Source organism: Haliotis rufescens, unplaced genomic scaffold (genome assembly GCF_023055435.1).
Source record: "Haliotis rufescens isolate VD_foot unplaced genomic scaffold, xgHalRufe1.0.p SCAF_28, whole genome shotgun sequence".
Taxonomy (NCBI): domain Eukaryota; kingdom Metazoa; phylum Mollusca; class Gastropoda; order Lepetellida; family Haliotidae; genus Haliotis; species Haliotis rufescens.
In genome coordinates this window covers 4752015-4809667 of record NW_025963979.1, presented here as the reverse complement: position 1 = coordinate 4809667, position 57653 = coordinate 4752015, and the positions used below count along the sequence as shown (strand labels likewise).

The 57653-nt window shown below is 39.9% G+C and overlaps 2 protein-coding genes and 3 long non-coding RNA genes across 11 annotated transcripts; 3 read left to right on the top strand and 2 right to left on the bottom strand.

The window, feature by feature from the left end:
- Window positions 1-2683: 2683 nt before the first annotated feature.
- On the top strand, window positions 2684-4404 carry LOC125384177. The gene is made up of 2 exons (XR_007223034.1): window positions 2684-2743; window positions 4182-4404. It is a non-coding gene; the product is annotated as an uncharacterized LOC125384177 (long non-coding RNA).
- A 4780-nt stretch (window positions 4405-9184) lies between these two features.
- Window positions 9185-28642, bottom strand: LOC124139655 (28S ribosomal protein S7, mitochondrial-like). Its single transcript, XM_048402680.1, has 6 exons — window positions 28475-28642; window positions 15471-15638; window positions 14983-15046; window positions 14568-14738; window positions 13136-13273; window positions 9185-10514 (listed from the first exon to the last, which is right to left on the bottom strand). Exons 1-6 carry the CDS (start codon window positions 28540-28542, stop codon window positions 10437-10439), a joined length of 687 nt encoding a protein of 228 aa, XP_048258637.1. The 5' UTR covers window positions 28543-28642; the 3' UTR covers window positions 9185-10436.
- Window positions 28558-40965, top strand: LOC124139622 (leucine-rich repeat-containing protein 14-like). Of its 7 annotated transcripts, XM_048402678.1 has the most exons (6): window positions 28766-29291; window positions 29593-29635; window positions 29762-30301; window positions 31192-31356; window positions 31546-31724; window positions 37070-40965. In XM_048402678.1, exons 3-6 carry the CDS (start codon window positions 29827-29829, stop codon window positions 37853-37855), a joined length of 1605 nt encoding a protein of 534 aa, XP_048258635.1. In that variant the 5' UTR covers window positions 28766-29291; window positions 29593-29635; window positions 29762-29826; the 3' UTR covers window positions 37856-40965. The 7 variants fall into 7 exon arrangements, with proteins under 7 accessions (XP_046362827.1, XP_046362818.1, XP_046362855.1 ...); XM_046506871.2 differs by lacking the exons at window positions 28766-29291; window positions 29593-29635 and adding an exon at window positions 28558-28629; XM_046506862.2 differs by lacking the exons at window positions 28766-29291; window positions 29593-29635 and adding an exon at window positions 28589-28673.
- LOC125384170 lies at window positions 33578-36564 on the top strand. Its single transcript, XR_007223025.1, has 3 exons — window positions 33578-33589; window positions 33932-34638; window positions 35921-36564. It is a non-coding gene; the product is annotated as an uncharacterized LOC125384170 (long non-coding RNA).
- A 751-nt stretch (window positions 40966-41716) lies between the features above and the next one.
- LOC125384171 lies at window positions 41717-56323 on the bottom strand. The gene is made up of 2 exons (XR_007223026.1): window positions 49249-56323; window positions 41717-41762 (listed from the first exon to the last, which is right to left on the bottom strand). It is a non-coding gene; the product is annotated as an uncharacterized LOC125384171 (long non-coding RNA).
- Window positions 56324-57653: the final 1330 nt, after the last annotated feature.

Genomic DNA, 57653 nt, shown 5'->3' with positions numbered 1-57653 from the left:
AGATTTCATCCCATATGCGTGAGCGCTCCAATGTATTGAATCTAATGGGGAGACTGTTATACATATCATGCACTTTTAGCTTAAAAGGGCCTTTTCCTGAGTATTAAGATAAGAGAAGGGAAGTCCTCACGCAGCAGCGCAACACACGTGCGTAGGGTGTCATTCGTGTTTTTGACACTTTCAAAAGGAAGGTCGATTAAACGCTGTGGACCATTATTTCTGTCAATCTTATTGATTCTGCTTATCATACAGTTGTGATTAACATGATTTTATGCATTGTGTATGAACTAGCAACGCGGCTGCTGCAACGCAGGGAGTGTCGATGTACTATTGGCATACTGGAGTGTGCAGTGGCCAATACGTTCAATGTTTCAAATTCTGTGATTAGCAGACTAGGGAAAAGGTACCAACAAACCCACAATGTTGACTATCGACCCTGTTCATGGCGTCCCAGGTCAACGACAGGAGTACAGGATCAGTTTGAACCGAAACCAGGTTCTGCGAAATCGAGCGCAAACGGCGAATCAAATTGCTGCAAACGTTCATCAGGCTACTGGCGTACGAGTTACGGGTCACGCGATTAGAAACCGACTACATGCAGCTCATCCCCATGTTCGACAGCCACGTGTTGCGCTGCCCCATACATATCGTCATATTGCCAACAGGTGTCAATGCTGTGCACAACGTCGAAAGTGGGGTAATCGTCGCTGGTCACGTTTCATGTTTTCAGACAAGTCACTATTCACTTTGCAATTCCTTGATAGGCGTGGTAGCCAATGTCAACCTGACACCTCATGAAAGATTTGGCGGCGGATCGGTTATGGTGTGGAGTGGCATCACTATGACTGAGCGAAGCCCACTCCATGTTGTGCAAGGAAACATACTGACATCTTTTGTTGTACAGTTAGCAATGCGTGTGTGTCAACCTTATGTCTTTCAGGGCGACAACGTCCGTGCTCACTGTGCACCAGTACGTCAATGTTCACATCAAGCAGCAAAACATCTATAGAATGCCATGGCCAGCAATGAGCCCCTTTGAACACGTCTGGCACGTGATAGGGAGACGTCTACGGCAACGTCATAGACATCCGACCACATTGGCTCAACATTGCCAGGCGCTGCAAGAGGAGTGGTACAGACTCCCTCAAATCGCCATTGGGAGGCTCATACGCAGTATGCCTCCACGATTAAATGCATGTTTGACAAATCGTGGCGGTATTGCAAACTACCGATGGTCTAAAAACGACAACTTTGAAATTTTCTATTTGACCCCTATCGTCCTTCAAGATCGCCATAACATCTGCTGGCATACTTCACGACCGTGTAAAATGTTTCATATATTATCATACAACTATTACTAGAAACTAATCGCTATATGGCTGAAATATTGCCGATGCGATGTAAAATTTAACTCACTACTAGAAACTAATATCTTTTACAATTTTGGAAATTGTTAGTTAATTCCGAGTTTCCCCTACTTCTTTTAAGAGTATATTTTAAAGAAACCAGTGCTGAGATCAAAAACACAAACTTTCAGCTACATCAACCCAGCGGTTTCGCATCTTCCCGACCAAGGGAGTTAGCTGACTGTAAAAGTCCACTTTACATATTTGTCGAACTAGGCTGGAATTCAGGGGGTTACATTTTGGCTGGACTATCGAGGCTATGCATTGTCTAATCAAAATCGCGCAACGAACTAGACATCCGGTTCGTAAACAACATGATGGATTTCAACGAGCAGATTTCCGTCGACTGCAGGGTTTCCAAAGCATGTGTACTATCAACTGGGCATCGACAATTTCAAATCTCTTCATGTTTTTAATCAAGGTGCTCAAATTATGTGATGCGCTTCGCGAGGTAAGACCCGTTTTATTACAACATAGTTCTTGATTATCGATCAGATCGTTTTAACTGGGTGCCGCATTTTGTATAAAACAAATGCAGGTGATGTGTGAGGTGGAATCTGATTGGTCACTAGGAGGGACATAGAAGGGCCATCACTCGTGAGAGCCACTAGTGTCCCTGCGGTCGCGCCACGAAATTCCAGCATTGCTCGGCATGGGAGGAAACTGGACTTTTGTAGTCAGTTAAAAACCTTGCCTCGCGAAGATGGAGCTTTCGTGAGAAATTTTAAAATGAAGTAACTCTAGATATAAATTTCATAATGATACATGCAGAATGTTACCTGAGTAATGGACAATTTGACATGTTCAGTATTTTCGCGGTAACAGCCTTCAGTTTCTGGCAACTGTACAGGCACACTGCCTGACTCATCCTTGCAAAGTTAGATTATATAGATGTCGAAATTCTGAGGTGTATTATTTTCTCGTTACTGGTATATTTTAAATGCATTTTATTGAATTTCGGCATTGTTATTTCATTGTTTCAACCGCCTCCATGGTCTAGTGGTAGAGCGTCCACCCGGAGAGCGGAAGGTCGGGAGTTCGATCCCCGGCCGCGTCATATAAAAGACCTTAAAGGACGTACTTCTTGTTAAGGGGCTAAAACAAGGACTGGTCGGCTCGGATGCTATGTCTGAATGGGGTATTCATGTTAAACTGTGGCATGTTATCTCAGTGGGCTATCACTATTGACCTTTTTCACACTTCGCTACTTCCGGTTTGAAAGCGAGGCTTGGAGAGCAGAAGGTGAAGGCTGGATAGCACATGAAACACATGGAGATGTCAACAAGGCATGCAATCGGGACAAACTGTGACAATTTAACCATCCCGGTACATTTATCGTAAGTATTGAACATTATTCTTATTAACAAACTATTCTACTGTTATCTGGTCTCCTTACCGATATAAATTTGAGTCTGGCCGTTCTGTTGTGATTTCAATTTAAAATATCCATGACCACCTGGTAACTCCCAGTGCAGTTTATGGTAGCTGAACAGACTTAATACAAATTCTACTGAAATCTTGTAAAAAATAATTCATTGTTTACACACCATTAAGCCAAACTATTTATTGTGAGTTTAAATAACTTTGCGGGTTGTATTTAAAGTCGAAATATTGACCTTTTGACCATATCTAGATATATGTCAGAAACTAACTAAATTGATATGTTGATATAATGTATCAAATTGTAACCTACTGAGAATTTACAATCGTAACAAATCAGAAGTTTGCATCAGTTGTGTATTTGATGTAAATTGTAATGGACTCAAATGCATTCCAATAAAATATTAGACCTCTAGATCTACTTGTGCTGTTGGGATTGTGAACAGTTGTTATTTTGATTGTCAATGTTGACAGATTAGATAGCATGAGGTGTAATATTTCAACTGAATTATTACATAAAGGGTGTGTAAATATTTAAAGTAAAGTACAGTTTGATCTGCAATTTTGGTAACAATTAATATTTCTACCAAATTGATATTTACTTTACTGTACCAATTTAATCATGTCATGAAATGATCAAAAACCCAACTAATAATGTCCAGTAAATGTTCAATCTACATGTGATCTTTATATAATTTACAGAAACAGATAACTCTTTAACAGTTTGTATTCAAATATTTCAAATGCATAAATTGATATTGACATTACTAAAAACTTAAAGTATAAAAAGAATTATTTTTAATTCCCATGCGTATTGCAATCATAACTCATTTATTCCCTTTGTTTAATTGTGAAACCCATCTGGTTTTATGTCCACAAACATGTTTTGAAACTTTTAAAACAAAAATATATTTTTGGGTGCAAGCAATTGCCATGTATTATTGATTATTAATCATATCAATTTATATATAAGAATATAGTTGTGCTTACTGTGTCATTTTGCAATAATTATATTGTTATGATGTAATATTTTACTAAAGTTAACAATCTTTAGAACTTTAGTTTATTTCAATCACGTCAAGTGGTGTGATCATTTTGATATTTTTTTATAATTCAAAACGAGAAAAATAAAAAAATATAAATACATAGAAGAAATTTGTTTTCCTTGTCAAATTACGATGATTTATCTCATGCTCCTTGTATTACATGCTCCTTGTGAAAATTCATTCCATTTCTTCTTCGAATGTACCTTATATGATGATTTTAGGGAGACATTACTGACAGCTATCGATAATCTTGGAGGACAAAATACTGAGAAGGTGAATATGCATTGTTTATAAAAAATGTTATTGAAGTAGGAATATTATTACAATATAACAGAATTATTCATTTCAGGCCAGCGAGTCAACACAATGAAGTACTAGTATCCCGTGACGGATGTCTGGAGGAGCTTTCTGCAGACAGTAACACAATGGTTACAATGTGCGTCCTGTCAAAGGACGAGGAAGTGAAAAGCCATATTCATTCAATCAACAAATGTGGTTCCTGTCACATTTCTCTTAATTAGGACGAGGAACTGAAAAGCCTTATTCACTCACAAATCAACATGGCCAATATTTATCAGACACTGAAAAAGCACATTGTACCATTTGTTTACCAGCAAGAAAATTATTTTCTCCTGGAATTTAATTAGGTGCTTTTGACTGACAAAGACACCCAGTCCATGTTAAGTTTTGAAAACTTATATTGTGAGAAATAAAGATATGAAAATTTTGGTTTGTTTTTCTTTGTAAAATATGAGAAATCCAGATTGTTCCATCAACATAATTTGTACCGATACATATATTTTATCTTGGCTTGATTACCAATTGAAGTTGATTCCTTTTTATCTTTGGTTATTTTATCTGTACTCATATCTGATCAAGACATTTTCAAACTATTCAGGATAAATGTATTAGTAGCTTCCTTTTGATATACAATTACCTTTCATCATACAGGATTAGGTGAGGGTGTTCAAGAAGTTGGTAGTTGTATCAATTCTTATATTTCTTCAATTTCATGCATTATTTATATTTATCAATTTTTAGTTTCCTTTTAACTTATTTTAAACAGTTCACACATTATTACTTTTGTAGTGCACGGTGCAATCTCAATCGGCAATAATCAGTTAAGTAAGTGATGTTTGAAGAACAAGTAAAGTATCATCTGTCATTGTACACACTGAATAGGGTTATCGCCCCTTCTGAATATTTATTTTGACACACGAATTATTTTCATAATTAACATTGTAATATGTTAAAATGAAAATCATAGCAGAAAAAGTGTCTTTTGTCAACTGGACTCATGGCAAAACGATAGTGCGTTGTGCAGCAAACACCACTATGAAACGTGAAATAAACATGATCTCAATCTTGATCTAGAGTTTGCCAAGCCACGCATTGACTGAGCAATTTTGCAAAAGTACACTGACGTGTTTCATGTTATGCGGTTTATTTACTATAGAAAACTTCTGTCATTGAATGTACTGTCACATTGTACCTATATGCCGACGAGGTTATGATAAAACAATCTATTTCTGAAATACGTATCTCGAAATGCACCTTTCGATTCACTTCCGGGATCCTGACAGCAAAATGCTAATTCCAGTGTATAACAGGCATATTTTAGTTGGACCTCATGATTTATAGTGAAATATCTTCTGTATTATATACAGAGGATACCATTTTTTGTTTGTTTGAAATGTCCATCAGTGAAATGCACAACATACTGTCTATTCCCTATGAGCTGATGCGACTCTCACTGTATGGAGCTATGCTCTCCAAGCCTCGTTTTCGATCCAAGATGGCGAAAGTGTGAAAAAGGTCAATAGTCCGGACTAGTACAACCAGACAGACACACACACATACACATGCACGTCGCTATATAAGTGCATTCATCTTGAACGCGACGTTAAACCCCATTTCACCTCACCTTCCTAATTTCAGCTACTGTCTGACATTGTAACTGCCATTACATTATAGTGGGTTATAGTAGGTGACGTAAGGTGTATAAGAACCATCCCGTGAGACCTAGCTCGGCGGCACGGCCATACTTTCACATTGACGGTCCATCGAAATCACATAGACTCAAGAAGGGTGGGGTTAACATCACACGGACGTACTGTGCATGTTTATGCAGAATCAAAGTTGAACATGGTTGAGGGCCCACTTTCTCTCTTGGGGTGGAAGCACTGATTGGATGTACGGCGATCATTGACCTAATGCGCCAAGACACTACCATGTCTGGCACCGGATTGTCCCCCGTGAATTACACAGCACTGTGTTTTCGACCCACTGAGAACATCATATCGACACTCACTAAGATAAATCAGAATGTATTATATATCTATGAGTTTGTATTTTGCGTAGATGGTTTCCTACAGCACGGGTCTACAATGTACAGCCGTCTCGATTCACCAGTCGACCGGTCGTGCTGACTTTCACCAGTACACACAGCACGGGTCTACAATGTACAGCCGTCTCGATTCACCAGTCGACCGGTCGTGTGGACTTTCACCAGTACACACAGCACGGGTCTACAATGTACAGCCGTCTCGATTCACCAGTCGACTTTCACCAGTACACATGGAAGAGTTCAGCCCGGCAATATTTAGAGTCTGTTCAGTAGTTTCGCATTTAGATAAAAAATATTTTAAGATTAAGCTCCGAACTTATATCATACATAGTTTAGGCCCAGTATAAAATTTGATAAGGTAAGATGTCTTCAGTGGGAGGAACCTGCATGCCAACTTCCACCTTCATCAGTCAAGTTCTGTCACAGGAGATAAGAGCATGTTCAATGTAGAACGTGTGTGTTGGGGCTACCGGGATCACGGGGTCACGGGGTTATGTGCCATTTAAGCACTCCCTCACAAGAAATATAACCCTTATTAGCGTGCAGAGGTCCTCAGCCCTAGCCACAACGGCCCCATCAATGGCTTTTTGGTCTAACACACTCGTCACCATGGCCGTGTCGCTGTTTTCTCCTACATCAAAAGGTGTCGGGTGATGAAACTTCGCCTGGACCACCCTACCGACAGCCTCTTCCAAAGTTGCTCGAACTGTTTCTTTTCGAAGTCAAGTTTGGCCTCCATGCCAACCATATACGAAAACCTACATTTTGCAGTTGCTCCCTTGAGCGCAGGGTACTGGATTAAATTTGACGGCTGGCTGGTTGCACCTAGTTTTGATTTTTATTGCCCGTGACAGCACTTTCACTTTAATGAATCACACTGTTTTTTGTTTCTTTGTTTTTTAATGCCGCACTTTGCACTGTCCCAGCTACACGAAGGCGGTCGTGAGCTACACAAATGGGATAGGATGACACTGACACTTGTATCTTGTATCGGATAATTTTTACAAGCACTTCAGGCTGTTGCAACGAATAGTCACGAAGCTGGCTTAGCTACAACAAATCTTACCGACTCATGAGCTGGTCATTTACTATAGGGTGGTCTGGTCCCTCTGGATACGTCTTAGGACTGTATCTTATATTGCTGACCCCCGCTTTATGTAACATTTTTTCATGCTCCCTACATTCCCAATACATGTAAGTTTTTCCATTTCTTTTGGCCAGAGGGAGGTTTTCCTCGTGTTATTGTTGTGTACCAATTGATCAATGAAGGATAAAGATGTTGGCCTTTACGGATAGATATAGTGAGCACTGAAGATTAATACATAGAATTTGAAAAGAAGCTGCCAAAGGAAAAATATAATGCGATTAAAGATATTAGCGTAAATAAGAAGCGATTATTGCAAGTTGGGACGTGGGAGCGTTGCATGAGCCACGTTACAGATGCGGGACGCCGGAAGTATATCGTAAAGTTGCGATGTATATGAGTTTTTGGTATAAAAACACAACTGCAACTTGCAATGTGTCCGAAATAATTTGTGAGCAAAGCTAGGAAGATAGGGGTGCATTGTTTAACCTTAGATGCGTTTCTTTGCTACGTCTCCAAGATGTCCTTGTGATGTCTTGTAAGCTATTTCCTGAAAACTGTAACTATGCCGGATCTCACATCCAGAAAACGGCAACATGTACCAGGACAAGGAAGACGTGCAGCATATGTTAAACACAGATAGACTGTATCACTCAAATTGAGGAAATATCCTTGAAGACATCCTCTGCACGTCCAAACTTGGTTCAAACGACCATAACGCGTTTGGGACTGGTCACGTGACCCCTTTTGGAAACCATACCCTGTATACATAATAGATATAAATTATATATGGAAAGCTCTTGGATATATGATAGTCCCAACAACACCATAACAAATTGATGATTTTATAGTGCTAGTCCACTGAGATACTTTGCCACAGTGCCACAGTTTAAGACCGACCAGCCCTTGCTTTATCCCCGTAATGCTGAGCCCTACCCACTTGACCCGGAGGTGGTTATTACGATGGACATCGACCACACACTACTGAAACCAAACTATGAGACAACAATCTTGTTCAATACTCTTCCCTGATGTGTATATTTTTTTGTCACTATAGTCCCTTCTATCACAGCATCGAACAGGTGCCTCACATCAATGCAAAAAAGTTCTGTTTAGAATAATGATTTATATTTTTTACTATCAATCACCATTCTCTATAAATAATGCAATATGTTGAGAGGAGTATTTGATGGTAAAAACGATTCTTAAATCTCCACAGATACAGATTATGGCGATAAAACATAACATTAACATAATACACTTCTCATTACACAATCTAACATCGGAAGAGTTAACTCCCCTGATAAGTCGTCAATCATGAGTAAAGATTCTTCTCAACATCTGGGATCTTGACTATTCTGACTTATGAAAATAACGTTTTATTGTAGTATGATATGTGTTTATTATGACTGCCCACATGTAAGTATTTATCAAGCAGGGCTCGATTTAGCTATATAAATCATGCACCAGTGCATCCATTTATTGACAAATGCAACTTAATATCTAATAAGGTCTACATGCACCAAGTGAATGTAAAAACAATTCCTATTTTGGTTTGACTAACCATTCCTTGTCCTCATAACACCGACCTTGGAACACACTCAATACCTCTTAGCTGTATAAACCATACATCAACCCCTGTGTAATGTGTGATTCATCAGAGATCTGAGATCTTACTTATTTAGACTAGTTTATGCATCTAAGTTTCAACTAGGATACTTTTATGGGACCAGGGTGCAAGATGATTTGCCTGATTCAACCAGGTTTCCATGCCAACATGCAGCTGGTGCAGGTTAAATCAACTCCCTTAATCAATCCCTGTTAAGGATAGTAGACTCAAAGATATCAGCTTTATATAAATATACCATGCATGTATACCCAGTACACTAATGTTTTAGCATAATAAAAAACAAATACTGAATCTTGTTTACCTTTTAATTAACGTTCTTGTATTATTATTTGACAATGAATAACACACACACACAAAGCTATATAAACATAACACTCGTGGTCACCAATGCCAAAATGCTAAATCTCCTCTGAAAATACAACTGGTTCTGGAACCACAGGCAAACCTCACATAATCCTTCATATAAGTTCCAGACCAAACACTGCTACGTATTGTATAGAATATGTTTGTTATTTAGAGAAAAGCTGAGGTGGTATCACTATGATCACTATGACTTTGAAACATATAAAGGATTGTTGGCTAATCTTTTCAAAATCATTTATTGACTTGCCTGACAAAGCAAATATTTTCAATCATGAACATCATAACCATATCTAACACTGCTAGATGAAAGACATGCTATTTGACCACAGTCATTATTCTCTATATCTCAAACTTCAAGATTGAGGACATCTTGACCATCACACCCCTTCATTCAAGAACATTTCTTCTTTCCCATGATGTAATTAATACCCTAAAAAAGAGTTTGCACAGGTTATTGAACCTTTGAAGACAGATTTCTAACATTTCCTCACTGAATACATTTATTATCTCACTGCCTGGCTGGAATGTTGAAATAATAAATTCACTTTGAGATTAGAGGAATGTACAAATGTACAACACTCTGTCTCCTGCTGGATGGGACATATTGTACACTTTTGGTATCCAGAAGGATCACACAAAGTGTAGGCCAGTGATGAATGCTGTGACAGTCCTTGTGATCTACAGTCACACAACTGATGTAAAAACACATTCTTCAGTCAAGGTGCACTGACTCCCATCATCCTAAAACAGACAGGGTTAAACACATGGTGCCATTTCTCTCTCAACTCATGCTGAAAATTAATTGCAATAACACAGTTGTTTCAAAATTTAAAATGTGTGGTCAATGACTTGGGAGAGAGTCAACAGATCTAGGCAAACAAAGAGCTGTTTTTTAAATCACAAAGGTGTGTATTTTTCATTTACTACTCCTAAGTTGCTGAGTGACTGTTGTGTGGTCAGCATCCACGTATGTCTTGAAACGTGTATACATCCTTACACAATCCTTCCCTTGTTTCTGTAGCAGTCCTGTGTTGAAAAATGTATGTGTACCTTCTCACAAAATCCCCCTCACTTGCTGTTCAACGCCACTTAAACACGGCACATATTGTTCCTACAACAGGAGGGGGGAATAGCTGTGACACTATGAAGGTCAAGGTTAGCCTGGGGTTGTGATGCAAGGTCACCAACGGTAATGAGAGTAGGCTTTGTTGGCCTCACACTGTCGATGGAGGTCTTGCTTCTTGCGAATACTCCTGCCCTGAAATGAGATAGGAACTTTTATATGGAAAGACTAGTCAGTTTTTAATTAAAAAGGAAAACAAAGGTCTGAAAATACCTTAAACAATGCCATGGCACTAAAGATCACTTGGCTATGGATAGTCAACAGTTTAAAGGTCCACAATGAAAGCCACTTAACAAAAGTTGCTGTCACAATTGATATTCAAATACATTCTGCACTAATAGTGAAGAAAATCTAACAATAAAATCTAATGATTTGTACAAGATTTGTCATAATAAGGAGAAAATATAAACAAACACGTCAATATTGAGTTTACTGTAACCATGGCAACCTGTCGCATCAACAGGTAAAGGAGTGGGGAACTACAGGGAGTGACCCTGTGTATGAGTTAACCTACTTCCCCTATGTAGGCATCCAGCAACTACAGAGAGTCACCCTGAGTATGAGTTAACCTACTTCCCCTATGTAGGCATCCAGCAACTACAGAGAGTGACCCTGTGTATGAGTTAACCTACTTCCCCTCTGTAGGCATCCAGCAACTACAGAGAGTGACCCTGTGTATGAGTTAACCTACTTCCCCTCTGTAGGCATCCAGCAACTACAGGGAGTGACCCTGTGTATGAGTTAACCTACTTCCCCTCTGTAGGCATCCAGCAACTACAGAGAGTGACCCTGTGTATGAGTTAACCTACTTCCCCTCTGTAGGCATCCAGCAACTACAGAGAGTGACCCTGTGTATGAGTTAACCTACTCCCCCTCTGTAGGCATCCAGCAACTACAGGGAGTGACACTGAGTATGAGTTAACCTACTTCCCCTCTGTAGGCATCCAGCAACTACAGAGAGTGACCCTGTGTATGGGTTAACCTACTTCCCCTCTGTAGGCATCCAGCAACTACAGAGAGTGACCCTGTGTATGAGTTAACCTACTTCCCCTCTGTAGGCATCCAGCAACTACAGAGAGTGACCCTGTGTATGGGTTAACCTACTTCCCCTCTGCAGGCATCCAGCAACTACAGAGAGTGACCCTGTGTATGGGTTAACCTACTTCCCCTCTGCAGGCATCCAGCAACTATAGAGAGTGACCCTGTGTATGAGTTAACCTACTTCCCCTCTGTAGGCATCCAGCAACTACAGAGAGTGACCCTGTGTATGGGTTAACCTACTTCCCCTCTGCAGGCATCCAGCAACTACAGAGAGTGACCCTGTGTATGAGTTAACCTACTTCCCCTCTGCAGGCATCCAGCAACTACAGGGAGTGACCCTGTGTATGGGTTAACCTACTTCCCCTATGTAGGCATCCAGCAACTACAGAGAGTGACCCTGTGTATGGGTTAACCTACTTCCCCTCTGCAGGCATCCAGCAACTACAGAGAGTGACCCTGTGTATGGGTTAACCTACTTCCCCTCTGCAGGCATCCAGCAACTACAGAGAGTGACCCTGTGTATGGGTTAACCTACTTCCCCTCTGCAGGCATCCAGCAACTACAGAGAGTGACCCTGTGTATGGGTTAACCTACTTCCCCTCTGCAGGCATCCAGCAACTACAGAGAGTGACCCTGTGTATGAGTTAACCTACTTCCCCTCTGCAGGCATCCAGCAACTACAGAGAGTGACCCTGTGTATGGGTTAACCTACTTCCCCTCTGCAGGCATCCAGCAACTACAGAGAGTGACCCTGTGTATGGGTTAACCTACTTCCCCTCTGCAGGCATCCAGCAACTACAGGGAGTGACCCTGTGTATGAGTTAACCTACTTCCCCTCTGCAGGCATCCAGCAACTACAGGGAGTGACCCTGTGTATGGGTTAACCTACTTCCCCTATGTAGGCATCCAGCAACTACAGAGAGTGACCCTGTGTATGGGTTAACCTACTTCCCCTCTGCAGGCATCCAGCAACTACAGAGAGTGACCCTGTGTATGGGTTAACCTACTTCCCCTCTGCAGGCATCCAGCAACTACAGAGAGTGACCCTGTGTATGGGTTAACCTACTTCCCCTCTGCAGGCATCCAGCAACTACAGAGAGTGACCCTGTGTATGGGTTAACCTACTTCCCCTCTGCAGGCATCCAGCAACTACAGAGAGTGACCCTGTGTATGAGTTAACCTACTTCCCCTCTGCAGGCATCCAGCAACTACAGAGAGTGACCCTGTGTATGGGTTAACCTACTTCCCCTCTGCAGGCATCCAGCAACTACAGAGAGTGACCCTGTGTATGAGTTAACCTACTTCCCCTCTGCAGGCATCCAGCAACTACAGAGAGTGACCCTGAGTATGAGTTAACCTACTTCCCCTCTGCAGGCATCCAGCAACTACAGAGAGTGACCCTGTGTATGGGTTAACCTACTTCCCCTCTGCAGGCATCCAGCAACTACAGAGAGTGACCCTGTGTATGGGTTAACCTACTTCCCCTCTGCAGGCATCCAGCAACTACAGAGAGTGACCCTGTGTATGAGTTAACCTACTTCCCCTCTGCAGGCATCCAGCAACTACAGAGAGTGACCCTGTGTATGGGTTAACCTACTTCCCCTCTGCAGGCATCCAGCAACTACAGAGAGTGACCCTGTGTATGAGTTAACCTACTTCCCCTCTGCAGGCATCCAGCAACTACAGAGAGTGACACTGAGTATGAGTTAACCTACTTCCCCTCTGCAGGCATCCAGCAACTCCCGTGCAAGCTTGTCCTCCATGGGCATCTTCCTCTCCTTGTCCCGACAGCTGTCTATCAACCATCTCATAGCCTTGTACCGCTTGTAGTTATCTTTACAGGGAATTGGAACCTGCAGGCAACAATAGTGGAATTGACAACAGACTTCACGCTGCATTCATTGTTTGAACACATGCATCATTTCACTATGATATCACAATCATAGTATCTTGCATATAATATATATATATATATTTCTCACCTGATAAATGAGTCTGCTCAACTAAAACATGACTCCTACCACCTGATACATGACTCCTCCCACCTGATACATGACTCCTCCCACCTGATACATGACTCCTGCCACCTGATACACTACTCCTCCCACCTGATACATGGCTCCTCCCACCCAAAACATGACTCCTCCCACACAAAACATGACTCCTGCCACCTGATACACGACTCCTCCCACCTGATACATGACTCCTGTCACCTGATACACGACTCCTCCCACCTGATACACGACTCCTCCCACCTGATACACAACTCTTCCCACCTGATATACGACTCCTCCCACCTGATACACAACTCCTCCCACCTGATACACGACTCCTCCCACCTGATACACGACTCCTCCCACCTGATACACAACACTTCCCACCTGATACATGACTCCTCCCACCTGATACATGACTCCACCCACCTGATACACAACTCCTCAGATGTGATACACTACTCCTCCCACCTGATATATGGCTCCTCCCATCCAAAACATGAATCCTGCCACCTGATACATGACTCCTGCCACCTGATATATGACTCCTGCCACCTGATACATGACTCCTGCCACCTGATACATGGCTCCTCCCCATCTGATACACAACTCCTACTTGATGCATGACTTCTCCCCATCTGATACACAACTCCTACTTGATACATGACTCCTCCCCATCTGATACACAACTCCTACTTAATAAATGACTCCTCCCCATCTGATACACAACTCCTACTTGATATATGAGTTCTCCCCATCTGATACACAACTCCTACTTGATACATGACTCCTCCCCATCTGATACACAACTCCTAATTGATACATGACTCCTCCCCATCTGTTACACAACTCCTAATTGATACATGACTCCTCCCCATCTGATACACAACTCCTAATTGATACATGACTCCTGGGCCTCACATGACTCCTCCCCATCCGATACAGCACTCCTGGGCCGCACATGACTCCTCCCCATCTGATACACAACTCCTACTTGATACATGACTCCTCCCCATCTGATACATCACTCCTGGGCCGCACATGACTCCTCCCCATCTGATACAGCACTCCTGGGCCGCACATGACATGGTTTCATACCTGATATTTTGTCATCCGATACACAACTTCACCTCAGTTGATAAGTACATCTCACCTGATACATGACTCCTCCTCTTTGAACCTTTGTGAGTATTAGAATTGGTTCACAGTTTCTAACGGCAGTGTGAAAGATTGACAGTGGATTACATTCAATACTTTCTTTCTCTTGTACGTCTTCTGCCTTGTGGTACTTTTCAACCTGAATTCTCTTCAAATTCTCCAGCGTCTGAAATATACATTTAGTTAAGTTAAATTAAGTTTTCAGACATACTGTTTAAATTTAATGGACCAGGTACTATGATTAAAGGTACAGATTGGACGTATTGTCTGTGAGTCCAGCCAAAATGTAACTCTGCAATTCCAGCCTAGTTTGGCAAGGGTGGAAACTGGACTTTTACAGTCAGTTAACTCCTTGCTTCCGGCAGATGGCGTCCAGATGTCTATCGCCCTGTCAGACCAGCGGTACCCACCCTATCCATGATCTTCTGCACACGTGCACGGTTTCCAGACTTCATCATCTGACGAATGAACTTCCTATAAAAGAGAAACAAAGAATGTTTCTGAAGCTGACTGTCATTATGAAGAGAACAGGAGTTGGATGTGGGACTTAACAAAGGATACCCTGGCTACACTTCAGTTTCTAGAGTTGTTCAGCAGTCTTCCTTCATGCAACAAGTTCCGTACATTGTTTGACTGAATTCACAACAAGGATTTGACCGAAAACAATATAACAATATATTGTCCCGAAAATACTTGAAAAAAATGAATATGCTTCAGACTGTTTCTCTTGAAAAAAATTCTCAGGTTTATAGTTTTACATAAAAAATATGTGGTTTAGTAGGATCTAATCTCGATACAAAATCCCCACCCCACACCCCAGCACATCAAGTGGTCCGTCCATAATCATGATAATATCTGCATGTTATTTGTCTCAACATTCATGCACATGTATACTTACTGCACTGTCTCGTCATAATATATTGAAGAAGTCTGCTCTATGAAGGCTGCTTTGATTGGCTGGAACCTACGTGGGTCTGTGTCGGGCAGAGGCTCTTGCAGGTCTTTCTTCTTAAATGTTGGTTCTTGATAGTTGGCAGAGTAAATGACAGTCCGAGCATGACAGAGTCTGGAAAGAGAGATGATGGTCGTCAAAAACTCCACATTCTCACAGATTAAAAATTTGAGTTTTATAAATCATGGATTCATGACAACATTCAGATAAATCAAAACCCCAACAAATTTGCGGAAGGTTAATTCAATATTTCAAGGTCATGGGCAACATGTTTAACCAGTATTCTACCATAAATTTGGAAATTACTCGATTCTGATTGGTCAATCAGAGGTGGTTTAATCACAATAAACCCCTCTCATTGAAACAGCCGATTTCATGGCCGCATCGCCACGGAATCTAATATTCATTGAAAAGTACTTGATTTTATACAATGTCGGTAGGCATATTTAAATAATTATATCTACAATTATAGGTTGCAAAATGCAAAGTTACAATCACTACAATATTCAAAGGATGTGTGGCAATACATTTTGTGCAGGAAACATGATAGAAATCTACAAAGAGAATGTATTTTAGGTTTTGGGGACAACAGAGAGCTTGGAATTTGGAGCATTATATCTTTTGCGTCACAATGAGCGATATGACATCATAATGATGTCTTGTGAAGTAGAACAAAAGCTTTCCAAAGCTTGCTTAGTTTTCTTTAGGGGTGCCCACCTCATTCCGTAGTTGAGATCGACAACCTACTCAAAACACTGGATGCAACCCATGCCGCTTCACTCAGTATATTTGTTAACACCAAAGAGTTCGCATTTTATTTAGTCTTGCTAGAATGGAGATAAACATACTGTGTTTTCAATATAGAGCTAGGTTACCTGTAGATTTAACAGCGCTAAATTTAACATTTGAAACCTCACGCTGTGCGTTAGATCCAAATTCAATTTAGCACAGTTAAATCTACGTAACCTGGCTCTACATTGAAAACACAGTATGTTTATCTCCTAAATATGGCATGAGAAACAATACATTAGTGTCTACCGGGGTGGTATGTGTTCAAAGAATCAAGATGGACAAAAGCTGTTATAAAATCATATGAACAGATGAACTGAGCAGACAGGACATTAACATGGTCAAACAGGAACAAATTAGTTAGCGAGTGAGAACTGTTTTGTTAGGACTCAGTGACTTCAATATTTTTTTACCTCTGATCTTAATTCAATAAAGTCTATATCATATATTCCCACGGCAGAAAGTGTTCACTTGTCATACCAGTAATGATAAACACTGCACTATTCAGCAACTATCACATAACTAACACTATCACATTATTCTAAATATTGAAATAAGTCGATTTTCTTTGATAACTTCCTCGATGTCTACTGCTGCTTGATGCATGTGACATCTTGTACCTGCTGATGCTGCTATCTACAATGATGTCACTGCATCTGCTAAGTGTTGCATCTGTGAAGGTTACAACGCCAGCAGTGGCAAGGCTTCTGTTGCACATTCTCTCAAATATTTCTCAAAAGTCAGCTTCAAATCAGCATCTGAATCAATGCTCGGGGCATCCTGTTCTAAATGGTAATGTCTGTAACTGTAAGCTACCACATGAATGTCCCTAATACAATCAGTGTAACTCCACTGAAGTTAATTTGCCTTGAACTTGACATCAGAATATTGATTAATATTTCCTCCTGAGAAGAATTGCAAGTCAGATGGTGGTGGAGTTACTTCCCTTAGAACAGCAAGCATGACAACTGATTGAAATGCATGTAATATGTTTGAGAAGTCAATCCAGCGTTGGCACAATCAATACCATCTGATTCCACTGCATTTCCTGTTGTCTTCCAGTCAACAGATTAAATTGGAGCCTATTATTTCACACATCAAATATTGAGGCCTCAATGTCTTTATGTAAACCTATCAAGATTTTGAGATAGGTATATTTCTTGATTACAAATTATAGAAGACTACTAAAATGCACCGATCAGACCACCAGACCCCACACCCGAACACACCCAACCCGCCACTGTCAGGGTTTGCCCTAGACTCTAAAACTGGGGGTTATTATGACTTCCTAGCTGTAATACTGGGAGTCAGGTCTTTCGAGGGGGGACATTTTAACAAAATACTAATTGATGTAAGATTTCGCAAAAAAAAATTAACATAAAAAATATCATCTTGTTTCTTTAATCAAGCTGTTTAAATCCTGTTTTAAGTATTTATCTACTCTCTCCACAGTTGTTAAGCTAATTACAGGTAGTGTTGTCGCGGGGGATCACTGTCATTTGTAACGTCCAATATTTATTATATTTGCAGATAACAGATTGGTATATAGGCTGATAAGGGAACTGCTATATAATATTATAACTGTTTACATGATGTGGCATAACTATTCTTGATAGTGACTAACAGGAAATACAATCACCTTGCTAGGTAACAACTGAAACTTAATTCTGATTGGCTGCCACCAAAAGCTTGCCAGTTGGGCTGTTTCATTCTTAGACATTAGGTTTTCCAATAGCAGACAAAGCTGATTAACGGTCGTATTTCATTGTGAAAGGATATGTCCGTTTCATATTTTAATGTTCCAACAGTAAAGTGCAATTAATTGATTTCAACAGTCTGAATGATCTGTGTTATGACTGACGCGTATTTTCTCCTTAGACTGCGTCAAATACGCAGGTTTTCTGTGTGAAGGCAAACCCTGCACTGTTCAGGCTATAAGTACTTTATCTCTCTTACTTTATAAAGCTAGTTTATTAAATTATGAGTGGGTTGTCTTTTTGCTCCACTTTCACAAGTATATTTCAGTTGCATGTCAGATCAATGTGGGAGGGAAGCCAGAAGTGAACAGGGTTACCAATTTGGTGAAACCCGGGAGCACAGGATTGTTGCTGACAAACCAATGATCAGAACCAATGATCCAAGGGACACAACTCTGCTCACCAAGAAGGCGCTTCAGAGATGAGCATTTTGACTTTCTTCAGTTCAAAACTAGTCCATAATTTATAACAGATATTATTTTAAGATTACAACATTTTTGGAAAAAACATCAAACCCCTGAAGATCCGGGTTAAAGTAGGTCTTCAGCAACCCATGTCTGTCGTAAGAGGCAACTATACTTGTTGTAAGAAGCGACTAACAGGATCAGTCTTGGTGACTTGGTTGATGCATGTCATCGTATCCCAACTGTGTGGATCAATGCTCACGATATCAATCACAGGATTGTCGGGTCCAGACTGGATTATTTAGAGACCGCCATCATATAGCTGGAATATTGCTGAGTGGGGTGTCAAACAAAGCAACAAACACGACAACCAGCCCTCCTCTGTGTACAGACTCTGAGTCTGAGTCAACCCCACTGACAGCTTGTACAACTGGTCACTGTTACATTTGGAAAGAGCTTGACAAGACTGAACCCGCCCAAAGTAAGGAGAGCATTTGTCAACATGAATATGTTTAGCATGGTCTTATTGCAACACCAATCCTCATAAACACTGAATTTCAGCTGGATGTACACTAGCAGGTAATGATTAAATAAACTATCAATGCATCGCCACTGTCTTTGGCCTGATGCCAATACATTGATGACAGAGATTACTACACGAGAGTGTATCAAATACCATTTATCTTACGAGTTGTTTCAAAACGTATCTAATGAGTGAAAGAGAGTTAGATACACTTTGAAAAAACGAGTTGTAAAATAAATGGTATCTGACAGGCACGAGTGCAGTATTCCGTTTCTTACACACCCTAAAATCGCATCTTTTGAGCATTGAATCGATGTATTTTGTCTTTTTTCATGATCGCAGTGGCGCATTAATACATAACACCACTGTCATAAGTAACGTCATCCTATGTACTGCTTACTACTCACAAATAATGTGACCCTACACCTAAACCTAAAAAGGTTTCCGCCACATCTGAGGATTATCAAGGCAATGATAATAATGCAAGGTAGATAAGGTCAAAGATGCCCAGTTAAACACTTTCACCTCAAAGAAATTACCAAACATGTTCAACAATGTTTACTTCCCTATGACATCATTACCGGTGACGGACTTTAACAAAATGGCATGTTCACTGACGACAGTAGCAAAATTTTCAGGGACGGATTTTCATTGATTGAGGGATGGGATATTCATAAATGTGTCATGTAAGTAATTAGAAACAATCAGACAATCTGCATACTGTTATTTGTTTTTATGTTTCCAATGTAACCAAGAGAATTAGTCAGAAAAGCAGATTACTACCGTCATCGTTGTGCATGACTTTGCTTCAGTCATGGCGTGACACAGGGTGGAAACTTTTTAAATTCCATAATTCGTGCTACGATCCTCTTCCCACGGATATTCTCAAACCTGTTAGCCAATGTTTGCAACAATTATACGAATTGATCTCTCAAAATAGGAGACGATACTTCACGGTGTAAGATCTGAATTTAGTTTTGTTTACATTTCAACAAGTACAGTTTTCCAAGCACAGTGTTCGTTTCCACACCTAATATATTTTGCTTGATTTTATCTAGATACTTTGCATTGGTGACAAAGACCATTTGACATTTAATTCTAAACTGTATGAGAAATTCGGGGCTGCATGTTTAGCAGCTGAGTTTGAAATATATGTGATCTAAAGGCGTCTCATAACTGGCATATGTGAAACGTGAATTTTGTAAACAATATCCAATATGGTGGAATGTACACTTCGTTCGTGTTTGCATATTTTCCAAAACATTCTAAACTATTCTAGGCTTATCGGCGACAATTCAGAATTATCATTAGTGATTTGATGAAAAATAGATGCCTGTGATCACGGAAATGATATTTCTGAAATTCAATTCTTCAAGTAAATATCCTTTATTTAGATTTCTAAACACGCTAATGAATAATGATTTAGTAATGTGTCAAAAATGGCGTTATCTCAAATGGGTTTCTCACCCACCGGTGTGTAAGAAAAGGTTGTATTTTTTTCTCATTTTCATTGTTCACAGAAATATATAGTAAAACAGTATTCAGTCAAGGCATATGTCGGGTTGCAATAGAATGTCACCATACAATCATTAAACTTAAAAACACGGGTCTGGGTAGTCCTCTGAGTACCCGGGTCCAACTCAGGACCCACCCGACCCGACTTACCTGTCCCAGCCCTAGTGCCAGCTTAATTAGACTAGAAGACAGTGTTTAGAAAAGCCTAGACTACAAATTTAAATAAATATGCCTGGTTTGTATGAAGCCAATCACTCTCCCAACCAGAGTTTCTCGCGGACAGTCGAGTACCTCTGTCACATCTTACACAGTCTATTCATGTGTTTTTCATGTTTCATTTCACACGAGTTTACACATTTAGATAAACATAGGTCATGAAATGTTTAACTTTCAATGAGAAAATATTCTAAAACATGAAAAACTGTTCCCATTGGGTATATATATCCTACATGTCTGGTCATCGAAAGCCTACCGAGAGCTAGGATATACAGTCACTTTCATGTGTAAAGCCATATTGTCATACACCTCTCTGTTGCAGTTGAAGTAGTATATCTACATAATTATTGTATATCGACATAATTATTGAAAACAATATGTAAAGTGCACAGAAAGGCTTGCATTAAGCCTGTCTGTTCTTATATCAGAATAAGTATGTATGTCTACAAACAAGAGGAAAGTCTGGTCATGTGATAAGCCTACACAGGCGGTGTGGTCACTGGAGCAAAAACCGAACAAGGGGAGTAGAGTTAAGTAAGCTCTGTGAAGTAAGCTCTGTCAAGTAAGCTCTGTTAAGTAAGCTCTGTGAAGTAAGCTCTGTTAAGTAAGCTCTGTGAAGTAAGCTCTGTGAAGTAAGCTCTGTTAAGTAAGCTCTGTTAAGTAAGTAGAGTTAAGTAAGCTCTGTTAAGTAAGCTCTGTTAAGTAAGCTCTGTGAAGTAAGCTCTGTGAAGTAAGCTCTGTTAAGTAAGCAGAGTTCAGTAAGCTCTGTGAAGTAAGCTCTGTTAAGTAAGCTCTGTGAAGTAAGCTCTGTTAAGTAAGCAGAGTTCAGTAAGCACTGTGAAGTAAGCTCTGTTAAGTAAGCTCTGTGAAGTAAGCTCTGTTAAGTAAGCAGAGTTCAGTAAGCAGATTTAAGTAACAGAACCAAACATGATAAGTATCAACAAAGACCTAAGAATCAGATGTGGAGTATAAAAGTGCATGACCATCTTTTTTCAAGTTGCTTTCGTCATCCGTCAAACTTGCCTTCACAGTTGTTCAGGTGATTAGCGAAAAAACTATGAATGTTTCTTATGCATCCGAAAACCCATAACACGAGAATAGATTCCCTAGCTTCAAGCTGGCAATGTAGTTGGGCGGTTAAGGCTAGTCTTTGTTAAAATTGTGCACTTTGGGTTAAAAGCACCAAACTTGGCACACTCAAAACTATACATTGAACCATTCCAAACATTTCTTGATATGGATCAATCTCAGCAGTGGGCCCCTGGTGGTACAAAATGCAAAATGGCCAGCATCATGGTTGAAATCTCTTATGCTGCCAGTCTATACTCAAAATATCATAACTATCTGGTAAATCATGGAAACTTATGCAGGATTAAATGTAACAATGCTGTATTCAATTAAATCTAGTATGCAGTGCCCCCTGGTGGTAACAAAAATCAAAGATGTCTGTTAAAATGATTTAATCTTCAGAAATTGTCAACTTTTTGTACACAATATCAGTAACATTTGTTCATTTCAATCATTTCAGTTAAATTTGGCTTTAAAACAATTACAAGTAATGTTTTACTGGATGTATCAGTGTGGGATACTGATATTCATTCATTTGAAACAAGGTCGGTATTCTGTATGGCAAAGCATCATCTTTTCATGAAGATCTCAGACAAGAGAATAATTCTACCCATACAGGCAGCTCTAAAACAGCACACAGTGCGTGCAACCTATCATGGTGTACATGTACACGGGCAGGTGCTTGAAAAACATCCCATTATTAATATATAATAAGCCAAGCGATGATGCTTACAGAACATAGACAATACATATACTTTTATACAATGTTCATTACACATGTTTTGTTCATCATATTAAATCGTATCCCCAAGTCAAATAATATCTATATCTGCTGTAGAAATGGACAGTTTTCTGAAAATTAAGCCATTTTGGAATTGGAAGCCATTTTGGATACTGGTGGTTGCTGCAAACTAGATCTTATTATAGACAGCATTGTTGCCATTGATCCTGAATAAATAACTTGGATAATTTCTATAAGTTGAACAAATAGTTATGATATATTTAGTATTGATTAATATCATTAGAGACTTCAACCACACTGGTGCCATCTTGGTCTTTCATCACCACCAGGGGATGCTGCATACCAGAATAATATACAGCACTATTGCGATTAATCCTAAATACAGTACAATCATAATTTGTAGAAAATGACAGGTGCAACTTTGAGGCCTGGGCACTGCAAACTATACTGAACAACAAAAGATCCTGTGACATTGAATAAGATTTAATGCAAAGTTATGTTTTTTACCAAATCTGAAACAATTTCGGTTTGCAACAGATAAAAGATGCCTGTAAGTGTTCAAATGGTTTAATTTGCCCTACTGACTTCAGAAAATGTGTGATTTCATAAAAAACATGAACATGCCAAAATGTCAATTTACAAATCAATAGCGTGTGTGTCCACCTCTGGTTGCGATGCAAGCAACACATCTTCGTCTCATGGAATGGACCAGGCGTCACAAAAAGTCCGGTGGGATATCTGTCCATATCTGCTGGAGCATGTTTCGAAGTTCCTGGAGTGTCTGTGGAACACATGGTTGACGTTGATCCATCTCATCCCACAGGTGCCAGGGGATGACATTCATGTTGTTTTGTTGAAGAGAACCCTGAACAAGTCGAGCAATACGAGGCCGGACGTTGTCATGTTGAAAGGGCCATGACGACATAAAAACGGTAGAACAACAGGGCCGATGATCTCTTTGTGGTAGCGCTGTCCATTGAGATTTCCCTCTACCACTATCAAATGGGTCCTCTGCTGTAATCCCACCCCATACCATAACGCTGCCGCCCCCGAACCGATCTTCTTCCATGACACAATGATTGATGTAAGGTTCATCACCTCAACGTTGGTACACTCGAATGCGTCCATCGCTGTGGCTGAGGTGAAAACGAGACTCGTCAGTGAATAGAACTTGTCCCCACTGCATGGCCATCCAGCGTAGACGCCGTCTGCACCACTGTAGACGTGCTTGACAGTGGTTTCCTGTCAAAATGGGACGTCTGGCGACAATCCCTGCACATCTAAGGCGATGACATACGGTTTGTGAAGATATTCGTCGAAGGCCAGGGATGCTTCTTGCAGTCACTGTTGCTGACTGGAATCGATTTCGTAGGTGTGTTGTTCGAATCCAGTTGTCTCATCGATTATTAGTTACGCATGGCCACTCCGAGGATGGTCTCTGACTGCATTCGTCTGTTGCTAACGTTGCCATGAACACCAAATAGTGTTTCTTTGGACGTTAAATTGTCTTGCAACATAACGTTGACTCGATCCTGCTTCAAGCATACCAATGGCTCGCAGACGCTCATTTTCAGACAGGAGTGGCATTTCGTAAAGTTGAATAATTGCGTAATTTTGTTGTTTTCTGAGTGGTTGTTGTCAGCACGATGCTAAACAATGCATATGGAATCCAGCTAAGGCACATGTTTTTATTTATACACATTCTTGGGTAGTGAAATGCATGGGGCTTGCATAAAAGTCAACTTTTGCATGGATGCATGCTTTTCTGTAGCAGTTGCGTTTTGGTGACTTGATTCCATACATGTGCTACAATATTGAAAACCAAACTTTACTTGTTTGAAAAATACACTAAAATATTGGTTTCACAGGAACTTTTGTTGTTGAGTATATCTTTGAATTTTATACAGAATCGTTGCAATTAATTCTGAATACATTACTATGGATCCAATATTTGTATAAAGTGACCAAGATACTTATGATATATAAGTTTATATATCGAATCCAGTTGAACCTTTTTTCGATGTAAGAATCAATCTAATATCTGGAAGATTTGTACAAACTGATATCTTTTATAAAGATACTGATACGCACTAGAGGTGTAACGATACGGGAGGGTCGCGATACGATTTAATGTGTTTATTTACTGTTATAGGAAATTGTCAGCAATACAGTATGTTTTACTGAAACAACAAACTGGCTTTGAAACTGTTAAACGTATTTCATGTATTTTCTTGAGTATAGTGCACACCAATGTATAATGCGCACCCCCCCTCTAGCGGGTTCAATATTTGGGGGAAAAAAAGTAAATTTGAATTTACGCGCAGAAACAAATTACACTGTACTCCTTCAGCGAAGTCCGGCAAACGAACGGGTGATGCGAAAACTTCGTCAGTACAAATTCGAAATTTGAGATAAAAAATCACCAGACATGTTGATTTACCGTTTAAATTCTATTTTTTGTTCAGCTAGGCATTGTTTTATATCCAGGGATTAAGATTACCTTGTGTATTTTCTCGTAAACTAAGCTGGACACAGCAATCAACTGTACACACATTTTCTTGGAATCTACCGGTGATTCGGTCAAGACACACCCAATGGTATATCTTTACAGGATTTTAATGCAAGGATCGACAAAAGTTGTATCTGAAACTATTTTTTTTATCAGGAATAATATATTCCAATATCTTGTTAATTTAGATGCAGCTTTTACTAAACATATTTAAAATAATAATAACCCTTAGCGAAGCAGCTGATCGCTATTGCCGGGTATTATTTTTTACATGCAACCAGTCTGACCAGTCACCGTCAAGGCTCCTGTGCACGTGATCACTTGATTGCGAGAATTACGTGTTGACATAGAATCTTCCAACAAAAACAAATATGACTTTTAACGAATCAAAGTATGTCATTTAGGATATATGTATCCATTCTCTGTCAACTAAAGTTCGTTTCAAGGCGTCAAGGGCGGTAATCTGACCGTGGTTGCTGTTAATAACGGTGAGTTGTGCGATCTTCCGATCGCTTCACACACGATTTCGCCGAAATTAATTAAAACAATATTAAAAGGAATTTTGAATAAAATTAATGAAATAAGTTACAAACAAAAGTCCAGATATACAAAGAACACTTTTTATAGCCAGACAGTGTAATTACATGAATAATTTGTGAACTTCAGTATGGATTTGTTGACATGGTATTTCCGGTGTTACGTGCTCACGGTAATGTCTTTCCATGGGGGAAAAACATCAAAACTCATTAATTTGTGTATAATGCGCACCCCGTTCTACACAGCTGTGTTTTTTGGAAAAAAGTGTGAACTATACTCAAGAAAATACGGTAAGTAAAACTGTGTTATGAAAATATCGTATGTATCGCAATACATGCTTTTCAAATCGATGCATCATATCGTGGGCTGTGCATCGGGATACAATACTGTATCGCCGTATCGTTACACCACTAATATACACCAATATTTGGATTTTGGATCATGTCACCCGTATGATACAAAACATAATATCCCTTACTGTCTCGCAAGACGTATTTGTACCATTGTTTCCGGGAATGATGTTAAAACTACCAGCCTTGCTGAACTTAAGAGTTTCCTACTGCATCAAAATTATTCCGCAAAGCTCATTAAAGATAGCATACAGAAAGCGCTAAGTATTGAGCAACTAAAACTGAGAGAAAAGTCTGAAGAAAACAATATGGGGAATAATTTGACTTTAGTATCTACCTTCAACCCTAATCATGAAAAAACAATATCCATGGTTCAAAAATACCTGCCTATTTTGAATCAAAGTATTAAAATGGAGAAGATCTTGAGCAAATACAAAATTATCAACAGCCAAAGACAACCCAAAAATCTTAGAAAGATTTTGACAAGTTCTAAATTTGATTCTGTTGTCATCACTCCACAGGTTTCTAAGTGCGGTGACAAACGTTGCCTAATTTGCAGCAATATAATTGAAGGCTGTTCAGTCCAAATTACAAGGGACACTAAATTTACTGTAAAACAAAATATGACTTGTGATACTAGAAATGTTATTTACTTGATTGTTTGTAGTGGATGCAATGAAAAGTATATCGGTAAGACAGAACTTAAATTAAAAAGAAGAATGAATCTTTACCGTTCACAAATAAAGCAGCCACACAACCGCACGATTCCACTAAGTGAACATTTAGATACATGTGGAAGAGGCAACGTTTTAGTTTTCCCGCTATATAAGCTAAATTTTGATCATGAACCTACATTGTTTCAAAAAGAGCAACATTTCATTCATAAATATGCGCCTAAGTTGAATGTAAAGGTGTAAGTTATTTGTCCATTGTCACCTTGGTATTGTGACGTCATAGTTCTCTAAATGTTATGACGTCACGTAACTATATGTTACTACTTCATGTCCGTTATTCAGTTATGGCCTGATGAGACTCGTACGTGGTACGAGTTGAAAGCGCCAGCAAATTAAAACATGTTTCTACCACCAGGCGTTGCTGCACTCTCTTACCCAGTTTTCCATGTGGCCATCACAGTACCTCTGCCACAGGCGTGCACCTTGTGATGATTAGTCACATCTTACGCACTTCATTCTAGATATTGCATATGTTTTTCAATTTCTCATTTTTGATGAGTCTGCACATTTAGATAAACATGGGTCATGTCTGAGTGTGGAGTAGCCGCTGAGGTGAATCCCACTCTCCAACCCAGAGCTCCATGCAACCAGCACAGTACCTCTGCTACAGGCTAGCACCATGTGACAATTGGTCACATCTTACACAGTCCATTCAGTATATTGCATATGTTTTTGTCTGTTTTAGTTTTGACACGTCTACACACTTAGATAAACATATGTCACAGAATGGTTAACTTTCATTGAGGAAATATATTAAAAAGTGAAAAACTATTTCCAATTGCATAGTTAGCCTTTGTTTACATTGATTGTACGGTTGTATGGCTCCATTGAAGACCTACAGAGGGCCAACGATACATTCACTTTGATGCATAAAGATATACTGTCATGCGCCTCAATGTCGCAGTTGTAGTACAGATCTATATAATTATGCAAAACAGTGTGTAAAGCGCACCATTAGGTCAGTCCGTTCTTATTTCAGAATCAATCTAATTAAAATCAAAACTTAGTTCTCGCTACCGCTAAATAAAGATCTGAGGACACCACATTACGTCAGACTGACAATGCGCGAACTTTGACCGACCAATGGAATGACTGACATGAAGTTGACATTAGCCAATCAGAAGGTAGCTTTCTCATGCTTTACGGCACTAATTTCAAATTGGCGATTACGCTTCAAAACATATTTTGACAAATTCTCAATTAAAAATTTGAAACCTGAACAAAAGAACAAAAGAACATCATGGCTAAACAGACGGTCTAGATTGTATGGATTCAGTCGTTAAGCCCGTAGCTATCGTTCTGAATACCCTGTGTTATTTTCGAGGTTGCATGATTAGAAATGACATTCCGACTGTCACTTTCAGGATCTGGTAAGCGACGCACTGATTTGTTGGATGAAAGGTTGTTCTGACGTGACACCTAATGGGATGTCCTCAGATCTTTGTTTAGTGGTAGCGAGGACTAAGATCTGATTTTAATGAGATTGTTTACAAACAAGAGAAAAGTCCGTTCACATGATACGCAAATTAGCCTGTGGCAGTGATGTTATGCTTAGTCACCAATGCGCCGGAGTGTGAGGTGGATCTATATCCACATATGTTCGGAATGGTTTAATGTATACATGTGCCAAGTGTTGTTTTAAGTTTCGTGCTTTTAACCAAAAGTCAGTCTGTCAGTTTCAAAGTGCACAATTTTCGTGTTAACCGACTCACTGACAGTGAGTTCGATCCCACGCGGCGCTTATTTAAATCCCCAAAATGCGGCCGGTTAAGTGCACTACTCCCGTGTTAGTTCTCATTTACTTACGATGGTTGGTGCAAACGTGATATTGACGAGCACAGCTTCAACACATGCAATGGTCTGCAGGCTGCCATCTTGCAAAAGTTACCGGAAGTAGTATTACACGCACGTGAATTGTGTGTTCGATTAGACGAATTACTCTTAGTGGAGCTCCAGCGGGGGTAATGTTGACTTTAAGGAACTCACATGAATCTGTAAAATCAGTATACCTATCACATTATTCTTTGATGGTTATTACTGAATTGATGACAAACCCGTGCGGAAAATAGCGAATTGTTTGCATAGGCTAATCTTGTCGAAAGAGACAACACGGCCCAACTTCCGGGAATATTGAGGTTGTTGGGGACAGGGAACACTAGGCTGAGTTACCGAATCTTATTATAGACACAGTTTCTTTCAGTTTGGTTGATCAAATATATGACAGTAAACATTTGGTAACGTTACTTCAATATTGTCATCATTTCACCATAAACACATTTTTCATTTGGAAATAGAATTCGTCGCATTAGAGGTTTTCGGACGTCATACGTTTTTCGACGGCCATGTTATCGCGATTACTCGCGGTAAAACGGGGGGAGTAGCATTACACAGACATTGTAAATAATCAGATGATAGCTTGTTTTTAAGAGAAAGTTGTCTTTTAAAAACGAATAAGATGTTTCACAGTTGTTCATGTAAATAGAGAGAAAAGTGTGAATCTTTCTAAGCGTCCGAAAACCCATAAAACTGGGATACACATAGATCTATTATAGGTACAATTTGGACAGGTTCTACCAGCTTCTTTGCAGGGATATTTTGTTCCCATTTCTAGAATCATTGACAGGTAACATACAACGAAAGGTCTATTGAACTCAGACACTGAACATGGAAACTTCCATGATATATGTAAGACAGTTACACTCCCAAAATTATGACCAAACTCTCTTTCTTACATTGATCATAACAAGATCTAAATGCAATAATATTAATAGAAATGCATGACACTGATCGCGGCATGGAGCTTAATGTGGATGAATAATGTAATCTGAACATAGCATTTGATGTCTATTTATAAATACCTTTTGATTTATAAATACCTTTTTATTCTCCTCTTATGTCTATGTCAATATCAACACGTCAAGTAGATCTAACACGAGATTTGAAAACGAGCTTCCAAGACGAAACAAGGTTTGTTAAACCTGGACAAGTGTCAAGAATGCTGATTTTGTAAAACGGATCATATATCATCATGATTTATTCATTACAGCTATTCAGGTGTGATCATTGCATTATTTCATGGTTCTGTTCTTTCAGGTGTCCCGGCTTGTTGATGATGCTGAGAAGGTCCACAGTGTAGTTGCGTCTCCATGCTGTAGACCATGGCCAGCAACATGGAGTCGCTGTGGTACGACCACTACCAGGGGGCCGTGTACCCCCTGGATCTCCATGCTCAAGCCAACTGTGCCTGGTCCAAGTCACCCAAGGGAAAAGTTCCGACCCTTACCCACTTATGTGCTGCTTATATTGTCAAGGATTCCACCATGACCTACCAGGCGGTTGAAGTGATGCCCCAGACATTATGTTTGCCTCTCATGCATGAAGCGTTGCTTGGCAACCGTGATAGAGCAATTGAGGTTCTTTTATCTCATTGGCCATTGTCAACCATGTCTCTGTCGGGATTAGCACCTCCCGTGTTCACGTCGCTGTTACCACTGTACAACTCTGTGTACCTGGCAGACATTGTGAGGCAAAGTCTTCGTTATACCACAACAATGGCTCACACATTCATAGAAAGTCTACGCAAAAGACAGCCAACTAATCTACGGTACCTTGACCTAACTGGGTACCCTACAGGTAAGTCTTGCATGTCTACTGACTTGCAGTATCGTTACCGAAACATGTTAACCCTGTTTCCTACAAGTATATTAACAACAGGTAACAAATGGTACCTGTTGTGTTTACATACTAGAAATAGATCGACTTATGTCACATGACGCAAGCTGGTGACGTCAGACTGATTATGTCATTGTGCACGGGCCACACCTCTTGGCACTTGAGTAAATGAAGTCGAAATGACTAGACGTGTTGTTGTGGCTCTCGTGGAGTTTGAGTACGACCCAGGTATGAATGTTAGCATACGACCCAGGAGCGTTACAGTACCAAGTCTAATAACCTGCAGCAGCTTGACCTAACCTTTCACAATGAATACCCTGAACATGCTCAAGGACTCAAGCATAGTCTGTTGGTATTTTGAACATGGTGAATCGTATTCCAATTGAATATTCCAGAGATATCTGAGCTATTTTTATTTATTTATTTTTTCATTTAATTAAACTTTGTACAGTGCATGTAGTAACATTTTTATGTACATAATCAGTCTAATAAAAACCAAACAACACTGCTGACACATCAGTATCATGATATTTAGCATCTTAGTATAGTGGCTACCTTGATGTAAGTTACTTACACTGCTACAGATCATACTTGTGAGGACATCCTGAGTTTCTTATGGATCTTATGATTGTGAGAAAGTAAGGATGAGAAGCATAAATTTGGTTTCATGGTTACCATGGTTACTGTTTCAGATTGGTTTACATTCTAGGACACTGAATGATCATGCTGGATGTTATCAAAATTTCCTAATGATTATTTTCAAAATAGGCAATGATATTAATGATGTTTGCTAATTCCAAGTTTCTATGACCTGTAATCATAGTAAATGATGTTAGCTATTTGTTTTGCAGCTGAGGTAATTGTGTACTTCCTGGCATCACATGTGATGCTGGCGTTCACTGAATCACAGCAGAACAAGCAGATCCGTCTCTACAATGACACTATCCCCAGCTATGACCGTCCAGACCTCCCAGCCCACATTGATCCTGTGCTGCCTTCACTACCAGAAAACTGTAGTTCGTTCAAGCAATCATTTTTATCCTAATAATTCTTAGATAATCTTACTTTGTCCTACTTAAAACATACTTGGAAAGAATTCTTTGAGGAGACAGACCACAGAAATGATCAGTGTTTCCCTGAAAAGAAATGACATCATGATGGATGGAAGATTAATACAAGAAATTTACTGGTCTTGTCTGTTTCAGGTATTATGATTAAACTTGATGCCTTCGTGACATCGGAGTCCACTCACAGTGAGCTGTGTAAGGCCCTGAAGGTGTCCAGCTTCCCCCACAGTCGGGTCAGGCTGTGCATCGTCCGTCTTGGCGCTACGTGTCTCGGAGAGGCTAGACTAAGCATTCTCCTCAAGGTCCTCATAGCTGAGGTGAGGTGGTCATATATATATCTTGTATATCACATAGCTGAGGTGAGGTGATCATATCTCTTGTATATCACATAGCGGAGGTGAGGTGGTCATATATCTTGTATATCATATAGCTGAGGTGAGGTGGTCATATATCTTGTATATAACATAGCTGAGATGAGGTGGTCATATATCTTGTATATCACATAGCTGAGATGAGGTGGTCATATATCTTGTATATCACATAGCTGAAGTGAGGTGGTCATATCACCTGTATATCACATAGCTGAGGTGAGGTGGTCATATGTCTTGTATATCACATAGCTGAGGTGAGGTGGTCATATATCTTGTATATCACATACCTGAGGTGAGGTGGTCATATATATATCTTGTATATCACATAGCTGAGGTGAGGTGGTCATATATCTTGTATATCACATAGCTGAGGTGAGGTGGTCATATATCTTGTATATCACATAGCTGAGGTAAGGTGGTCATAGCACTTGTATATCATATAGCTGAGGTGAGGTGGTCATATATCTTGTATATCACATAGCTGAGGTGAGGTGGTCATAGCACTTGTATATTACCGAGCTGCGATGAGCTGGTCATGTATCTTGTATATCATATAGCTGAGGTGAGGTGGTCATAGCACTTGTATATTACCGAGCTGAGATGAGGTGGTCATATATCTTGTATATCACATAGCTGAGGTGAGGTGGTCATATATCTTGTATATCATATATCTGAGGTGAGGTGGTCATATATCTTGATTATCACAAAGCTGAGGTGAGGTGGTCATATATCTTGTATATCACATAGCTGAGGTGAGGTGGTCATATATCTTGTATATCATATAGCTGAGGTGAGGTGGTCATATATTTTGAATATAACATAGCTTGGATGAGGTGGTCATATATCTTGTATATCACATAGTTGAGGTGAGGTGGTCATATATCTTGTATATCATATAGCTGAGGTGAGGTGGTCATATATCTTGTATATAACATAGCTGAGGTGAGGTAGTCATATATCTTGTATATCACATAGCTGAGGTGAGGTAGTCATAGCACTTGTATATTACTGAGATGAGGTGGTCATATATCTTGTATATCATATAGCTGAGGTGAGGTGGTCATATATCTTGATTATCACAAAGCTGAGGTGAGGTGGTCATATATCTTGTATATCTCATAGCTGAGGTGAGGTGGTCATATATCTTGTATATCATATAGCTGAGGTGAGGTGGTCATATATCTTGTATATCATATAGCTGAGGTGAGATGGTCATATATTTTGAATATAACATAGCTGGGATGAGGTGGTCATATATCTTGTATATCACATAGTTGAGGTGAGGTGGTCATATATCTTGTATATCATATAGCTGAGGTGAGGTGGTCATATATCTTGTATATCACATAGCTGAAGTGAGGTGGTCATATCACCTGTATATCACATAGCTGAGGTGAGGTGGTCATATGTCTTGTATATCACATAGCTGAGGTGAGGTGGTCATATATCTTCTATATCACATAGCTGAGGAGGTCATATCACCTGTATATCATATAGCTGAGGTGAGGTGGTCATATATCTTGTATATCACATAGCTGAGGTGAGGTGGTCATATATCTTGTATATCACATAGCTGAGGTAAGGTGGTCATAGCACTTGTATATCATATAGCTGAGGTGAGGTGGTCATATATCTTGTATATCACATAGCTGAGGTGAGGTGGTCATAGCACTTGTATATTACCGAGCTGCGATGAGCTGGTCATGTATCTTGTATATCATATAGCTGAGGTGAGGTGGTCATAGCACTTGTATATTACCGAGCTGAGATGAGGTGGTCATATATCTTGTATATCACATAGCTGAGGTGAGGTGGTCATATATCTTGTATATCATATATCTGAGGTGAGGTGGTCATATATCTTGATTATCACAAAGCTGAGGTGAGGTGGTCATATATCTTGTATATCACATAGCTGAGGTGAGGTGGTCATATATCTTGTATATCATATAGCTGAGGTGAGGTGGTCATATATTTTGAATATAACATAGCTTGGATGAGGTGGTCATATATCTTGTATATCACATAGTTGAGGTGAGGTGGTCATATATCTTGTATATCACATAGCTGAGGTGAGGTGGTCATATATCTTGTATATCATATAGCTGAGGTGAGGTGGTCATATATTTTGAATATAACATAGCTTGGATGAGGTGGTCATATATCTTGTATATCACATAGCTGAGGTGAGGTAGTCATAGCACTTGTATATTACTGAGATGAGGTGGTCATATATCTTGTATATCATATAGCTGAGGTGAGGTGGTCATATATCTTGATTATCACAAAGCTGAGGTGAGGTGGTCATATATCTTGTATATCTCATAGCTGAGGTGAGGTGGTCATATATCTTGTATATCATATAGCTGAGGTGAGGTGGTCATATATCTTGTATATCATATAGCTGAGGTGAGATGGTCATATATTTTGAATATAACATAGCTGGGATGAGGTGGTCATATATCTTGTATATCACATAGTTGAGGTGAGGTGGTCATATATCTTGTATATCATATAGCTGAGGTGAGGTGGTCATATATCTTGTATATCACATAGCTGAAGTGAGGTGGTCATATCACCTGTATATCACATAGCTGAGGTGAGGTGGTCATATGTCTTGTATATCACATAGCTGAGGTGAGGTGGTCATATATCTTCTATATCACATAGCTGAGGAGGTCATATCACCTGTATATCATATAGCTGAGGTGAGGTGGTCATATATCTTGTATATAACATAGCTGAGGTGAGGTGGTCATATATCTTGTATATCATATAGCTGAGGTGAGGTGGTCATATATCTTGTTTTAAACATAGCTGAGGTGAGGTGGTCATATATCTTGTATATAACATAGCTGAGGTGAGATGGTCATATATCTTGTTTATCACATACCTGAGGTGAGGTGGTCATCAGGGGTCCGGAAAATTTAAAATCCCAATCGGACATTTACATTTAGGCCACGCCCCCTTCAAATAGCGTATTTTAGTACAACTTTTCACACACATTACAAGTTTACGTATTCATAATATGATGAATTATGAATTGTTTCAATTTAAATTGTTTAATTCACCGGACAATTAATAACAAATAATATTATTTTAGATTTACATGGAAAACATCCGTTTGTTTCTGTTATAATAACGATCTGTTAACGTAGTGAACGGTCTAATTAATATTCATGAGTTATATTCATGAGTCTGCTCAAGTGTACGCGTTGTAACATTTGGATCGAGACTATTATCCCATATTTGGTTATCACGTGACCTCATGGGAAAAGGTTTTTTTTAAACTAAAGATTTTTTTAAAAACAAGACAGATAATTTAATCACAAATACTAAAATATCGTTGATAGCAATAGTTATTTGAATACTCTTTTCATCTGTACTTAATTATTGACCATAAAAAAATTGGATATCGATCGTCCGAGAAAGCAAAATGGCGGTCAATCAAGATTCAATATACGACTAGCTACTGAAAACAATAAAATCTGCAAGTCCTCATTGCATGTCAACCAAGTGAAAGTCGTTAGCCACGACTTACAAAATGATCGTCCAGACTTTGAGGGTTTGGCAGATCCGGTCGACTGGCTGTCGTCACGCTTTCGCTTCTTGTCTGAGGTTTCGTATCGTAGCATTGTGAGGATAATGAGGTACATCGATGATGCAAGGTATTAATGTACAGTTGTAAACACCTTTCACTCAAATTAACAAGATGTTCTCAGTAATTAATCCTCGATTAATCAGTGTCAACTCAGTTTATTGCCTATTACAGTGATTGACCGATTGGACTATCATGTAGGTACGATGTATTTACAGCAATCAAAACAAACAAAGCTTGTCAGTGTAGTTAATCTTCATTGTGTTCCAACTGCAGACAGAAACTGCTCAGTCCTAACTGTTGATCATGTCCGGTCAAAATTTAAGAATGTCCGGACAATACTTTTTAAAATGTCCGGTAAGCAATATTTTAAAACGGACATTTGAGATTCCCAATCGGACATGTCCGGCGCATATGACGGTTTCCGGACCCCTGGTGGTCATATATCTTGTATATAACATAAATGAGGTGAGGTGGTCATATATCTTGTATATAACATAGCTGAGGTGAGGTGGTCATATATCTTGTATATCACATACCTGAGGTGAGGTGGTCATATATCTTGTATATCACATAGCTGAGGTGAGGTGGTCATATATCTTGTATATCACATAGCTGAGGTGAGGTGGTCATATATCGTGTATATCACATATCTGACATGAGGTGGACATATAACTTGTTTTTACCACTAGAGGTGTCTTTTGTCCATTAACAATCCCGGACAATTTGATTGGGAAAAGCGGGTAACAAGCCTTGGTCCAGGGTTTTGTGTTGCTGCATAAAGCGCGTCACCTAGCTGAGGAGAGGTGTCACATCACTTACAGTCATAGTATTGAATGGGTTGGATTTACAAAGGGTTAGGTCCAGCAGAGCAGATTCATAATATGATCGTTTGTGGATGGCTTATTCCCAATGTAATGGTTACCCAATGGGTTTTTTCTACATTCTATCCTGGGCCCATTTGCTATCATGGCTTAGTTTTGAAAGTGATGTCAAGCTCCCTGATCAGTTACCTCCTTAGAAGCTTGGGTGTACAGTTGGTCCTTAGTAACCTATGGTTGATGTAATAAACAGCTTAATGGATCTTGTGGTCAGACTCAGTGACATGGTTGAATGAGCGTCATCATACCCTGATGGATTGGGATGTTGTTCATAATGTCAACCACTGGTTTCTCTGGGCCAGAAGCTATGGTGAGGGCACGGGTGGCCCAGTCATCTAAGGTGTTGTGATTCGCTGTGCAGAGTTGCGTCCCTTGGGCACGCCAGGAACCTATGACTACCAAAGTAGTAAACATCTGAGACCTGCATCACATCAGGCTTTCCTCCCACATTAAGCTGACATGCCGCGATATAACTGGAATACTGTTAAAAGCTGCGTTAAACCCAACTCACTCCCTCGTTCACTCAGAAGCTATGGTAGCAAATGGGTTCAGGATGGTTATCATAACAGAATGTATTTTCCTTGGTTGCACCTGTTTAACGACAGTCAAACCTCTTGTGTCGAACTTGTTGGGACCTGAAAAAAAGTTTGAGTTATCCAGGGTTCGAGACATCAGGGGCATTTTATGCTTAATGTGGATACTTGGGACTCCCAAATGAGTTTGAAACAACCGGGAATTCGACACATCAAAGTTTGACACAACAAGGTTCGGCACAACGAGGTTCGACTGCATAATGAATATTTATATTGCAGTATGTTCAGGGGCTGCAGCTCAAGTACAACTCCCTCACCATTGACGACATCGTCAAGCTAAGTCCAGCGTTCTCAACCCTCGTCAACCTGACAGCCCTGGACTTGTCCTGCAACTCCATCTACTTCTATATGAGTGATGCTGCCACTGACAGACTCTCCGAAACATTCACACACATGCCTAACCTGGCCAGGCTGGATCTCAGTAACAACAGAATCAAAACTAAGTTGCGAAGGCTTTTGTCTAACATTCCCAAACCTCTTCAGTACTTAAGAGTGGCAGCATGTGGACTTACAGTGTCTGATATCACTTACCTTTCTGTATCCCATCATACAATGGGCCTCTGTGAACTTGACCTCAGTGAAAATAGTCTTGGTCCCGCATGCCGGAACCTCAGCAAACTTCTTAGTGCTTTAGCAAATACATTGCTTGTGTTTGAAGCAGAAGACTGTGGACTCATGGATGAACATTTTGAGTATTTGCTGCCAAGTTTCTCCATGTTAAAGTATGTGCTGTTTCTAAACCTGGCCGAGAACCGTGTATCTCGAGAGGCACTGGTTTACATCACAGAAGCTGTTGCCCAACTCCCGCAGTTGAAGGTCTTCCGGACTTCCTACCCAACAGACTGCTACCACCATGACTCGGAGGAGATTGAGGAGGAGGAAAGAATAACAACTGTTGCTAGGTTACGAGATATTGTATCCAAGACATCTGAATCCCGGCCACAGATTGGGATCATGCAGCTAGTGGTTGTTGAGTTGGAGAGGATTTTCATGGACGAATCCTGAATGGATTGGTGATATTATCAATAGAAGATAAACTCAAAAACAGTCCAGAGTCCAAAAGAGTGTGTCTTGGGGCTTGTTGAAAATATCTATTTCCCCAGATGCCATTATCAATAGGCCTGGAACACTATCTATATTGTCTAACCTCTCATTGGATTGATGAAGTGGTATATCTACATACTGTGGCCATCTTCTGAAGTGGTATGTCTACATGCTGTGGACATCTTCTGAAGTGGTATGTCTACATGCTGTGGACATCTTCTGAAGTGGTATGTCTACATGCTGTGGACATCTTCTGAAGTGGTATGTCTACATGCTGTTGACATCTTCTGAAGTGGCATGTCTACTTGCAGTGCAAATCTTCTGAAGTCGTATGTCTACATGCTGTTGACATCTTCTGAAGTGGCATGTCTACATGCAGTGGAAATCTTCTGAAGTGGTATGTCTACATGCTGTTGACATCTTCTGAAGTGGCATGTCTACATGCTGTGGACATCTTCTGAAGTGGTATGTCTACATGCTGTTGACATCTTCTGAAGTGGTATGTCTACATGCTGTGGACATCTTCTGATGTGGTATGTCTACATGCTGTGGACATCTTCTGAAGTGGTATGTCTACATGCTGTGGACATCTTCTGAAGTGGTATGTCTACATGCTGTGGACATCTTCTGAAGTGGCATGTCTACATGCAGTGGACATCTTCTGAAGTGGTATGTCTACATGCTGTGGACATCTTCTGAAGTGGTATGTCTACATGCTGTGGACATCTTCTGAAGTGGTATGTCTACATGCTGTGGACATCTTCTGAAGTGGTATGTCTACATGCAGTGGCCATCATCTGAAGTGGTATGTCTACATGCTGTTGACATCTACTGAAGTGGCATGTCTACATGCAGTGGAAATCTTCTGAAGTGGTATGTCTACATGCTGTTGACATCTTCTGAAGTGGCATGTCTACATGCAGTGGAAATCTTCTGAACTGGTATGTCTACATGCTGTTGACAACTTCTGAAGCGGTATGTCTACATGCTGTGGACATCTTCTGAAGTGGTATGTCTACATGCAGTGGACATCTTCTGAAGTGGTATGTCTACATGCTGTGGCCATCTTCTGAAGTGGAATGTCTACATGCAGTGGAAATCTTCTGAAGTGGTATGTCTACATGCTGTTGACATCTTCTGAAGTGGCATGTCTACATGCAGTGGAAATTTTCTGAAGTGGTATGTCTACATGCTGTTGACATCTTCTGAAGTGGCATGTCTACATGCAGTGGCCATCTTCTGAAGTGGTATGTCTACATGCTGTGGACATCTTCTGAAGCGGTATGTCTACATGCTGTTGACATCTTCTGAAGTGGTATGTCTACATGCTGTGGATATCTTCTGAAGTGGTATATCTACATGCTGTGGACATCTTCTGAAGTGGTATGTCTACATGCTGTTGACATCTTCTGAAGTGGTATGTCTACATGCTGTGGATATCTTCTGAAGTGGTATGTCTACATGCTGTGGACATCTTCTGAAGCGGTATGTCTACATGCTGTGGACATCTTCTGAAGTGGTATGTCTACATGCTGTGGATATCTTCTGATGTGGTATGTCTACATGCTGTGGACATCTTCTGAAGTGGTATGTCTACATGCTGTTGACATCTTCTGAAGTGGTATGTCTACATGCAGTGGCCATCTTCTGATGTGGTATGTCTACATGCTGTTGACATCTTCTGAAGTGGTATGTCTACATGCTGTTGACATCTTCTGAAGTGGTATGTCTACATGCAGTGGACATCTTCTGAATTGGTATGTCTACATGCTGTGGACATCTTCTGAATTGGTAAATTCAACAACAATCTTTATCGATTATGAAGACCTTGCTCAAGGTACTTTAACCTAAGAATGTTGATATGCATTTGAACAGTGTGCTGTTCTCTAGTACAAGGGTTAAAAAGTAAAGTTTGATTTTCAAAATACTGGAACTGTGTCCTTAAATTGTGATATATTGGTAATATTCCTTCTGTTCATGTGTGTTTTTGGAATGTCACAAGCTGTAATCTACAAGTGATACCCTGATGTACACCAGGAACTTCTCACCCTGCAACGTTTTAGGTCCACAATGTTTCAGCAGTCCCCAACAAATTTTGCGGTAAAATTATCAAAATTCTGCAGCTAAAATCACTCAATTCTGCAGTAAAAACAACCCTTTATACCCCTAAACAATTATTGTAAATTCCTATGCATAGTGTCACTGATATTTCTGAGATATATTTGCAATTCTGCGGTAAGTTACATTTTCTGCAAATCTTTCCTTATTCGGAGAATTTGTCCAGGATTATTTCAGGTCTAAGGTCAGAGAAGGTCACAGAAACATGCAGACCTACAAATTGTCATTCAACAAAGGACCTGCAAATTATTCAAATTGAAGCAAATATATTGTCCATTTTATATTTGACATCTATTTCTTTCAAATGACGTTTATCATTGAATGTTGCTTCTCAAATCATGCTGATATTGAAAAAATGAATTTTGTTAAGATTTGATTTCTGTCAACATTCAGATGGTGATGTCAAGGTCACAAATGCAAGCTTATTTATTTGCTAAGGATGTTTGTGACCAAGTTGTGACCAACTTTATGTTGGTCACATGAGGCACTTCATATGATGGTGTAGTTCTCATTACAGCACATGTGTTGATTGATTCACTAATTGCTGTGCTGTATAAATGTTTATGATTGAAACTCCAAAGAATTAATTGGAAATCAGAGGTAGGTTGTGATAAATCCTAACCTGCAATAAAACAGTTCCCTAAAAGGAACATAAGGATAAAAATTACAATTATTTATTAATTTATTTTTGAATATATTTGTAAATATTTTAAAACAAATGTCTGTAAAATGTTTTCTAAAATATATGTGAAATGTAAATATGAGAACATACATACCCTCTTAATTATTTGTATATACTTCTGTTGCTCTCACTTTGCATTACTATTTTCTTGTTTTGTAAGTAAACATAAAGCTAGTAGACTTCCCTTACTTGTTATGTGGAAGGGTACAGACGAACCAAAGAATTCTGACATCGTCTGTAGTTACGTAATAGGACACTCGTTTTTTGGAAATGAACTTTGTTGTTTGTTTGTTGTTTAACGATGCACTCAGCAATATTCCAGCTATATGACGACAGTCTGTAAATGATCGAGTCTGGGACAGACAATCCAGTGATTGATATCATAAGCATCAATCCATGCAATTGGGATTAATGACATGCATCAACCAAGTCAGCGAGTCTGATCACCTGATCCTGTTAGTCGACTCTTATGCCAAGTATACTAGGCTGTTTTGGCAAGTATGGGTTGCTGAGGACCTATTCTCCACAGGTCTGGAAATTCACTAAAAAAGAAAGAAATTACAGACAGCACAAATCACAAAATAATATTTTGTCATGACAGCTCAGAGATTGCAATAACGCTTTAAATGGCAAAAAGTGGAATTCAAGAACTTGCCAGGGTAGACACCATTGCCCACCTGGTCCCAGTTATTTCGGACAATTGGTTTATGTAAAGTAACAAAATTTTAGTGTAAAATGACTTGCCCATTGTAGTCCCTTCAGATTGTTAATGGTCTGGAACAAACCGTAGTAATGTCTATCCCGCCTTGTGAACTACATGGTGTTTATCTCAGCTGACTTTATCTGCCTCATAAGTTAAAGTTTGAAGAACACAATATACAGCTTGGTGATCACATCATTGTTTACTGGGCCGTTTCCAGGCCACTTGTGAGGCATATACGATTTCACATGTAGGCGCAGTTCCGTAATCACCTTATCATGAACAAAAGAGGAAAAAGAAAGGATCCCGACCAACGTATTCCAAAACATAAGCCTTTATTTCCTGCAATATTGACAATATACAATCACCTCCCTTCTTCATTAGACAAGCATGTATATAACATGTTTTGATGACCTGCTTCCGTCGCATGAAAACAGCAAAATTAATTCATTGGTTGACTATTAAATTACGTCAAAGGTTACGTCTGCGTGGGACAGCTTCAACATCGATGTCGACTTTGTCAAATCACTTGAAATGACAAAAAATAAAGACGTAAAGATCAATGAACCATCAAGCCAAAGCCGTAGCAGTCTTCTGGACGCGCGCCATTGTCACTTTTCAGCTTTCAACAGTGTTTAGATACCAATCGAAACTGTTTTCACCTCAAGGAACTTAAAATATAAGCTTACCTGATCCAAACACCAGTGCCATCTGATCAGTACTGGCCTTTGTTATGCCGACATGTGGTTTCCGAAAGCAACACATCCGTCTGTCGCGTGCAGTGCAGAGAGTCTGATTGTCTCTGACGTCAGCTGATTGTTGACGTTATCCATCTATGATGTCATCTGTTTGGAGAACACAACAAGCCGTGACGAAGCTCAATTGTCGACGTCATTGATTTCAGTTTGGTGATCACATCATTGTTTTCTAGGTCGTTTCCGGGTCTGTGTATGGCTTTTTTAGCGTCGCTCTTGATCTTCCTGATCAGTGCGGCATTTGCGATCTCACATGTAGGCACAGTTCCGTCCTCTCTGTGTTGTGTTTAGCACAGGCGGCTAACAAAGTACAGGCAAACTGCACTAGTCATCACCAATCAATTCCCGGAAACGGACATGTAGAACCGGGAGAACAATGACATGCCTCTTGACCATGCGTCAATGCGTCAACGAATCGTCTATGATGAGATCTCCATGGTCGCCCACCGAGAATACGTTTCAAAAATTAATACCAGACTGCATTTAGCTTCATTCAAGCGAATACTCATCTAATCATGAACAAAAGAAGTCATGTTACACCTACATCCGCATCTATTGCTGCCTTTTCAAAGCATGTAGGAATCGAATATTTGTACTCTGTAGCACTTCGTGGGGAGCTGACAAAAGCTAAATTCGACCAATCAGATGCCTCGGTTATATTGCCATTATGGTAAATCTCTGAATATCGATTAATCAGCTCTGCAGATGCCCTTTCCGTTACCATGGAAGCAAGGTAGTAACGTAAATAACGTCATATTGTATAGTGTCCCTAGATACACCTTTGTCACTAGATTTACAAAATCGTCAGTTATGACCCATAAAGAAAACCTGTAAATAACGACCAGGTTGTCATTGTTGAGAGGTTGTTGGAATATGAAAGGTGTACAGCACTTACACAAGTTCCATGGCTCTACTTTTTGTTGTTCCTGAATAAACGCGCACAGTTGAAGGAAGCTATTGCGAATAGCTATTACGAGTCTTCACTTTATTCAGTTCTTGTAGGCCACGGGACTTTATGTACGAACGAAATACAATTTAGGTGCAAACAATATAAAATACAACACATTCCTTTGCATTTTATTTTTGAAAAAGCAGTTTTAACATTATTGCATATTATCAAAGTTGGAGTATTTGTGTTCTTACAGCATTGGCGTAAAAACAAGTACTTTTCTGTATTCATAGGGTATTGATAATAGGGTCTTGCGATGAAAGTAGTGTATTAAACTTCAGAATATTTGGAAAGATGTAAAAACTTTGCCTCAGATGGCTATAACATAGACAAAATTTTAAAAAGTGATATTCATTTTCGATATGGTTTAGGTTACAAACTTTACATTTTCTAAATTCACGAGGAATATTGAACTGAACCCAAAACGAGTCCTGATTTTATTTACAGTTATACTACTCAAACAGTTCTCACATGAATTGGATGTTTTAAACTGTGCATAATAAGCCATTTGGGGGTTTTCGCATAAATTACCATGCCAAACCTGAAAAAAGGTTTTAACTGCTGACGTAACATATTTAAAAACGCGGTTTTATATCCACATGTTTGAAAGTACCAGACATCACCAAATCTAAAAGTAACAGATTTAAGTTTCGTTACCCAATTTTCGTGGCCTTGTTCATCGTACAACTGCAGTATATTGTAACATTTTTGGGGTTTACGAGATTCCTGCATATTATAAAGAGACAGCCAATATTTGACACATTTCAAAACAGCGAGCGTCTGAATAGAAAATCTGCCAGGCTCGGTTCAATGTCATTGAACCCCCAAATTCCAGCCCCGTATAAAAGTATTGGTGTTATCTTTGTATCAAAACATTTAAGTAAAAGTGAGGCGAGTATGGTTTCAAGGAATGTATACTAATTAACAGGACCATGAAGACCTTTCTTGCCTCAATTGGAATATTATTTAAGCGTTTATGAAAAAAACTGAAACAAAAAGGGACAAAGCATACACCCTTCACTCCCATGAAGTGAGTGAGTGAGTTAATATTTAAAGTCACATCGGCAATATTTCAGCCATATCGTGACTAAAGCGATTAATACATTAAGGAAACATTAATTTAGACTATATAAAAACCTGTCACCAAAGGACAGTAAAATTACCAGACTTATCACAGATATTAATTTTTAAAACTAGTATGTGACCATAAAAAGCTATTACTAAACAGAACAAAACACTGGAAAAACGGGCTATAGATCGCCAGCAATTGAAGGTAGTTCACCATACAAGGGACCATGGGGACTTATAGTACCTTTGGACAGGACATGCTTGACCGGGATTCTCTCATCACAAGGGATACAAAATGGAGGATCCTAACCTTTCAATAAATGTTCATGTGTATATCTCGAGTGGCCAGTACGACATCGCCGCATTACGACCTCTTCAAATCTGGACTGACAAGCCAAGTAGCACACCCATGAAGCAACAAATATACCAGATACTCTGTTGTTTGAACGAACACATTACTGTACAAGGATTGTAACATTTTACCCATTTTAGCACTCAAACCATGTTTGTACAATGGCTTCTATAGATGTCGTCAAGCCAGCTGATTTATTATATTTCCAGGCACTGATGCTTTCAAAAAGTTCTGGTGATTGTGGATTCTAATATGTCAATTGTCAGTTTTTGCGCATAACCATGACCTGTCACTATGTCCTCCACCTCACCAAGATTATCCTGAATGCCCATTGGTTCAGAATTCAGCGACGAGAAATAGTCCCCCAGTCTTGTTTATCATCCAAAACTGGCTCCCACAGGAGATATCTCTTGGATGAGATCAAGCGATATCTACACTGTAGATATCGCTGCAATGAAATTACATCACAATGCTTTGCAGACCATTGTGACGTCACTGGTTACCATGACGTCACAATCAAATGACATCACTACTCTGCTACTGAAGCTGTTTGCAGTACTTTTTACACTGAAGACACTGCTAATTACTGTCTACAAATTGAAAAAGTTGAAAGAATGATGTTGGATGATAAATAAAATCTCACCCTCGTGTCTTTTGATATCAAATATATCAACACTCGTTGATAAAAGTGGCAAAAATCCTCGGCAAGCCTCGGAATTTTTCCACTTTTATCAACTCGTGTTGATACATTTGATATCAAAAGACACTCGGGTGAGATTCTCTATATATCAATAGGGTTGGGTCGTGGCGGTCGTCCAGCCATACGTTTTATGATGTCCCAGAAACGTTTAGAGTTTACCGCTGCTGCATTTTCTAGGTCACTCCTTTTACATTGTGCAAACTGGTCCTTCTTGATTCCACACAGTTATCTGTATTCATTGCAAACTTTGTTTTACTTAATAAGGTATGAGTTATCTTTAGTTATTTCTGAACGCATTTACATAATGGCACCGTTCATGTTTTTTTACAGAGACATTCATCATCATCGGGGTCCATGTCACTCGATGCCAAACCATAATCTATCACCCTACACCCTAAATGCCCAATAGGAGGCACGGGTGTTCCAGCCGTCTAAGGCGCCGCGATTCTCTGTGCAGAGTTGCGTCCCTTGGGGACGCCAAAAACCTATGATTGTAGGTTGGAATCCCGGTTCGCCCCGATTATGTTGCTAGTTTGGTCAGCACCATACCCGTGCTCGTGGGTTTCACCGAAGTGATAAACGTCTGAGGCATGCATCACTTCGGGCTTTCCTCCCACATTAAACTGACATTAAGCCGTGATATAAATGGAATACTGTTAAAAATGGCGTTAAACCCAACTCACTCACTCACCCAATAAATGTATAGTCACCGATTTGATAGTCAGTTCCAAATCTTCCATTCACAATATGTATGTTCAGAATTGAACACATTTCCAAAAGAGTTTTTCCAAAGTAAATTATCCCATGAATATCCTTCCATCTCAAATTGTGTAAAAACATCTATTAAGTAATTATTACTTTCAACATGGTGAATAACATCGTTCTCCACATAGTCCCGCGTCACACCGGTTCTACTGTTTATGTACAATGGACCTGTGAACATCCGGGGCAGAATAGGTCTTCAGCAACCCATTCTAGCCATAAAAGGCGACCATATGCTTGTCGTAAGAGATCGCGTGGTCAGACTCGCTGACCTGGTTGATGCATGTACTCATATCCCAAATGCGTGGATCGACGCTCATGATGTCGACCACTGGATTGTCTGGTCAAGACTCGATTATGTACAGACCATTGTCATGTAGCTGGAATATTGCTGAGTGCGGCGTTAAACAACAGGAAAACAAACAAACAAACAAATCCAAGTACAATGATAGAAACAGCTGGGTCTTCTTACAGTCTACTCAATAAAAAATACAACAAAATCTCTTCCCCATTTTGTCTATCTTTGTTATTATTACCAGGTCGATCTCTCCGGCTGGATATACAATGTATGTAAACATACATAATGTAGCGCTACTGAAACCAAACATACTTTTATCCAATAGAATAGTATTGGCATGTTATCTGTAGAGAAAATCAATAACACGTCTTACCAGAGAATATTTTATCCAAGGTATTCCTCCCTAATACCTCCCGAACTTGGACCTTTTACGAATTACGCTTATTACGAATAATTGCAAGAAACCGAGCAAAAACAATAAAAAACGTGAACATAGCAAAACGTATCCTATATTTCAAATCAAACTTTGTTTATAAGAATATTTTACATTAAGGGGCGATATGTACGATATTGACCCTTAATGTAAAAAAAATATTTTTTACATTAAGAGTTGCGGGCTGTTACTCTTAATGTAAAAACGTAACCCTTAATGTAAATTTTTTTACATTAAGAGTAATTTTTACATTAAGGGTTGTAACAAAGGATCCCGACCAACGTATTCCAAAACATAAGCCTTTATTTCCTGCTAATGAATAAGAAATGCTAAGAAATTTTGGAAAGAGGTTCGATCCATTAACATGAGAAACATCCCTGCTTGTAGCATTTCAAAAGCTGAATGGGCAATTCATTTTAAAGAAGTATTTTCAACATATATGGTCCTATAAATGAAGATGATTTCTTTTCTGAAATAGATCGGGAAATCCTTGAATCTGATATTCAACGTCATGCGATACTGACAGGAATTCAGTCACTTAAAAAACGTAAATCCCCGGGATTGGATAATATTCTTGCTGAAATGCTGCAATCATCAAGGGAGATAATTTTGCCCTATCTTACAGAATTGTTTAATATGATTTTTCGTTCAGGCGTATTTCCAAGTTCGTGGTCGAAGGGCATTGTTATACCTATTCATAAGAAAGGAGATGCTAGCAATGCAGATAATTATAGAGGTATAACATTAAACAGTATTTTGGGGAAAGTATTTTCGAGTATATTAAACAACAGACTAACGTTAAGGGCCAATATGAGGGGTAGAATTCCAGAATATCAGGCCGGGTTTAGAAAACACTATTCGACTACAGATCATATTTTTACATTAAATGCAATTACAGAAAAATATTTGATGAAACGTGGGAGAAAACTCTATGCAGCTTTTGTTGATTTCCGGAAGGCTTTTGATTCTGTGAATCGTCATAAACTGTGGTAGTGCCTTAGAAGAGCTGGATTACGGGGCAAAATGTACCTGATTCTTAAAAGTATGTACTCTAATGTATGGGCGTGTTTGCGCTGTAAAGGTGATTCACTGACTTTTTTTTATTGTCCGCTTGGCTTTAAACAAGGATGCGTATTAAGTCCCATTCTTTTTTCATTCTTTATTAACGAATTGTGTACAGAAATAATGAATAGTGGCAAACACGGGGTCCAATTACGTCCGGATATTTTAGAATTGTTCTTATTATTGTTTGCTGATGATGTTATTCTTATATCACACTCAGTCTCAGGTCTTCAGAACCAATTAAACATTTTGGCTGATTACACTGATGATTGGAAGTAAACTGTAAACTTAGAAAACACAAACATAGTCGTTTTTAGAAGAAGTGGCCCATTAGCTTCAGTCGAAAAATGGTTATATAAGGGTTCGAGAGTTAAAGTTGTTAGTAAGTATAAATACCTAGGTGTTCTGTTTACAAATACTATAAGTATGGGTAATCTTGATCAGGATTTATCTGTAAGGGGTAAAAAAGCCATGGTCATGTTATTGTCAACTCTATCTAAACTCCAGCCTTTATCCCCAAGTATATTCTTTAAATTGTTTGACACACAGATACAACCAATACTTTTGTATGGCCCTGAATTATGGGGTTTTAAACATTTTAATACAATCGAAAAAGTACACCTTCTTGCTTGTAAATTATTGTTTAATGATTGGTGTCAACTCCCCTAATAATATTGTTTACGGAGAGTGCGGTAGATATCCTTTGTACGTTAATTCATATATTCGTTGTATCAGATATTGGCTAAAAATACTTACTATGCACAAACAGCGACTGCCAAGGAAAGCTTACAATATGTTACTTGGGCATCAAATATCCGGGGACTTTTGTTCTCAAATGGCTTTGGCTATGCTTGGATTTATCAAGGAGTTGGTAACACCTGTATGTTTGTAAATATGTTCAAAGAAAGAATTGTAAATACCTTTTATCAAACATGGATGTCTAATTTAAATGCAAGTAGCAGACATGATGTGTATAGATCATTCAAATCCTTACTGGAGCCTGAAAAATATTTAAGTGTCCTTTGTAATTTAAATCTACGTTCAACATTCACGCGTTTTCGTATGGGACTGAGTAATATTAGAGTAAATACCGGAAGAAGACAAAATACGTTAAAATCTATGCGTTTTTGTCTATTATGTGATATGGGTGTTGAGGACGAATTTCATGTACTTTTTATCTGTGAGTTTTACCAAGATATCCCAAAACGTTTTATACCCGCTAAATACCTTAAACAGCAATGTACCACATCCCTTATATCACTTATGTCTAATCAATCTTCTGATGCAATCTACAGCCTAGCTCAATTTCTCCATCAAGCACTCAATATTCGTCAAGAACTTGTAAATACAAATGTCTCCTAGAATGCACATATGTTGAAAGTATGTATACATTGTATGTGTTTGTATATAGGCCGGAGGCCTTTCATACAATAAACTTCTTGTCTTGTCCTGCAATATTGGCAATATACAATCACCTCCCGAAACAGACAATCCAGGCATTTGGGACGGTTGTCAGACGTTATTAATCTCAGTAACCATAGTCTTGTGGCTGCTTATTCATTAGACTAGCATGTATAACATGTTTTGATGACCTGCTTGCGTCGCATGAAAACAGCAAAATTAATTCATTGGTAGACTATTAAATTACGTCAAAGGTAACGTCCGCGTGGGACAGCTTCAACATCGACGTCACTTAAAATGACAAGAAAATAAAGACGTAAAGATCAATGAACCATAAAAAAAGCCATAGCAGTCTTCTGGACGCGCGCCATTGTCACTTTTCAGCTTTCAACAGTGTTTAGATACCAATTAAAACTGTTTTCACCTCAAGGAACTTAAAATATAAGCTTACCTGATCCAAACACCAGTGCCATCTGATCAGTACTGGCCTTTGTTATGCCGACATGTGGTTTCCGAAAGCAACACATCCGTCTGTCGCGTGCAGTGCAGAGAGTCTGATTGTCTCTGACGTCAGCTGATTGTTGACGTTATCCATCTATGATGTCATCTGTTTGGAGAACACAACAAGCCGTGACGTAGCTCCATTGTCGACGTCATTGATTTCAGTTTGGTGACCACATCATTGTTTTCTAGGTCGTTTCCGGGTCCGTGTGTGGCTTTTTTAGCGTCGCTCTTGATCTTCCTGATCAGTGCGGCATTTGCGATCTCACATGTAGGCACAGTTCCGTCCTCTCTGTGTTGTGTTTAGCGCAGGCGGCTAACAAAGTACAGGCAAACTGCACTAGTCATCACCAATCAATTCCCGGAAACGGACATGTAGAGCCGGGAGGACACTGACATGCCTCTTGACCATGTGTCAATGCGTCAACGAATCGTCTATGATGAGATCTCCATGGTCGCCCACCGAGAATACGTTACAAAAATTAATACCAGACTGCATTTAGCTTCATTCAAGCGATTACTCATCTAATCATGAACAAAAGAAGTCATGTTACACCTACACCCGCATCTATTGCTGCCTTTTCAAAGCATGTAGGAATCGTTGGAATATTTGTACTCTGTAGCACTTCGTGGTTACTACAGATGGGTATTGTAAAGCAACACAGTGTTTCTCATTCACTGATTGCGACAGAGATGTACAGGAAAGGATCCCGACCAACGTTTTCCAAAACATAAGCCTTTATTTCCTGCAATATTGACAATATACAATCACCTCCCGAAACAGACAATCCAGGCATTTGGGACGGTTGTCAGACGTTATTAATCTCAGTAACCATAGTCTTGTGGCTGCTTCTTCATTAGACTAGCATGTATAACATGTTTTGATGACCTGCTTGCGTCGCATGAAAACAGCAAAATTAATTCATTGGTAGACCATTAAATTACGTCAAAGGTTACGTCCGCGTGGGACAGCTTCAACATCGACGTCACTTAAAATGACAAGAAAATAAAGACGTAAAGATCAATGAACCATAAAAAAGAGCCATAGCAGTCTTCTGGACGCGCGCCATTGTCACTTTTCAGCTTTCAACAGTGTTTAAATACAATAAAAAACTGTTTTCACCTCAAGGAACTTAAAACATAAGCTTACCTGATCCAAACACCAGTGCCATCTGATCGGTACTGGCCTTTGTTATGCCGACATGTGGTTTCCGAAAGCAACACATCCGTCTGTCGCGTGCAGTGCAGAGAGTCTGATTGTCTCTGACGTCAGCTGATTGTTGACGTTATCCATCTGTGATGTCATCTGTTTGGAGAACACAACAAGCCGTGACGTAGCTCCATTGTCGACGTCATTGATTTCAGTTTGGTGATCACATCATTGTTTTCTAGGTCGTTTCCGGGTCTGTGTATGGCTTTTTTAGCGTCGCTCTTGATCTTCCTGATCAGTGCGGCATTTGCAATCTCACATGTAGGCACAGTTCCGTCCTCTCTGTGTTGTGTTTAGCGCAGGCGGCTAACAAAGTACAGGCAAACTGCACTAGTCATCACCAATCAATTCCCGGAAACGGACATGTAGAGCCGGGAGGACACTGACATGCCTCTTGACCATGTGTCAATGCGTCAACGAATCGTCTATGATGAGATCTCCATGGTCGCCCACCGAGAATACGTTACAAAAATTAATACCAGACTGCATTTAGCTTCATTCAAGCGATTACTCATCTAATCATGAACAAAAGAAGTCATGTTACACCTACATCCGCATCTATTGCTGCCTTTTCAAAGCATGTAGGAATCGTTGGAATATTTGTACTCTGTAGCACTTCGTGGTTACTACAGATGGGTATTGTAAAGCAACACAGTGTTTCTCATTCTCTGATTGCGACAGAGATGTACAGGAAAGGATCCCGACCAACGTATTCCAAAACATAAGCCTTTATTTCCTGCAATATTGACAATATACAATCACCTCCCGAAACAGACAATCCAGGCATTTTGGACGGTTGTCAGACGTTATTAATCTCAGTAACCATAGTCTTGTGGCTGCTTCTTCATTAGACTAGCATGTATAACATGTTTTGATGACCTGCTTGCGTCGCATGAAAACAGCAAAATTAATTCATTGGTAGACCATTAAATTACGTCAAAGGTTACGTCCGCGTGGGACAGCTTCAACATCGACGTCACTTAAAATGACAAGACAATAAAGACGTAAAGATCAATGAACCATAAAAAAAGCCATAGCAGTCTTCTGGACGCGCGCCATTGTCACTTTTCAGCTTTCAACAGTGTTTAAATACAATTAAAACTGTTTTCACCTCAAGGAACTTAAAATATAAGCTTACCTGATCCAAACACCATTGCCATCTGATCAGTATTGGCCTTTGTTATGCCGACATGTGGTTTCCGAAAGCAACACATCCGTCTGTCGCGTGCAGTGCAGAGAGTCTGATTGTCTCTGACGTCAGCTGATTGTTGACGTTATCCATCTATGATGTCATCTGTTTGGAGAACACAACAAGCCGTGACGGAGCTCCATTGTCGACGTCATTGATTTCAGTTTGGTGATCACATCATTGTTTTCTAGGTCGTTTCCGGGTCTGTGTATGGCTTTTTTAGCGTCGCTCTTGATCTTCCTGATCAGTGCGGCATTTGCGATCTCACATGTAGGCACAGTTCCGTCCTCTCTGTGTTGTGTTTAGCGCAGGCGGCTAACAAAGTACAGGCAAACTGCACTAGTCATCACCAATCAATTCCCGGAAACGGACATGTAGAGCCGGGAGGACACTGACATGCCTCTTGACCATGTGTCAATGCGTCAACGAATCGTCTATGATGAGATCTCCATGGTCGCCCACCGAGAATACGTTACAAAAATTAATACCAGACTGCATTTAGCTTCATTCAAGCGATTACTCATCTAATCATGAACAAAAGAAGTCATGTTACACCTACACCCGCATCTATTGCTGCCTTTTCAAAGCATGTAGGAATCGTTGGAATATTTGTACTCTGTAGCACTTCGTGGTTACTACAGATGGGTATTGTAAAGCAACACGGTGTTTCTCATTCACTGATTGCGACAGAGATGTACAGGAAAGGATCCCGACCAACGTATTCCAAAACATAAGCCTTTATTTCCTGCAATATTGACAATATACAATCACCTCCCGAAACAGACAATCCAGGCATTTTGGACGGTTGTCAGACGTTATTAATCTCAGTAACCATAGTCTTGTGGCTGCTTCTTCATTAGACTAGCATGTATAACATGTTTTGATGACCTTCTTGCGTCGCATGAAAACAGCAAAATTAATTCATTGGTAGACTATTAAATTACGTCAAAGGTTACGTCCGCGTGGGACAGCTTCAACATCGACGTCACTTAAAATGACAAGAAAATAAAGACGTAAAGATCAATGAACCATAAAAAAAAGCCATAGCAGTCTTCTGGACGCGCGCCATTGTCACTTTTCAGCTTTCAACAGTGTTTAAATACAATTAAAACTGTTTTCACCTCAAGGAACTTAAAACATAAGCTTACCTGATCCAAACACCAGTGCCATCTGATCAGTACTGGCCTTTGTTATGCCGACATGTGGTTTCCGAAAGCAACACATCCGTCTGTCGCGTGCAGTGCAGAGAGTCTGATTGTCTCTGACGTCAGCTGATTGTTGACGTTATCCATCTATGATGTCATCTGTTTGGAGAACACAACAAGCCGTGACGTAGCTCCATTGTCGACGTCATTGATTTCAGTTTGGTGATCACATCATTGTTTTCTAGGTCGTTTCCGGGTCCGTGTGTGGCTTTTTTAGCGTCGCTCTTGATCTTCCTGATCAGTGCGGCATTTGCGATCTCACATGTAGGCACAGTTCCGTCCTCTCTGTGTTGTGTTTAGCGCAGGCGGCTAACAACGTACAGGCAAACTGCACTAGTCATCACCAATCAATTCCCGGAAACGGGCATGTAGAGCCGGGAGGACACTGACATGCCTCTTGACCATGTGTCAATGCGTCAACGAATCGTCTATGATGAGATCTCCATGGTCGCCCACCGAGAATACGTTACAAAAATTAATACCAGACTGCATTTAGCTTCATTCAAGCGATTACTCATCTAATCATGAACAAAAGAAGTCATGTTACACCTACACCCGCATCTATTGCTGCCTTTTCAAAGCATGTAGGAATCGTTGGAATATTTGTACTCTGTAGCACTTCGTGGTTACTACAGATGGGTATTGTAAAGCAACACGGTGTTTCTCATTCACTGATTGCGACAGAGATGTACAGGAAAGGATCCCGACCAACATATTCCAAAACATAAGCCTTTATTTCCTGCAATATTGACAATATACAATCACCTCCCGAAACAGACAATCCAGGCATTTGGGACGGTTGTCAGACGTTATTAATCTCAGTAACCAAAGTCTTGTGGCTGCTTCTTCAATAGACTAGCATGTATAACATGTTTTGATGACCTGCTTGCGTCGCATGAAAACAGCAAAATTAATTCATTGGTAGACTATTAAATTACGTCAAAGGTTACGTCCGCGTGGGACAGCTTCAACATCGACGTCGAATTTGTCAAATCACTTGAAATGACAAGAAAATAAAGACGTAAAGATCAATGAACCATAAAAAAAAGCCGTAGCAGTCTTCTGGACGCGCGCCATTGTCACTTTTCAGCTTTCAACAGTGTTTAGATACCAATTAAAACTGTTTCACCTCAAGGAACTTAAAATATAAGCTTACCTGATCCAAACACCAGTGCCATCTGATCAGTACTGGCCTTTGTTATGCCGACATGTGGTTTCCGAAAGCAACACATCCGTCTGTCGCGTGCAGTGCAGAGAGTCTGATTGTCTCTGACGTCAGCTGATTGTTGACGTTATCCATCTATGATGTCATCTGTTTGGAGAACACAACAAGCCGTGACGTAGCTCCATTGTCGACGTCATTGATTTCAGTTTGGTGATCACATCATTGTTTTCTAGGTCGTTTCCGGGTCCTTGTGTGTCTTTTTTAGCGTCGCTCTTGATCTTCCTGATCAGTGCGGCATTTGCGATCTCACATGTAGGCACAGTTCCGTCCTCTCTGTGTTGTGTTTAGCGCAGGCGGCTAACAAAGAACAGGCAAACTGCACTAGTCATCACCAATCAATTCCCGGAAACGGACATGTAGAGCCGGGAGGACACTGACATGCCTCTTGACCATGTGTCAATGCGTCAACGAATCGTCTATGATGAGATCTCCATGGTCGCCCACCGAGAATACGTTACAAAAATTAATACCAGACTGCATTTAGCTTCATTCAAGCGATTACTCATCAAATCATGAACAAAAGAAGTCATGTTACACCTACACCCGCATCTATTGCTGCCTTTTCAAAGCATGTAGGAATCGTTGGAATATTTGTACTCTGTAGCACTTCGTGGTTACTACAGATGGGTATTGTAAAGCAACACGGTGTTTCTCATTCTCTGATTGCGACAGAGATGTACAGGAAAGGACCCCGACCAACGTATTCCAAAACATAAGCCTTTATTTCCTGCAATATTGACAATATACAATCACCTCCCGAAACAGACAATCCAGGCATTTGGGACGGTTGTCAGACGTTATTAATCTCAGTAACCAAAGTCTTGTGGCTGCTTCTTCATTAGACTAGCATGTATAACATGTTTTGATGACCTGCTTGCGTCGCATGAAAACAGCAAAATTAATTCATTGGTAGACTATTAAATTACGTCAAAGGTTACGTCCGCGTGGGACAGCTTCAACATCGACGTCGAATTTGTCAAATCACTTGAAATGACAAGAAAATAAAGACGTAAAGATCAATGAAGCATAAAAAAAGCCGTAGCAGTCTTCTGGACGCGCGCCATTGTCACTTTTCAGCTTTCAACAGTGTTTAAATACAATTAAAACTGTTTTCACCTCAAGGAACTTAAAATATAAGCTTACCTGATCCAAACACCAGTGCCATCTGATCAGTATTGGCCTTTGTTATGCCGACATGTGGTTTCCGAAAGCAACACATCCGTCTGTCGCGTGCAGTGCAGAGAGTCTGATTGTCTCTGACGTCAGCTGATTGTTGACGTTATCCATCTATGATGTCATCTGTTTGGAGAACACAACAAGCCGTGACGGAGCTCCATTGTCGACGTCATTGATTTCAGTTTGGTGATCACATCATTGTTTTCTAGGTCGTTTCCGGGTCCGTGTGTGGCTTTTTTAGCGTCGCTCTTGATCTTCCTGATCAGTGCGGCATTTGCGATCTCACATGTAGTCACAGTTCCGTCCTCTCTGTGTTGTGATTAGCGCAGGCGGCTAACAAAGTACAGGCAAACTGCACTAGTCATCACCAATCAATTCCCGGAAACGGACATGTAGAGCCGGGAGGACACTGACATGCCTCTTGACCATGTGTCAATGCGTCAACGAATCGTCTATGATGAGATCTCCATGGTCGCCCACCGAGAATACGTTACAAAAATTAATACCAGACTGCATTTAGCTTCATTCAAGCGATTACTCATCTAATCATGAACAAAAGAAGTCATGTTACACCTACACCCGCATCTATTGCTGCCTTTTCAAAGCATGTAGGAATCGTTGGAATATTTGTACTCTGTAGCACTTCGTGATTACTACAGATGGGTATTGTAAAGCAACACGGTGTTTCTCATTCACTGATTGCGACAGAGATGTACAGGAAAGGATCCCGACCAACGTATTCCAAAACATAAGCCTTTATTTCCTGCAATATTGACAATATACAATCACCTTCCGAAACAGACAATCCAGGCATTTGGGACGGTTGTCAGACGTTATTAATCTCAGTAACCATAGTCTTGTGGCTGCTTCTTCATTAGACTAGCATGTATAACATGTTTTGATGACCTTCTTGCGTCGCATGAAAACAGCAAAATTAATTCATTGGTAGACTATTAAATTACGTCAAAGGTTACGTCCGCGTGGGACAGCTTCAACATCGACGTCACTTAAAATGACAAGAAAATAAAGACGTAAAGATCAATGAACCATAAAAAAAAGCCATAGCAGTCTTCTGGACGCGCGCCATTGTCATTTTTCGGCTTTCAACAGTGTTTAAATACAATTAAAACTGTTTTCACCTCAAGGAACTTAAAACATAAGCTTACCTGATCCAAACACCAGTGCCATCTGATCAGTATTGGCCTTTGTTATGCCGACATGTGGTTTCCGAAAGCAACACATCCGTCTGTCGCGTGCAGTGCAGAGAGTCTGATTGTCTCTGACGTCAGCTGATTGTTGACGTTATCCATCTATGATGTCATCTGTTTGGAGAACACAACAAGCCGTGACGTAGCTCCATTGTCGACGTCATTGATTTCAGTTTGGTGATCACATCATTGTTTTCTAGGTCGTTTCCGGGTCCGTGTGTGGCTTTTTTAGCGTCGCTCTTGATCTTCCTGATCAGTGCGGCATTTGCGATCCCACATGTAGGCACAGTTCCGTCCTCTCTGTGTTGTGTTTAGCGCAGGCGGCTAACAAAGAACAGGCAAACTGCACTAGTCATCACCAATCAATTCCCGGAAACGGACATGTAGAGCCGGGAGGACACTGACATGCCTCTTGACCATGTGTCAATGCGTCAACGAATCGTCTATGATGAGATCTCCATGGTCGCCCACCGAGAATACGTTACAAAAATTAATACCAGACTGCATTTAGCTTCATTCAAGCGATTACTCATCTAATCATGAACAAAAGAAGTCATGTTACACCTACATCCGCATCTATTGCTGCCTTTTCAAAGCATGTAGGAATCGTTGGAATATTTGTACTCTGTAGCACTTCGTGGTTACTACAGATGGGTATTGTAAAGCAACACAGTGTTTGTCATTCACTGATTGCGACAGAGATGTACAGGAAAGGATCCCGACCAACGTATTCCAAAACATAAGCCTTTATTTCCTGCATTTTGA

Excerpts from the sequence above, each read along its gene's own strand:
- LOC124139655 (XM_048402680.1), bottom strand. The coding sequence starts at position 28,542 with ATGGCAGCCTGCAGACCATTGCATGTGTTGAAGCTGTGCTCGTCAATA. Across the intron at positions 15,639-28,474 it reads TCACGTTTGCACCAACCATC|ACTCTGTCATGCTCGGACTG; the intron begins GTAAGTAAATGA and ends CTCTCTTTCCAG. Across the intron at positions 10,515-13,135 it reads TGGATGCCTGCAGAGGGGAA|GGCAGGAGTATTCGCAAGAA; the intron begins GTAGGTTAACTC and ends ATCTCATTTCAG.
- LOC124139622 (XM_046506871.2), top strand. The coding sequence starts at position 29,827 with ATGGCCAGCAACATGGAGTCGCTGTGGTACGACCACTACCAGGGGGCC. Across the intron at positions 30,302-31,191 it reads CCTAACTGGGTACCCTACAG|CTGAGGTAATTGTGTACTTC; the intron begins GTAAGTCTTGCA and ends TTTGTTTTGCAG. Across the intron at positions 31,725-37,069 it reads TCAAGGTCCTCATAGCTGAG|TATGTTCAGGGGCTGCAGCT; the intron begins GTGAGGTGGTCA and ends TTTATATTGCAG.